This window comes from Patagioenas fasciata, chromosome 2 (genome assembly GCF_037038585.1).
Source record: "Patagioenas fasciata isolate bPatFas1 chromosome 2, bPatFas1.hap1, whole genome shotgun sequence".
In the NCBI taxonomy this organism is placed as follows: Eukaryota; Metazoa; Chordata; class Aves; order Columbiformes; family Columbidae; genus Patagioenas; species Patagioenas fasciata.
The window spans coordinates 96332459-96404547 of NC_092521.1; positions in this window are offsets into that span (position 1 = coordinate 96332459).

The following is a 72089-nucleotide window of genomic DNA, read 5'->3' on the forward strand; positions in this document are numbered from 1 at the left end:
TGGATATGATTTCTGCAATGTGCTTTGGGAATGGTAGGCTATTGATTAATCCTGTCATACAGATCGTATTTGAAAACAAGACAGGTCTATAATTCTTTTCTTGACTTGTATTTCTGAACCAAATAAACGAGCTTTATTTGTGTTTTTGGGACGAACTGTTAAATAGAAAATGTTCTGGTGTTTTCCCCAGGAAAAGAAGTAGAAACACACAGCTGTTAAGACAGCAATCAAAGTGTTTTTTTGTTTAAATGATGCATAACTAAAGCTAAAGTAGTTAATTTGGAGACTCAAAATGTTGCAGTTTGTGGCTCTGTCCCATCAAGCATAATCAAGAGCAAGTGATGAAGTCGTCATCTTCATCTAAATACAGAAGGTATTCTTAGCACTGCATGAAACTGTCCATCTGATGCTAACCGTGAGGGTAACACCAGGAATGGTTGGCACAAAGAATAGAGACCACCTCTTGTATTGCCTGTTTGATTTATGTGTCAGTTGAAGACTGCAACAGCCAGGTATGATTTACACATGTAGGTTGGGCTTTTTTTTTCCAGGAATTTGTGAGTAATGGAGGTTGGATTTATACCATACAGATACCTGAACAAGATCTGAATATTTAGAAATTTTTTTTTTTTTTAAATGTACTCAATGCACCACATTATCTCGAGTTTTGCTTTAACATCAAGTGTATTAGCTGTTGTTCTGTAGCAAACAGCGTTGCACTCATAGCAAAGCTCGAAGTTAGACTTTATAGAAGACAAAGGTGGTTTTATTGTAAAACAAGCTGATTTTACTTGCTCACATTCCCCTACTCATATTCACAAGCCTTTTGAACTCTTCAGGAGCTTACAGTGAACAGGAACTTTCATCTTTCCATCCTTTCCTACCTCAGTGAGTCATGAGGGTTTGCTTACAGTCTTTCACCTCTGTGTCTGGCTGTCTTAAAGGTCCAGCCTTTTTCTTCATCATCATCTCTTAACTGCATGTCCCCACATGGGTGTGCTGTGATTGTGATGACCTGTAGAGCTGGGTGTCAGCAAACCTTCTGTTGTTCTTTCTGATGCTTTTCCAGCTCACCATTCTCACTCATTCTCCACAGACCAGCATTAACACTTCTGTGACAATTCTCTATGTTTCTGTGGCTGTTTTGAGTTTGATTTTTGCTTCTTCAGCTACAAATTTGCACATAATTTTCTTTGGTAGTGCTATACTTTTATGAAATAATGACAAATTGCTCAACTGTTTCTAGCACTTCCTTAGCACCATGCTAATAACCTGGGTATTTAAATTAACTGTATCATAGGAGAGAGTGTCCTGGTCCTGATAAAAGGAGTCACAAAGGGTAACCAACCCTTCACAGTAGAAGCTTCAGTGATCATCCTTCTACAACCTGGCAGGAAGTCATTTGTATCGAGCCAGATTTGGAGATACAAATCTGAGGACCTGTTGTTTGAATGGACTTTTGTCACCCATAATAATACCCCTGGCATCCTTGATAGTCAGTCAATACGTAAGCGATATTTGAGGTAGTGAAGTTGAAAATGCAGAGCTTCAAGAGCTCACTTTTAATCCCCTGGTCATCCTCAGGGCTGACAGAAATGCAAAATGAACACCCTTGAAGAAAACTAAGCTCAGAAGGGAAAGCCTCCAGTGTCTGAAATCAAATGCAAGTAACAAAAATTTCCTGAGCCCACTCAGCTCAGGTGGCACCCGATACCCATCTGGAAGGAGCTGAGCAAACAAAGGACCAGCTGTGTCATCTGCCTGGAGCGGGGTTATATGTAGGGCTTTTTGGAGCAGGAGGAGGGAAGGTTCATCCATTATTGAAACATAGATAATAGAAACTTTATGCCCCACTGATCTTGCATTAGACAACATGAACTGAAAGATGAGGTCTTTGCTAATTCAGTGCCTGGTACTCCCGAGACTGGCTCCCATGTGATGGGGGAAGCAGACAGCACTTGTCTGTCTTACTCTGCTTGGTGCTGATCCCAACCACCTGAGAGGTCACTGCTCCTTCCCTGGCGATGGCCTCCCATGACAGCTTCACTTCACTGGAAGAATAAAGCTGTCAAATAGGAGAACATGAGTATTTACACAAGCGAAGCCATGGCCACAGGATGCAAAGTCAGGCAAAATGAAATTATCTCTACCCGTGCCACATCAAGCACTTAATGTAAAACACCTCCCCGACCCTGTCCTTCAGCAGGCACCCTAACAGCAGCACTCTTCTCAAAAAGAAAGTGTCCCACAGGTGAACTTTGTCCTTCCCAGAGGTCTGGAAAAAGGTGGTTGTGTTTATGTTCGTTTCTTGAGGAAGGCACCAGGATGCCATGGGCTATTCCCAGTAAATTAGAGCAAGCTGGAAAACCCCACAGTTAGCGTCTCTGTCTGGTGCCCCATAACTTGATCTGATATGGGCCTTTTTCCTATTAAAGTGTAGTCTTTGAGAAACTCTACCCTATGTATAGCTCCAAACAAGTAGAGGAAAGAACGCTAAACCTAATGGAGCCAGCAATCCATGCCCGATAAAAATATTTGATGCGACAAAATTTGCCAATACCTCTCCCTCCAAACAGAGTGTTCAAGACTCCCTGCCCTGAAGTTTCTCAAACCAAACAAAAAGTCTGTTTGGGACACTCCATAACTGTAAGGTGTTTGTGTGTTTTTTAACATATTTCACAATGAAAGACCAACATGTTTTCTCAAACTGAACCATTCCATTCTGTCCTGTGCAGGGCTAGATTTGTTTTGGTAATCTGTTATTTTGGCTAAGGTCCCAAACCACTGGCAATATAAGTCCTTAGCAGCTGACTCTTTATGGTAGTTTTGGATACCAGAAGCTTAAACAATGAGGTCTGTATTTTTTTTCTTCAGTAAGAAAAATAAAACCATCTGAGTGCTATTTAAAACAAAAATAGATTGAGAACTTCATCTACTGCAAAATTTGAAATGTGTTCCACTATTCTGAATTTTTTCAGATATGCTGGTTTCAGTTCTTCAAGAAAATATGAGCCTGATGTTCAGATAGCAATACTGTTAACATATTATTAGTTCCAATGTTTTGCTGAGGGCAGGAGTAAAAGAATTAGAAGAAAGCATCTACTTGTTTTTATTTCTTATTCACAGCTCTCTTCTAAATGGCGCAAGTCAAGGTTTGAGGGGAGTTTCACTGAAGTGTTGCAATCAGAGAAATTAATTGTACCCAGTGTATATCCCATTAGAAGCAACTACTATTTGAAGCATTTCAGGATGTAGGAACAGATCTCTCCCGTGTGATTAGACATTGAAAGCCTCCCTTGTTCTCTTGGAGCAGTTTAAAATGGACTCCCACTGTCGTTAGAGCATCCCTGAATGTGCACTTTTCATTTTCAGGGAAGTGTAACACCAGAATGCAGGCATCCAGGGATGTTTCTTTGATTTCAGGAGTAGCAGAAATCAACCCCATTGCCCTGGTGGATCCTTCCTCCCCTGGTTCTAGATCTCCTTCAAGTTCTGAAGGATATAGTGTTTTGAATAATTGGTATAATTTCAAGCTTCCTTTCCCAACACTCCCGCCACCCCCAATAGTGGCTTGTACTTAAGCACAGTGACTGTGTGACTGTAGCTCTCTTCCAGAATGCATTTCTAGGTACTTCTCAGAGCTCTGATTCACCTGAACCTCTTCCATTAATGCATTAAATGATGTGACCGCAGCCGTGATTTGCTCTTCCTTTCATCCTTTCCCCAGTGGGAGAGCTGCATGGGTGGAGATGAGTTTTGCTTTTGGGTTAGAGAGGAAAGGGGGACTTGGAAGGTTTTATCCTTATGCCTTTCTTTTCCTTTTCTTAATATTTATTTGCAACAAGTCAATTTTGAGAAGGTAAATAACTGAAAAGGGATGAGTCTTATGTTGCTCCTTAGTCCCTGGTGGAGTTTATCCCTGAGTGTTAGATATCCATTCCTGAAAGTCGGTATCCTGCACAGTCTGTAGGTTTCTCCAGGAGGTAGACAGGGCAACAGAGAGGTGCAGTTCTCCTGCATCTGCTCCAGATAGGTTACACTCTCAAATTGAGCCAGAGCCCTGCAAGGGATGTCAGGTGTGATTAGATATTACATGGCCTGTGACTTTACAGACCATCCAGCAGGCCTAGCCACTTCCCACAGCCTGTGTCACTCAAAAAATGCCATAATGTTGTGCACCAAGTCTGGTTTTCGACAGGTCAGTAGGTCTGCAGTCAGCTGCAATGCATGGCTGTAGTTCTTAGGTTTGGTGGCAAAGGTGTGTTACTCGCTGTACTTGTAGATGCTGCCTGGAGGCAACAGAGTCAACATGGACTCCAAAAACCCCCTGAATTATCAGCTGGCTCAGCCAGCCATGCACAGATAGCAATGGGGGGACCAGTCCAGCCACCTGCATTGGTGGAAGCTTGCTGTGGCCTTGCACCATCAGCAGAAAATGCTGTTGTCTGGCTCCCTACAGTGTATAATGGGTTGTCTGCCCTTGGTGAGCCCTTCCACTGTCCTTGGGGGTCAGACACAGGTGGTGACATGAGGACTGTGCTTTAGTTCATGTCTCTGGGGAACTTTATAATGATAATTTCAGCCTCTGTAATTGGTTTTACGCTCTGTAGGTTACTTCCAAACGAGAAAAAAAAAAAAAGGATTGGAAAGTATTTAAAACAAAATACAGGTTAGCCTTGACATGTGGAAAACTCACAAAGCAAGAGCAGAAAGATCTTTGCAGGCTTTGTCAAGGTTGTCTGTGGCTCGATGCAGAATCAAAGGCATTAGCAATGGCAACAGCCTTGTTCAGTCCCTTTTCCTGATTCCTCTTCCAATGAAAGAATGACGTGTTTTCTCCAATTCCATCCTTTACCTCTCTAGTTGACAACTAAGTGATGGCAAATGAAAAATAAACACAGCAGAATATCTCCTGTTATTGTCTTCACCTTCTAGACAAAACCCCAAATACCTGTGGGGTCCACGGTGCCTGCTGCCCACAGCTTCACCCACCAGCTCCCACTGCAGATGGCTAGGAAGGGGTGGCATTCATCACTGCCGTGAAAGGAGCCCATCTTCTGTGATTCTTGTCAGCAATTCCCTTCACTCGGCCTACACTTCAGCCCAAGCTGTTCTTTCACATGCTTTTTTCATTTATGCAGGTAAGGGGAAAAAACAAAACAAATGAAGTAGATTCTTTTTCCCCAGACAGAAAGGTGATTAACCAACAGCAGTAGTTGCCAAGCAGGTGTATACCTCAGAGATGATACTAGTGTAGAGAGAAGCTGCCAATGTTGACGGTTTGTCCATATTTTTAGTATTTTCCATGTAATTAATTAAGGATAGACCGTTTTCCGTGTGCATGAAATTTCCTTTCATAAACCGGTGAAGTTTTTCCTCAGACTGAAGGCCAATTCTGATCTCGCTTACACCTGTGTAAACCTGGAGTAACTTCCCTGGAGCCCGTCCATTTAATCTAATCTGCCTGTTTGTATGCCAGGCATTAGGGTATCTGAGCACCCGTGCTTATCCCCAGACTTAAACTGATGTCGCTGGGTTCAGTCTTACTCACCATGTCCTGTCCTTCATATATAATTTATCAGCCAGAATGATGTTAGATGATTTGCACTCTGAAGTAATCACCACTCGGGCAGCAAGATGATGGATAGGTGGAGGGAGAGCAGATGGTATAAAAGATTAATCAAAAAGCGAGAGTCGTGCCACTGCTGGTCTACAGCTAAAGATCCTCTTGGGTGTGAAAAATGCTAGAACAATGGTGAGGTATTTGTCTCCTGAATTTGTGCTATTACTAGGAAATCCTTCCACACAGCACAGGGCTGAAAATGCCGGCAGCTTTTTGGAGAGCCTGGCAGGGCAGCTCTCACCCACAAACACAACTGCGTTGGGACGAGTGGGCCTCAGTCACATTTCGGCACATGGTGCCTTCTGCTTTTCCCCCTCTCATATACCATTCGCTCTGGCACAAACACAACCCATCTCTGCGCCATTCCTCCTTGGCCATCATTTCCCTTTAATTAGTAGTGCTGTTCTCTGTGCACAGACCCCTTCGTCCCTTGTCAGGTCACCCCCCCACCTCTTCTCCCTAGGTCAGTGTCTCCTTCTCTGTCCCATCAAAACTCTCCTCTCTGGAGGTGTCAGTGCTACAGCGGCAGCTACTGCTCTGTTCTCTCTAGCAATGGCTTTTTCCATACCTTTCTGTCAGGCAGATCTCCTTCCGACAAAGATGCTTCACCTTTCCCATTTGCATTGCCTTTCTGTGGTCATTTTTTCCTGCTTTAGCTTCCTCCTGATTTATGTTTCCCCTTGGACACCTCAGGTCCTCCTCAAAGATTGATCATGTACCCTCCAAGAGCAGCCGAGTGTGAGCAAATATGAGTTTTGCTGCCCTAGACCAAGGTGGGCCAAATGCTAGGCTGGAGACAGAGCCAGGCAAAAGGGGGGAAGGACAAGGGTTAGGACAAGGGATTGGGAAGCCAGGCCCATGATCAGCCTCACCATACCCACTGCCACTATGAGAGGCAGGGCAGAAACAGAGTCCAATGCTGTGAAATTAAACCTGGCCATGACATGTAGGCAGGAGCAGAGGGGAACCACTGAGGCTGGTAACAAGAAAAAGCTGTGAGTGTTGTGGTACACTAGTCAGTAGGAGCTGAGCATGGAACAATATAGGGGAGAGTGTGGATCTCATACCTGTGGCTCTGTTAACTAATCAGCAAACACTGCAGCTGCTATTTTTTTTCTGCAGCTTCAGAGCACTGAAAGGGTCTCCTGCTTTGCTCTGGACATCAGTGTCATTTCAGTTGCTCTCCTGCAGCCTCAGCACTGTGGCATGATTGGCTGATGCCTTCAAAGGTTATCTTCACAGCATGAAGTGCCATAAACTTAATGCCATTCCCTGCATCGGGTCACTTGTTGCAACTCTGTTGGAGCTGCTAGGCATTAGTGTGAGCCAGAAATACCTACGCCTCAAATTTGTTTTAAATTAAAGTTTCAGTTTTGCAAGAACGTTTTATTGTTCCAGGCAAGAAGAGGAGTGGAACGGAATTCCACCCTTCCAACATAAACCTGAGCTGGACGAAGCCTACCATGCACTGCCTGTGCAATCCTCCTGCAGCCCTTCCTCTTCATCTATTGAAATTGGTTGCCATTGGCCTGCCTTAAAACCTGGGAGTTTAATCTGCTCTAAATTTATGTGGGTCTACTGAAATGCGTTTTTCAGCCCGTGGTCTGTTGATCCCTAGGACTGTGAATTGCTTTGAAAGAGTCTGCAAAAGGTAACTAAGAAAAGCAAACAAACCAAAGCACAAATACCAGCTGGGCAGAGAAGGGACTGAAGAGCAGCCCTGTGGAGAAGGACTTGGGGATGCTGGTTGATGAGAACCTCAACTTGAGCCAGCAATGTGCACTTGCAGCCCAGAAAGCCAACCGTGTCCTGGGCTGCATGAAAAGGAGCATGGCCAGCAGGTCAAGGGAGGTGATGCTGCTCCTCTAGTCTGCGCTGGTGAGACCTCACTGGGAGCACTGTGTCCACCTCTGGGGCGCTCAGCACAGGAAAGACATGGACCTATTGAAGAGGATCCAGAGAAGGCCACAGAAATGATCAGTAGGCTGGAACACCTCTGCTATGAGGACAGGCTGAGAGAGTTGGGGTTGTTCAGCTTGGAGAAGAGAAGGCTGTGGGGGGACCTTATTGCGGCCTTCCAGTACTTAAAAAGGGCCTATGAGAAAGCTGGAGAAGGACTTCTGCCAAGGGCATGTAGTGATAGGACAAGGGGTAACATCTTTAAAATGAAAGAGGGTAGATTTAGATTAGTTATAAGGAAGAAATGTTTTACCATGGGGTGGAGAGGCACTGGAACAGGTTGACAGAGAAGTTGTGGATGGCCTGTCCCTGAAAGTGTTCAAGGCCAGATTCAATGGGGCTTTGAGCAATGGTCTAGTGGAAGGTGTCCCTGCCCATGGCAGGGGGCTGGAACTATGTGATCTTCAAGCCCCCTTCCAACCTAAACCATTCTATGATTCTATGAAGCCCTCCTGTCAGTAGGCTTAAATTGCCAATACATGGGCCTCTTTCCTCCACTAGATCCATTTTGGGGTTCCAAAAAATGAAGATGACTGGAGATAATGAAAAGAGTGCTGTTTTAGACTAGCTGGGGGTCTAATTCTGCCCGTTCATTGAGTAAAAAATTATTTTTGAAGAGCTGATCAGGATATAGTAAGCAAACATTACAGCTTAGGCTTAGAGTTCTGTGTGTATTTTTTAAAGGATTTTGAAAGCAGTCTAAAATGCTGTCGCATACACTAGATAACTGTTTGTAAACTGGCCTGATTGAATTGTAGGGGGTAGCAAATGCAATTGGAATTTTTTGTCCATGATATTTGGGAAAACTGTTTTTCCACATATTGCTTCAGGAGGCCTATGTGCATCTATCCTAAATGAAAAATGAGTATTTGAAGTAATGATTTAATATGGTTTTATGCAACATAACCTCAGCTAAAAGCAAAACAAAACAAAACAAAACAAAACAAAACAAAACAAAACAAACAAAACAAACCAAAACAAACCAAAACAAACCAAAACAAACCAAAACATATAGCCTCTTACTAACTTCAAAACAGTAAAATATCTTTCATTCAATTCCGGTAGTGTCACATTAATTTATCTTTTTCTGAGTTCCAATAGTTTTGTGTTTTATATAAGTGGGCACAAATATATTCATTGCAGTATTTTCTTCCTTATTTTAGAAATGGCTAGAAGACGCACATGCTGTTTCACTAAGGATTTTGAGATTTAATGTTGTTCTGCAGAGCAAGAGAACCTGAGAAATCCAAAGTCCTTCAGAAAAAAAAATTAGGATGTCTGAAGACAACACTTCCCTTAAAGATATCTAAGCAGTTTCCTTGGAGACTGTCCCATATTTTATTGTGTTTCCTCCTAATTGTAATTTTAAAAAATAACTTGACATTGTAAAGTGTTTTGATTTTACAGAACTGCATGTTCCTGTGGAATAGGGCTCCGTACAAACCTCTTCAAACAGTTCTGTTTTGTTACAGTACTCTGACAATAGCAGAGAATACTGTGAAAGACTTAGAGCTAGATTCAGATAACTAAGAGAGGCTGGAGCTGTTTGGATATGGAATCTAAATTCTGTTTGTGATCAATTCAGGTTATTCCACTGATATTCTCCAGCATGCAGAGCAGAAAAAAGTCTTTCTTGCAGCAAAAGTCTATCAACCAAGTCCTGCTCGCAGGGCTTGAGCAAGTTCCAGCAACTACATGAATGCAGAGAGGCAGGCAGGGCTCAGCCTTGTGTGAGGAACCGATGCTGCTTTCATGAAGATGTATTTCCTTCCTCGCTTAGTTAGCACTGGGTTGTGACTCCCTGCTTGGTGATTTGCCCCGATCTTTTCCATTCCCAGACTTCAGGGAGAGATGTGGACTCCCTGTAGCCAGTCATTAATAAGTAAATACACTTTTAGAAAAAGCAACTGAAAGATTACATGAGTAGCAGAACCTGATGTGCTCTGCCAAATGAGGGCAAAGCGAGTGAGGCTGCTGCAAAGGGAAAACTATTTTGTAGCAGTGCTTCCATGTATGTTCTGTCTTTAACCTTTCCCCTCTCTGAATATTTGCCATGTGCAAATAACACGCATTTCATATAGATCTAAACCATGCCATATTTTTATATAGATTACGTATGTGTAGCAAGTACAGTCTATGATGAAAAGCAGAGGTTTGTGTTAGCTCATATCAACATATGATCTCAGCAGTATCTAAACCATATGCCGCTTACCATAGCATTTGCATCTACATTCATATGTTTTTGTTCCACTTCGGTTATCACAGAGCCTTAGGGCCTACCCCATTTGCAAATGTTTGACTTAGATTGATGCAAACCCATCATATGAAAATACATGCGTGGAGGAGAGGAAGGGGAACATTTCAAAAATAGGGATTATTTTCCTCCTTGTCTGTCAGTTCTGTGTCCGCATCTATGTTTGTATGCACATGTTGCTGTCACACGTTTACCTGGATTCACTTTCAGGACAAACACTTCTAAAGCTGCATCCCACAGCACAAAATAAGGATTCTAACCTTCTTCTCTCACTTGAAATATAGGTGAGGATTCCTGTTTTCCTCTCCCCGTCATTTAACTTTTTCTGCTGTCATATGTGCACCTACAAGCTAATTTCCCCATTATGAACTGGACCATCCATGTGCATGTGAATATTGACTTTGGAGGTTATGTTGAGGTAAACTCATTGTATTTTCTTTTCATGGAGTAGATGCATTGACAGTTCATAAGTTATTCATGCTCATTGCCCTCAGGGATCCATTTATATAAGCTAGAGAGATATACCAGGTGCCTGCCACTCTCTTATGCCTGACTATCATATGGCCACCATAACCATAATCATAACCCAATTTATACTGTATGATCATCACAACATGCTTTTGAGGAAGAGAATTGCAACTATTCCCAGTTTTCCCAGGGCAAAAGGAGCCCTGGGGGACTTGAGCTGGTTGCCCCATGTCTCAAGAAGTTCATCCTGGCTCTCTGAAGTCCCAGACAACTATATCATCTGTTCGACCTCTGTTATTCTCAGTGCCAGGGTGTGTAAAATCTGTTGTCAAACACTTAACCAACAGAAATCGGCAGATACCAGCGTGGCTGCAGCAACTCCAACTCTAAGCATCGACCTTGTTATACAGCTTTTTTCTGAAAGGAAGGCGCTGTGCTCAGTATATCTAATTCAGCTTGTACCTCCCCTTTAGCCACCACAGAAATTTTCTTGCCAGTTCATGGCAAGGGATGGATCACAGGTTTTAACATCTCTATCACTGGACAGAGATATTGATATCAATTTTTTGGGTTCATTTGGTTTGGTTTGCATTTTGTAACAGCTTGAATGCATTATACAAAACAAATGTATGCTTGGGCGCCTTCTTACTTAGAATGAGTTTCGTGTTAAATGCATAATTCCCTGTGCTTTGTTTACTGTCAAATTTGCCTGCCTGTCTAACCCAGCTGTGGATGTCTGGCTTCCAATTTACACCCAGCAAGAGACGTACTAGTTATCTCTGAACCTGGCTCAGCCGCTTCTGTGGAAAAACTCTATGTAAAGCTGTGGATGCACTGTTGAATCAATCAGGAGGAGGAAGTGTTCTTGGAAGAGGCAGTACTTCCTTTTATGTAGGATAAGATGTGGCCAGATGCCAAGGGTGGGGAATGGGGGCATGAATAAAGATCTAGATAAAGGAGGAAGAGCTTTTCCCTGTAAAGATAAAGCATTTTCTGAAAACTTGATTTCTTATGCTGCTTGGAGATCAAGCTGTCCCACCTCTTTTTTAAATTATTATTTTATTTTCTGCTTTACTTGCAGATTTACCATCTTACTCAGCAGTCCAGTCAGTAGAAACAAAATTTCCTTCCTCTTTTAAACTTGCAGATGCTAGATTCAGAAAAGGGCAAATGAAGGAAGAGTGCAGGCCATGCCCATTTTTGACTGCAATTTGAACCCCCAGCACGGAATGACAGAGTGGAGCACCATGACCCTTTCCAGCTTTATTCTCCATATTACACCACTGACATAATCAGAATTTGTTCTGCACTCAAATACAGCCTCATTACCATTATTTGCTGAAGATCAAAAATTTGCAAATGTAAATATGTGTGCATATGCACACACAGAGAGAGGGATTTATGGAGACAGTGGTGTGTTTCATGACTCAAATCACTACCAGGTGTTTAAGTGTAATAGGGTTACAGCCTGTTTGATATTTATACATCACTGGGACAAGACTTCTCCTCGCCCGTCGTGTAAATCCATTTGGCTTTGTAACTGTATGACCATAGATCTCATGATGTTGCCTTTTGCCACCCACCCCACCCCATCATCGCCTCACTCTTGCTGCCTGCCCGGATACATTTCCTTTCATTTTCATGCATAGTGTGTCACCGTTTCATAACTCGGTAAATCAGTTCACTCTTTTGATTCCTCCCACCAGCGCAGCTGTACATCAGAGCAGAGAACTGTGTCCCCCAGGGTGGGCTGCCTGCTGTGGCAAGTGAACAAGGAAACCACCCCCATGCTGCACTTGTATTTACTTAGCCTCTATGTAAAAACACATATATGTGAGGGGTTTTTTTAAGTGTGCAGACATCCGCCGGAGTTAGCATTGTTTTCATTGATTGCTGCCGCTGGAGCTCTGCAGGCAACAGTGCTGATCCATATTGGAACAGGGTTTCCATAAATCTGTCAGACTTGAATTCTCTTGCAGAGCCTCATCCGGTCGCTCACTCCTATTTTTTTTTCCATGTTTTCAGTTCCTGATTGAGTTGAGTTCAAAGAAGCCACTCATTTGGCAGTGTCCTTGAAATGAAGGTCTGGTTTAATTGTGCCTCAGAAAGCCTGGGAACATAAGGTTTCCTCATGTACTTGGAAAAATATATTCACAGGTACACATGCATCTGCTGTCCCACGTCCTCTGACACACACGGGACAGAGCTCTCCAGCATACCTCTTTTTAGCATGAGGGGGCTGAGTGCTTTTCAAAGCCTGGGATTAAACCCTTTCTTCTGTTAAGGAGTGGCTATTAGCATCTGATGCCTTCTGTCCTGCCTGATGCTTTTATGCTCCATTGGCGCTGTTTCAGAAATGACATTATCATGAGATTGAACAGCTCAGGGGATTGAAAACGGGTGGCAGAGACTTTCCCCTCCAGGTCAGGAGTTCATCGCTGACCTGGGCTAATACTGGCTGAACATCATTAGCATCTGAAATGAATTAAGGATCTTCTTTCCAGTCCCTACCAAATGCATATCCCATTGCTCCCCAACACAAAATTTTGCTTTACTGGTGCTGCAAAGACACTGACAGCTAGAAACTGTCCTTTCAGAGACAATGTCAAGGCAAACTGATCAGGTGGTGTGTACATAATATGCAGATGTGTTCTCCAGCCTCCTCCCCTCTCTGTCACCTGCACCAAAATTACTTGCACAGCATTGGGTTATGGGGAAAGCCTCATCATGACACTCCTGAGGGACACGATGAAGAGTGGGAGACTATGCTAGACTGAGAGGCTTGTTTGTAAGCAGAGGTATTTGCAAGTTAACTAAAATGTGCCTGACAAAGCAAGAGACTTCGGACTTTCGTGGTCCATCCCTGTGTTTCTGAGGAAGGTTATCACTGTGAATTAGAGGAAAATGATGCTAATTCAATGATGCTAATTCATTGTCACCTTTGGGGATCAGAAGATGGTGTGGCGATAAAAACAGAAAGGATTTTTTTATTCAGCTAGAGCAAGCTGTGTGAAAGAGAATTTGCTTTCCATATGATACAAGATGCTACATAGATACCACATGCCTGACCTGCTCTAAAACCATCTGTCATCAGCTCCAGGCAGCACCCATTTGTCTTGGTGGAAGAGCTCCTCCAATTGGTTTGCTGGCCTGTCTGTTTATGTTCATAAGCCTAATAGCATGCTGCAGCTGGCTTAAACAGCTTAATAGTTTTGTTTACTGTGCTTCATCATTTAATCGGAAATACTGATAAGCGATCTAAAGACTAGTGGCTTTTCGAAGCCTTTCGTGTAAAAGAGTGGCATTGGCATGGAAGTACAAAATCAAGACTTGCAAAGACGCAGCTGAGGGCTCTGTCCTTCGCTCTTCCCCTTATCTTTGTATTTTTCCCCTCTGGAATGCAAAGCAGCCTTTGAGTCCTTCGGCTGTGGTGCGTTTATTATATGACCTGTTTAGATCTAAGAAGGTTTAATAATTTTGTTTCTACAAAGCATTCATATTTCAGGTTCCCCTCTCCTCCGGCAAGCATCAGAGTGTTAAAGCCAGTGCATCCCGCTGGGCCCCATTCCTACAGCTTTTCTGTCCTCCCCTCCTCTCTCCGGCACCGAGCACTGAATCTAGAGCCAAGCTTGCTTCGTGGCCCACGTGCGTGGAGGTTACTGTGTCCATGTGTGGGTACCTACCGAACACAGTCTGTTGTGAAACCTGTCGCTCAGTATGAATCAGCTGGTGGGAGAGCTTGAGGAACCGCTGGACAACCATGTGAGCAGCCACATTATTAATTCCTGGCACGCGTGAAAGAAAGGGGAGGAAGAAACCCAATGGCTTTCTTCAGGCTGTGTCACACATGGCTGTACGTGGAGTTGCTACCTAGGCAGCACCATGGCTATTTGCCTTGCCCCTGCCTTTTTCTGTAATGCCCTCCCCATGTGCAATATTTGCCTCCCTCCTTAGCTGCCATGCTACTGTTCCTTCCCTACTAACCCCTGTTAAAGAATCAGTTCTCCTCTGATTTCCTCAGGAAATGGAAAAAGCTTGAGTAAGTTCTTGAGTCCTCTGCACACCCCCTCCCCCTTCTGTATTCTGCACGTCTGCCTATTAGATTATAAGTGATTTATAGAGAAGCTTAACTATAACTGGAGTCTTGTACATTGTCAGCTTCATTGTTGTCAGTAAATGCACACTCTACCTGTGCTTCTTGCTTTCTTCTTTTCATTTTAAAAATGAAAAATCCCTTGAAGGCCTAGCATAAAACTACAAATCCACAAAGGTTTAACTGCAGTGCCTTAAACAGGTGCTTTATCCTCTGTGCTGTTTGAACTGTGGATACCAGCATTTGTGACAATCTAACAGTGATGCTTTGCCCACTGGAGAAAGCCTAATTGCTCTGCATGACAGCAAGTCAGTCCATGGAGATTTTCAAGTTAAAATTTGGATTTAAGACTAGCTGCATTGTACGATGCACAGCACTATTTTCACAATACAGATTTGTATGCACATGCAATTTCCTGGACAAAACAATGCATTGTGTTGTTTTTATTAATATTTATTTACTTGTTTTCTCTAATTGGGGTGCTTGTCAAAAGAATATTTGCGTATTGTGAAATATAAAACAGATTCTACACTGTGAGAAGTTGAGGCATCACTGTGAGAAGCTGATGTGACCAGAGAGGAAAGGCCAGTTTATTCATTGGGAGGTTAATCTTGATCTTGGAAGAGATGTTCCACTTCAGTTTTCTTGTATGAATATGAAAAAATCCCTCATTCATCTAGTGTCTTTGGGCACTTCAGCAAGACTTCTGTTTAGTTCCTAAGAACTATGAAAAGCTTGAACGTATGAAAAGCTTGGTTTGTGCAGCATGAACTCAGTTCCTGACTGACTGTCAGTGTTTCAGAGTGAAAATCAGGCTTTGCACTGACACGACGCTTTGTTTTAGAGAATCCGCAAATGTTGCTGGTTTAGGGTCATTTTGAAATTCCATATCATGTCAGAGTAGCTTGCAAGAATATGTTGAGAGAGCACGGGTCCATCTTGAAGCTGAGTGGGTTTGAGGAAGGACCTAACCATTGGGCTGACTGGAGGCAGCCAAGGCTAAGGTAGAGACCTGGCAGTCTGGAGACCCGCACCCCCTGTTGCTCTGCAGTAGAGCTGAGGTGGTTCGGGGCAAGTCTCTTAATATTTCTTTCTGTGAGTCAGCAACTTTGCATCATCTTCTAAGAAAGTGAGAAGGTGATGGCAAGTACAGGTTTGGGGCTTACCCAGAATCTGTGCAGAGCTCACCCAGGTTTCAGCCTGCTGTAAATTTTTGCATGAAGAAATTTGACCCTGTTGTAGAACTGATGGACATCACCCACACTTCCTACCACTGCTTTGGAGCAAATATGTAGGCTGGCCTGTTGAAGGAAGGCTGTGTCTTGGTTTGTTGAGGTGCATGGTGTGTTAAAGGGCTGACATGCAGAGAGCTTGCCCTGCTAATGGATCAGGATTTTTATAGACAGAAGGGATATGCTGTAGTCAGAGTGGTAAATCTGTAATGACAGACGTTCGTTCTATATTTGTGAATGACCTGATTTGGCATGCATGCAGTTCATTCTCCTGACAATAATGGAAACATGGTGTGAGACAGACAGAGAAATAAAGCTGTGGTTAAAGTGGAGCTATAAATTCATAAACGTTTTGGTTTAAAGTATTTTCCCCACCTTAATTTCTCGCCTTGTTAAAAAAAAAAAAAAAAAAGTCTCTGTTTGAATAGTCTTTGAAAAGCTTTCAGCTCTCCTCCTCCTCCTCCTTCTTTTTCCTCCTCCCTCACCTCCCTCCTAGGCTCCAGAGATGAGTGTAAGACATCTGTCAAAGCTGTGGTAACGGATTTCTCCTGATTTGCAAGGACCCTAGGAATCTGTCAGAGCATCCCTGGCTGCTGCGATCGGTCCTGTCGCCGGGTGATACCTGCCCCGGGAGGCGAGAGTCGGGCGCAGCCAAGAGACGGAATGCTTTGTCCTGATGTTAATTTCTTCCTGAACTGGAGAAAGGGGAAAGGGGGTTTTATCTACAAAAAAGAGAGAGTTTGGAGTGGAAAACACTGTAAACTCTAGGAAACATTAGCAGAGGCTGTCATGCCCCCGAAGAAGAGCCCTTCTTGCTTTCTGCTCCACATTTCTCCCTTCCTCCTTCAGGAAAAATTCCTAAACTGTTTTGGCTCTGTACCAACTATTCCTTTGGCATCCCAGCCAGAAAAGCTCACTGGGGATGGAGAAAAGCTCACTGGGGATGGAGAAATTGCTGTACACAATGGTTTTGAGAACTAATAACACATGCATGCAGTCCAGCCTTGAATTATGTGAAATATGGTGCATAGCTTTCAATCTTGTTTTGGCAGGGGCCTTGACTGCTTAAAAGCCTTCCAGTCCCTCTCCTGCCTCTCTTCCCCCCAACAAAACAACATAAAATAAATCCCACACATTTTCTCTCAACTTCCAGCATGTGTGACCATAATTGTGTGTCAGATGCTGGCAGAGCGCCCCATCTGTCAGGCTCGCCCAGGGATGGGGAAGGAGTGGGGGAATGATGCCTAGTGGATCATCTGGGCTGGGAGGGGAGGTGGGGACTGGTGGGCTTGCTCCCTCAGCCCCACGGAAGAGTGGGAGGGCAGGATGCTGTCTGGGTTGTGCGGGGACAGGCGGGGACCTGCCTTGGTGGCTGCTTCTTTCTGGGGCAATGGTTTGGGGCCAGTGGGTATTACTGGCAGCAATTAGTTAAATCAAGGGGCCAGCTACAAACAAACTAATTACATCAGTGCATTGTACTCCAGCAGCTTGTAATTCTTCTACCTCATGTTACTACAGATGGGTCCTCCCTTGGTAAATGAAGACACTGTCTGCGTTAGTCACGCTGATGGATCAAGAAAAGTGTGGTGCAGGCTTTGCAAGCAAGAACGACAAAACCTGCTCAGTACCTGGCCTTTTTTGCATGGTCTCTAGCATGTCTATTTAAGTTAGTTATAATTTTTAAAAAAGGTGTAGATCACACAGATCTCCAGAGAGGATAACTCTTGGGAGTTGTGTGGTGCCTAGGGGAGCCATTATATGTCCTGATTACGACCTCGAGGAACTGACACGATAGAAAAATCTGTTTAATTCTGGAAGAACTTACCATTAAAAGACAACTCATGTAACTTAATTGCTTGAAATAATTTGAACTTAAAGTAAGCACAATTCTGGAAAATCTATCAGAGGTACCAGGTATCTTCCTCTAGTTCTTAAGATACTCAGCTTCAGTGGATAAGGCTTAACAGGAAGCTTATGCTGCGATCAGCAGTGAAATAGTTAGCTACGGTTATCATTAGATGTCAGTACCCACACAACACGAGTTCTCCAAGCGAACATTTCTGAGTTGCTACTTCCAGGTCCTTAAGCTGACTCCTGTATCAACTACATGGCAAGATGCACATTTCCCTCCAGATAGTCCTCAAAAATCAGGTAGAGGAACAAGGATGCAGTGAGGGATGAGGATGCAGCATGACACCATGGCTGAAAGCGGTTGAGTGAGCAAGGCCCAAGTGTGGACACTAAGTTTGATGTATGTACCAAGAGAGGAGCAGCAGGAGAGGTGCTGGAGCTGCTCTGGGACCTCCTGGCCCTCACCCTCACACTGAGAAGTTCAAGCTAAACAAGACTCAGTCCCTTTTTCGTGCTCCTGCTAAGAGGATGAGGGCTCAGCTCCATAGCTTAGTAGTGGTATCAATGTGTGCTTTTCTGCTGTCATCTCTGTCTTTTTGCCTTGATGTACTGTGGTTGCAGTAGGTCCCAGGTGTACACAAGGACACGGTTATGCCGGGCGCTTAAAAAACACCGACAGCTTGAAGAGTTTGTATCATAAGGGAGTACCTTTTTCACCATGAGGACATCCAAGCAATGGAAGAGCTTGCTCACCAAGGCTGTGCATCTTCAGAGGTTTTCAAGACCAGACTGGACAAAGCCCTGAGCAACCTGGTCAGATCCCATAGCTGGCCATGCTCGAGCAAGTGGTTAGACTAGGGACCTCCTGGATTCCCTCATAATGAATTATGATCCTGTGATTTTTATCTGCACTTGTTTATGTTTTCATGTGGTCTATCTGTAGACAGGTACCTGCCTATGAGCTAACTTGTTGATGGCATTTTCTCCTGTGCAGGGCCTTCTGAAGGAAATTCTGGGCATACGGGTGTAGGCAGTTTCTTCTCACCTGCACCTTAGTGACCAGGGCAGCTCAACATTAATTGTGCCTATTTCTAAGGAATATTATCTGTTACCAGTTTGGCACTTCTTCCTTAAGCGTTTTAAGTCATTACTCATTGTTCAGTCACACCTCCGATGGTGGTTGAATATAGCAAAGCATTTATTTTTTTCTCTAGCACTAAGTACGTATTTGCACAGCCTTTTTGTTTTATCTGATGACGTTATTTTCTTGTTCATAGATGCACACTTCCTCCACTCTTCCCCCTTCCTCCTCCTCCTCACCTTCCCTGCCCCCACACGCCTCCGGTGCCAGGATGACAGCTCCAAGGCTGCTGGCGGTCCGTTGGCTGTTGCAAATCAAGGACTTTAATCACAGCATGATGCCATCATGTGAGCAAATATGATACTGGTGGTGTTTGCTAATATACTGTTTTTAAAAAATCAAAATGTTAAAAATAAATCTTTTAGGGGAATTTTCCATATTAATGTGTGTTAATTTGAATATGTGCTAATACTTTTTGCATTTGGAATGCTTAATTGATAAAGATTATGTGGATAAAGATCTATAATTAACTGATAAACACTAAAACATTGACAATTAAAGATTCATATTGGTCCTGAGGAAAATCATAAGAGTTATCCCTCTTGGCTGCGCCCTTTTGAGGACTGATAAAGGAAGAAAAATAGCAATATGGCATTTAGTGTGGCTTAAATGCAACTTGTATTATTTTGTCATTGCTGAATTAAGGTAAATAAACTTCATACAAACTTTTTAAAAAATTATTTTTGAGAGAGTGAAAAGTTAATTTCAGCCTTATTGTAATACTTTATTTTCTGGGAAACTATTCTGGACCACAAGTTGCCATATTCAAGGATCAAAGGAGACAGACAGTTTTCCTTCTGTACTCCTTGTCCAGAACTCGATAGAAACCCCACCTTGCATAATAGAAAGTCAGAGAGTAAAGGCTGTGCAGCCTGCCTTCATGAGACCAAAAATTTGGTCATGCATGAGGAAGTCCATCAAAGCTTTTCTAAACGTTGTATGTGACAGGAAATACGTTAATTTTACAGGCAGAGTGGTTAAACGGATTTTCCTACCAAATCAAAAGTACAAGTAGAATTAGAGCTAAATCCCTCACCAGTGGGAACTCAGTGGAAACACCTACCTTGACTTTGTGTCTGGGATTAGTCTGTCAGACTTCAGGACTCACCAGATTTTGCTGCCGTCCTGCTAAGGAGGCTACAGCCCTTAACTCCAAAGGGCCATGGCCTTGGCTTGTTCACTTGTTTCTGTTTGCTCTCAATGGTAAACTAAACCTTCCTTATTATTGTACCAGTGCCAAATCCAGCCTACCTTTTAAAATACATCTCGTATGCAAACATTTTCAACCACTGATGTTTTCCTTTTCTTAGATTTTTTTTAGGGCTGTTTAATACAGGTGTCTTGAAGTAACGCTCCTGCAGAACAATGCTAAGATATAATGATCAGTACAGTCCTAATGATGCTGCTCCTTTAGCCTCTATGCACTAAGTATTCGCAACATAGAATGTATTTATGATCACCTTTCCCAGAAAAAAGAGACAGTAACAATCAGTAATGTATAGGCTGTTTACTAGGTTTTTGTTAACACCCGTTTCCTTTGCCGTGATAATCTACTTTTGAGTCAAGACTTTTACACTCCTTTAGGTGAGTTCATTATCTTGCACTAGCTATGTTTGAAAATTAAATTATTGCCTTTGTACTTCTGAATACAGATCTGACAGTCTTGAATCAACCATACTGCATGTGGAAGATCAGCTTAATCCCCAGGGGCTCAGATATCTTTTGAAAAGAGAAGACCGCCCCTCAGCATCTGTATTTTGTAAAGTAATGGGACTGTCTCGTTAGCAGAGAACCGGTGTGGTTTCAACATCCCAGGACATGCCACTGCCAATCATTTTTCGTCCCAGAAGGTAAGTAAGTGCAGCCATTGGCCACATCCAGCCCTTCATGTTCCAACAGCCATCATCATCCTCAGCAATTCTCTTTCCCAGATCAGCCTTGCCTAGGAAGGCCAGCTGTGTCCAGACAAACTCCATCAGCAGGTCCCAGTCCTTCCCAAAGGCATCTCGGATGACTTCTGTGGTGCGACATGATACATCTGTGGCCCTGGTCTCTCTGACTGCATGCTGACCTGCAAAGAGAAGGGCCCTTCCCCCAAGAGCGGAATAAAAAAGGCAAAATAATTGTATTAATATATCCAAACTAGTCAAAACCAGAGACCAGACGTACCTGAACATACAACATGGGCACCCTTCCCACAGAGTTTTGGCTCTCTGCTGACAAAGAACCATATCTCAAACTCCTTTCTTTTTTTTCTTAATATGCAAAAAAAAAAGGCTCCTTTACCTTGAAACATTATTGTGGCATGACTAATTTCACCTAATTTCACCTAGAAACATTTTGTTTAAAGTCTTGATAGCTGGACGATGAGCTTTATTTGGAAATCACGTCCAAGGCAGGCAGCTACATTACCTTTGATCTCCCTACCTGTGTTTCAAAACTGCAGCCTATTTGAGCACACTCAAATTTAGTTCTCCCTGGCTCGACAGGCTAGAGTTACTTTGGTTGGAGAAATAGCTTTAGGAAATGTTGATTAAAAAAAAAAAAAAAAAGATCAGTCATACTGCTCTGCTAATTACATTGGCCGTATTAATGGCACAGACTGCTCATTTTCAGGCTCTGTTGGAAAGATTACCCAGAGAGGTGTTATTCTCTCAGTACAGTGTCAGATGTCACCCTGCGGGATATTAAAGCCAAATCAAGATTGTGTTGAAAAATATTATTTTTTTCTTCTGTACAGTAACACATGAAGCACTATATTACATTAAAAAGAAATCCCTTTGCAGAAGAAATGTTAATGTGGGCTGCCAAATGGGAGAGATTTTCCGTAGTTCACTGTTAATGTAAGACCTCAGCTCTCATGGAACGTGTTGTCCTCTAATGAACAGCTCCTTAATGAGAGCGGAGAATCAGGGTTTCACATCTATATGAATGACAGCAAACTTTGGAAGGTGTTGTTTCTGTTTTTCTTTCTTTTTAATACAAGCACTAATTGGACTTAAATACAACTGGGTAGGACACAATAGATTTATGATATTCTTTGTGAAGCAAAACAAGATCTCAGGCATTCAGAGAAACAGGCTCCCCTTTTATGAGATAATTATGATTTAGTGTTTACTGTCTCCCTGTTGAGTCTGTGGGTTGCCTTTAAAGTGGGTCTGGGATGAATGTCAAAAGTGGAATTTACAGTCAAACATTTTCAACATGTAAAATGCAGGATACATTTATTATTTTCCCAAGCAATATTTCTTCTCTGCTTCTACATTGCCTTTAATTTTTTTGAAACAACACCTATAAATTATCCTCAGTGAACAGGTTGCTGCATCATCAGAAAATGGTTATTTCTGAAGAGTTTGGGAAGGTTTCTAAGAATTTAGGTATTTCTTCTAGTAGCAGCAACAGTCATCTACCAAGGTTCACTTTCATCTTCCACATGCAAATCAAGTTTCAGTTGGTTTAAAAGGATGTAAATGAAGTATAGGAGGTGACACCTTCAACACAGGCTTGCCATTGGGTTTGTTTCTTGCTTTCAGGAGAAGGCTGCCTTTGGGGTTTAATTTCATGGGGCTGTGACCCAGCTCCATGGATTTCAGTGGGAGCTCAGTCTGCCACACAGCACTGGGCCAGCAGTACCATTCTGGAAGGGCGAGAGGGTGGTTTGCTAACAGCTCTTAACCTGAGTTGTTCCAGAGGTCCTGGGAAACGAGGCAGGACTTCTCCCTCTTGCACCCTTTGCTCTGTGTCCATTAAATCAGCCTGCACACTCAGTGATCTGCTGTGACAGCAGGTAGGAGCTGCTTGTTCAGCAAAGCCAGCACCTCACTTGCATCCATGCAGCTCTCATGGAAGTCCATCCAAAAAGATGTCTCCATGTTGCTTATTTCATTCCTGCTCGATTTACTTGTTAAGCCCCTTTCTCTTTCCTTCCCCACTACCAAATTCAGAAACATCAAGTAGGAATTAGGAATGGTTTAGGAAAAAAAAAATATCCAAGCAATAAGAATATACAAATTGCAAAGAATTGCAAGAGCATAGCAGTGCACACCATGTACTTTAGCTGTACTGCAGTATCGATTGTGGGCTGCATGTGAATACGGCAGGGCTGCAGGTGTTCAAATCATGTGTTTGTGCAGTCTAGGAGATTTCTTCTACTTTACAGCCTTCCAGGACAATTTCCAAATGCCCCGTGGCACTGAAAAAATTTGTTTCAGCCCTGGCAGAAAGTATCAATTGAAAGTCCACAAAAGCTGTTATACTTCAAAACAAAGATGGAAATCCAAAGAACACAGGCAAATGGTGAATCTGCATCATCTCTTGGTTATGAGTAGCAGAGGATGAATCTAACACAAGATCAATAAACCAAAATGCTGACTTATTAAAAGCCAACACAAAACTCGAGTGGTTTATCTGTGAAGATAACAGGTCATGTGAGGAAGATGTTGATCAAAAAACATGCTCAGTGCAGATGGAGGGTGAAAATCAGTGCTCTGTCTCACTATGGTCTGGTATTATTTGGCAGAAGTCATTGAAAATTTACACAACATTGATACATACAACAGCAGGTGGTCAACATAGGTGAAAAAGGACTCTTGGAAACCCACACCACCAAGAACCATTATTCTGTGGCTATAGAAGTGAGTGCCAGGACTGAAGGCTGCAAAACACAGCCCAGTTTACATTTTGTGGGGTGATGCTGCAGGCACATACCCACACAACCCATGGGTATTGAAGGCCTACGTGATCTACTTGGACCACATATTCACTAGCTTTCAAATAAAAGGGCATAGGCAGTTTCCAGTATTTTGAGTATTATAAGCCTTGGTGATCCTCAGTAACTTGCTTATCCATCTATCTCACCTGAGTGACTTGTACCCAAATGCTGAAGTTACATTTTTGGTACCACCCCAGTTATGCAACCACCCACCCAAAGAGTGATTGCTAACTCTAAAACATTTTATTTACAACAAACATTGATGCAATTACTTGGAGTGATGGACAAGGCAAATAAGACACCAGTCGAGTGAGTTTTGGAAGAGTTTCAACATCTGACACGTCTTGGAAAACATTCTTGCTGCGTGGGACTCGATATACCAGCAAGACAATTAATGGTGTTTGTAAAGCCATGCAGCAGGGGAGCACTCACAGCTCCAGAGGGTCTGAGGAAGAAAATGACGGTGTAGCCTGAAAAGCTCAAAAGGCTTAAATTGTACAGAAAGCTGCATTTGATGAAAAAGATGGGTACTCAAGAGAGTTACCTGAGGTTGAACCTGCTGCAGAAGAGCAGAGGAAGAGAGAAAGGTGATCCAAATGTGGAAAGACAGTCAACAGTTAAAAATATTTCTAAATTGTTAGAGAAGGCGTATAACTAATTCTCTTTGTGTTGCAAATAAATCTGAAGCTTGAAGACAAAGATTATTAAGGTTGCTGTGATTAATCAAGAAATGTATAAACATATAAAGCAAATGAAGTCATTCATTTCATGTGTTGTTTTTTGTTTTGTTGTTTGGTTGTTTTGTTCTGTTTTTTAAAGAGCCCATTGACCCCTGGTACTGCCTTTCCTGCTTCAAGTACTATTCAACATGTTGCACAGGAAACTGTTTTGCTTCCCTGTTCCTACACCACCTGTACCTGATGACAACTCAGCTGAACCTTTATTGCCATCCTACATCACCTCCTAGTAGTTTCAATGGTATCCTTCCCATCTTTCTGCAACATGTGCATATGCTACATTTTTTTCAGGTGCATTATTGCTACCTTACATTTATTCTTATATAGTTTCATTGTCTTATAATTAACCATTGTATTCACACTATCTTTTATTTCAATACATTTCTATGATGAGAAGCATGTATGGGGTGCTTTAGAGAGTTGGGTGAAAGGAGTTGAAAGATGATACTCCTCTTACTTTCTGTTGAAATATTAGTTTGCAAATGCTGGCTTTGCTACTGCAGAGTTCCCTTAAGAAGGCATGTGTTGGTATTTCGGAGGGAGTGCTGTATGTTAATCGCAGTCTTACTGAGCACAGCCCGTTCTTATCCAGCACTCTTGCCCACCTCTTCCTGGTAAACCATAATTATTTGAAGTTTCTGGAAATGTTTACAATGTGGGAGAAAAAAAAAATCTCATGTGCTCTTCCTGTCTCCTTCCGTATTTGTATGTGAGGGGAGAAAGCTGAAAGCTACAGCAATTACTTGTTTAAAAACAAACAAACAAAAAATTAAAAAAATCAAGTATTTCCTATAGAATCTGAATTGTATTATGTAGATTTAGCTATGATGCATAAAATAGTGCTAGACATGCATGTGTAATACATCAGTCCTTTATTTCTGAATAGATGTATTAATAAAATGCCTACTATGAAAGACTGCTGTTCTGTGCACTGGGGTACTTCAGGGCTATTTTTGGTCACTAAAACACAAGGGGAAGTAAAATCCTGAAAATGAAAAGTACTATAGGGTTTGTTTATAAACCAAAAGTAAGACTGTGTTATAGAAAGCTAATAGAGCAGCTGCTGTAAACCCTCAGGTTTCTGTGGAATTCTAGAAAATCAGCATGAGGTTCATAGATGACTCTATGTACTTTTGTGTGTTGTTGATAATGTAGTTAATGTAGCATCACATTAAGGATCAGCACTAAATTTCATCTGCGATGTCCAGGAATTGGAATTACAATATAAAACTATTTTGGGAAAAAGTAACTCAATTTGACATGGTAATTATAAAAAAAAAAAATCAATATGCAGCAGGGAAAGTCTAATTTCAAACCATACTCTAAATAACTCTTTAGTGACTATTCTGTGGTAATGTATTTTACATAAAATTTTTTTCATTTTTCCCTAAAATTTCTCTTTATTTCTATATCAAGCATAAGGCAGAGGTATGGGGCAGAGTGGGGGAAAGACAGTGAGTATTTTTTCTCTAAACAGCCTTGGCTGCTGGCTTTGACATCTATAGCTAGGGCAGGATAGATATGAATAGACTGGTGAAATTGGGTTGTGGCATGAGGACAAGGAAGGATGTTCTTCTGAATGCTTAAGACCCAGAACACTTACCATTTGGCAAAAATATCAGAACTGGGTGGCAGGGGCCAGGGAGAGAGGGGGAAACTCTTACGGGCTGTTTAAATCAAAGCAGCTCATCTATCTGGAAAGATAGGTATCTCCATCTTGCATACAGCTAAAGCGGTGACAGTACCAGCAGGAGATGATGAGGGGCTTGTGAAAGAGGCAGAAGTAAGTGAGAGGTCACATAGCAAAATACAAGGAGTCAGAGGAGAGCTTTGGAAACCAGGTAGAGCACTTTGAGATACACAGAAGGGAGTGGTGAACTTCGTAGGAATAAAAATGACACACACATAGTCTTGTATGTGAAGGACCCTTTTAATTACAGCAAACTTAACATTTTTGAATATCCTCTCAGAAGAATCTCAGGATATAATTTTAGCATCTGAAACAGAAAAGGATTAGCTGGCAAACAGGATAATTCATGAACAGAATTTTAAATTGTATTATTTAAAAAAAAACCAAAAACAACAAACAACAAAACCAAAGCCAAAATACTTTCTCAGAAGCCAAATTAAGGCAACGATATGTATTGTTTTCAGTACTTACGTGGTCAACTAAGCCTGAAAAAAATGAACCTTCCAGAAAAAGTACAGACAGCCATTTTAACAATGGCCTAAAAAAGACAAAGTCTTTTTTAGAAAACCTAACTGAGAACAAATATTAGAATGTCTTTATGCATTAAAGGCAACATGCTTCATGAGGGTGCATGGAGAGATGGGACAAAGTGTCCCTATGTAACTGGAGCCAAACAATGTCATTCCTAAGAAAACAAGTGTTATTGAATTTCCCATAACACTTTAGGAAGGCAAGACAAGACCTTGAGAATAATTACTTTTGCTGGTTTTATTCCCCAAGCAAGCAAGGAATTAAAAAAGGAAAACAGAGCAGTGAACAGAATTTTAATTTTTTTTTTTTTAATTTTATTTTATTTTAACTCTTCTCCTTGCAAAATCAAAATCTGAAAACATAACATGGGACAGGAAACCTTCAGTGAAACCCAAGGCACAGAGTTTGGCACTTGTAAGGAAAGCAAAGAGGAATGTCGGAAGTTTGACTTCCCTTGCACATGAGGAAAATTTAAACCCACGTTCGTCATTTTCTGGAAAAGTGCTCTAACCATCAGGCTGTTTGCTGATGGTTTAGGGGCAAGGCATTGTACCATTTCATTTGTGAGTGTTCACTGGCATAGGGAGCAGGACACCCCCTTGTCTGCATGTGGTCATTGAGGGGCTGAGAGAGCCCAGATGAGCACCAGCGCTAGTGCAGGGGGGTCTGCAAGGAATCAAACACCTTTTCCAGCCTTCCTGAGCAATGTGGAGGCAAGCAGTGGTTTTTAGGAAGAACAAGGTCTCTCACTCCCCATCAGGTTGCTTTTGAGCTGGTGATGAGCATGTCTGGGGAGGAGGCAGGAACCCCAAAGACTTTTTCCATGCCAAAGTGAATCCAAATTTTCCTGGTCCTTTGTAAGGAGAAGAGTAGAGGACAAAAACATGCAAAAGCATCTCATAAAGGGAGAAAAGGAAGGGTGATCCATCACCTGAAGCAGATAATTGCCACACAACATATAGAATTAGAGCCTAGACCAGATGGACAGGGCTGTGTTGAAGCAGGAGATCTTTGTATTCCTATGTATAAAAACAAGCAGAGCCTTAACCCTTCAGCTACATTGCCTTATAAACAGGGTTTGTACATCAATTTCACCAAAAGAAATGGGCAAATAAAATTCCCTCTGCTCTGGTAACAGGAGTCCACTGGAGATAGACTTTGGCATTATGTGATAAATACACTACCCTCAGTAACCATGTCAGTATTTGGAGTATTGTGCCAGGCAGAGTGTAACTCAGGTGACTGTGCCAATTTCTCGGTGCTACTTTTAAAGATAATTTGTTTTGGAAGTTCTCAAAATCTTTTCAGTCTCTGACTCCAGGACTCTCTGAAATATCTTCAGTTTGGTTGTTGTTGTTGTTTTTATTTACTACTAATTTTCCATCAGCAATAATTAACTTTGTAACCTCCCCAAGTCTGCAGGCATGTGTGCATGTGTCTTTCTTCCTCATAAGCCAACCTCTCTGATACATAGATAATTTATGAAAACAGAGTAGACACTTTTTAATAATTAAGCAACAGATAATAGGAGGGGACTTTTTCCAACAAAATGCAGTGGCTTTGAAGTAGAACACCACCCTGAAAGGTTAGTGGCTGTGGATAAATTACATTTAGAAAAAGAAAACCCGAAGAAAGCTGCTGCCCTCACACCATATCATTAAGTAAATTAAAACACCGAAAAGGTTCTTTTTCTTTTGCAATGCGTGCACTTCATTGCAGTAATGTGTGAGCGGTACTCTTGTGGCAAAAAGCCAGCTGACTGCCCCAGACTAAATCACACAGCACCAACACAGCCTATTCTCTCCAAATTACAGGGCAAACAATAACGCAGGTAAAATTAGCCCCGGCTGTAATTATACAGCAGAAGTGTGTCGAGGACGTAGAATGATAAACGGCAAACGCAGAATGTGTTGTGTCATATCATGTAATCTCTCCCACTGCAGAGCTGTAAAACAAAGGGAGAGTTGTGCCTTGTTTGTCTAACATGCTCTATATCACAAATGAGAAATCCTTCCTAATTAAGATATTGTTAAATTTCCTTTGTTAACACTTTTTTAACAATGTTAATTAGTGATCATTGATGACATTTTAGCAATGTTAATTAGTGATCATTGTTCACCTAACAAACAATTAGGGTGATTTGCGCTGCAGTTCTCAGGCTCAGAAGTGCATCCCAGAGCCTTCCTGCCTTTTTACCCCCAGGCTTCTTGAGCCTAGGGAGGGCACCTGGGAATGCTAATGCAATACGCAGCCACTCATTTAGCAGGAGCATTGCAGGAAAATCATGTCTGGCTTATGAACGTTTAATAGTTCAAAACAGCTGTATCTTCACAAGGGTGTTCTCATTACACAACTGCTCTGTGAGGTCACTTGGGCCATTTTTTGCACTAATGTAATATAATACAATGTGAGGTACATACTGACATTCATTTCCCGCTATTTCATTAATTCTCCCCTAGCTCTGTGGAGAGCAGTGGCTCTCAGAGGCCTGAGGTCATCGGGGCAGCTGCATTTTTACCGTGGTGTCATCTAACTCTAGGTCTATTTGCTGGTGGAAGAAGCAGCAGCAGCAATGCCTGTTGTGGCTCAAGTCCCTGCTGTCTTTGCAAAAATTGGGACCAAAAGCATCAGAACAAGAACCATTGCCACCTTTACAACACAAGCCTCAGAGAGCTGCAATATCGTGTTGATTTGTAAGAAAGGTTTCTGAGAAAAAAGGATGTTTCCATCGAGTGATGAAGTGGCTTGAGAAATCAGCCTGTCAGTTAGACCACAGGAGCATAGAAATTGGATGGTGTTTCCTGGCACAGACAAGTGGAGGGCTACAGGCGCTGACAAATGTCAGGCTTGATGCACGCTTCCTCTCCACAGTGGCCAAAGCATTATCTCCAGCTAGAGCAAACATACCTATCTTCTACCCAACAACTTCAAGGGAAGTTGGGTAGATGCTAGTTTCATTAAAATAAAAAATAAATTTAAAAAAAAATTGAAGACTTGTAGGGCTCTGAGCAACCTGATCCAGTTGAAGATGTCCATGCTCATTGCAGGGGGGTTGGACCAGATGGCCTTTGAAGGTTCCTTCCAACCGAAACTGTTCTATGATTCTATGACTTGCACTGAGGAAAATGAACTGTCTGGAGGTTGAGTGGTGGGATAATATTGCTCAAGCAACCTCCTGCTGTTGTTCTGCTGCTGCCAGTGATATTGACACCGGGGCAATTTGAGGCAGGGCCATCGCGCAAGTGTTGGCCAATAATGCAGACAGGGTCCCAGCAGCTGCTCATCTTATCACTGTGTTTGCGCTTCTGCTCCAGACAAGGTTAGACAGCCTGAATGATAAAATATCAACGTATGGTGTATGTCAGAGCTCCTGCAGCAAGTGTTGTCAGTGGACCACCAGAGGAGCTGTGCAATGTGGAAGGCTCTTAGCATGGATTTTGCTTCTGGGGGATGTTACCATGCTTACCTTAGTGCTCAGCAAGTGGAATAGATGTGCTTTTCCGTGAGCCTTGCTTAGGCAATTTGGCTTGCACCCAGATGCATTACAATGTCTTTTCTCATTTTATTTTTGTTTAAAGCATGAATACCTGCCGTCCATCCCATGGTTCAGTAATGTAAATTTATCCATCTTTTGTTTGCATTCATAGTTTATCCCCTCCATGTTTGCATGTTGGTGTACATTAATGTTTCTGCAGCAAATGGTGGATGAAAAATAGGTGCCAAAACCCACATAACAGCTTCTAAATGTTAACTGTAGGTTTGGAAAATCATTGCTTATTCAAGCCTGACATAGCAGATACATTCTTGCATTGTCTGGGTTGTGTATAGCATTGATATGATTAGATTATAAGGGTGAGCCATTAATCCCTCCTTTTCCTGATTATTATTGACAAAATTGGAGTGTCAACTAACACTAACCTGCTTAGTTCCAGCTACGTTCTCATGAATATAAATGTATCAGTCCATCAAATTTACATTTATAAAATGCCCTTCATTCAAGGACCTCAGAATGCAAGAGGCAATCAATATAAAAATAAAATTGTTAGCCATGGTTAGGTAAGAAAAATTCAGCCTTGGAGTTCCAAGATTTTCTGGCAGCACTTTCTACATTAGAGTTGAGTGGGATATGCCTGAGTTGTTTTTCACCTCACCACTTGGTCTTGTTGGTTTTGTGCAAATCTAAGTGCTGTCAGAAGCAAAGAATTAGTAGTGCTTGCTGGGATAATGCTCTGTACCTGTTTTTCCAGCCAAGTAGCGCTCTTCTACTCGCCATTCACTGGGAATGACTGTATGTGTCTTTTCAGCAAAGACTTCCAGTTGCTCTAAAACAAGTAGCATTTTAGAGACACCACTAAATAGTTGCGGGGAACAGCTGTGAAAATACTCGCCTCATTTTCTGCACACAAATCGGATTCCAGCCCTTGGAGAAGAAGCCAAATGTGCTATGTGTTATAACTATAACATGTTCCCAGTTTTCAAAGTCAAGAACCTGCAACTCGGAGTCTTAAATCACATTTTAAAGAACAAATACATTTAGGTGCTGCAGGGCTCATGGATGGCAGGTTTGGTTAGGAGTACCTGACTTGAAATATCCACATTTGGTGATGTGGGAGAGGGAACTGGTAAATGCTTGCCAGCATTTCTGGGTACCTTTTTGTCACAGAGTAGAGAAACTTTATCACTGTTTGTATTATGGATTATGATTATCAGATGTAGATGTGAAAGTCAAAACGTATTTTGACTTCCGTGGGGACAGATGGAAATTGTAAACTGATTTTCACCATTAAAAAATGACCGATCTCGTTAAACTAGATCAATTTGTTCTGTTGCTATGACTTTGCTGCGTTCTAGATTCCAAGCAATGGTGATTTCTTTTTCCAAAACAGAAGTAGGTATCCCTAAGGGAAAGTGGAAATGTTTTGTGAAGATAATGCTGGTAATATGGTAGCTGTGGAGGACTGGGCTATAATTGGAGATCTGCTTGTACCCAGTAATTTTCTGTTAGCGTCTGTAAGTGACAGTAAGATGCTGTATTCCCACCGTCCTGTGGATTTACACTTGTACTAATTCTTTGCATCTTCCTAACTTCCTTCTAAAGTCAATTGTTTCTGGCATAATTATGTGACTTGGAAGCACTGGTTTCTAAGCAGGATATTCCCAAGAATCACAGTAGAAACATGGGACACTTTAGCAGCAGAGAAAGGCTAAAAAATTCTCTTTGCACTCAGACTAACTGAGTTTCTTTGTCAGTCAGAAGTCATCAGTAAGCATTACCTACACATCACCTCTCTGACCACTGTCTTGTGTTGCAATATTAAACCAAGCTTCTCTGATGTTAGGCAAAGGTAGCAACTAAAGGCAGTAAGCTAAGGAGCAAAAAGGTTCCTTGGTATTTGATCTGCTCCTTTCCTATGTGAAATATCTCATGTCCGCCTGCTCCTAGAAACCTTTTGGACTCTATTGCAACCATCCTGAGGTTTGGAGGTTCCTCAGTCTGGAGGATGTGAAGAGCAGGACAAGGGAATAGCCTTTTTTGCCCAGTATATCTGCCCTATTTAACAGCTTTCACAAACAAAAGACTAACACCTTCTACACAGATATGCAGTCTTACAAGCTGCACTCGGGGCCAAACACATTGGGAGTGAAAACATCAAAAATCTGCAGGACCGGGGTGTTTTAGTGACTTGCAATGCATGGATGATACAGCAGAGATGTAACACCAGCCCATCTGCTCTACTTAAACACCAGTAGTTGCAGAGAAGCTGCTTACCAGCAGGGTGAATAGAAGCTTCCCTTGACATCTGCAGTTCCACTGGGCATGACTGTCATGCAGTCGTATGTAAACCCTTCACAATGGCCAACTTGAATTAGTTGTTTCCACTAAAAACTAACAAGTCATTCAGAAAATAAGTTTAAAAAAATCAACGAAACAAACAAAACCCCAAAGAAACAGACCAAACAAAAAAACTACGCACAACTGTGCTGGTGCAAGTAACTTGCAAATTGCAGTGTTTTGTGATAAAGCTGTCGAGGGTTAAGATTGTGGGGTGACAATAAAACCCTGGCAGATGTATTGTTAACCTCTTCTTCCCCCCCCACTTCCCCTTTTTGCCCCTCCCTCTCCCCCCTTCCAACTAAGGACAGCTGATTGGGAGAGAAAGAAGGACAGAGAGAAGAGAGTTGGAAAAATTAAAGATGTTTTACTAATGCTACTGATAAAATAGAGGAAATAATACAAAATATACAAAACCAATCTTGAAAGTCTCAGCAACTGCAGAGCCAGCACCCAAAGTCCTGGATTAGACTCTGTAGCCAACCGGAGCTGGATTCAGTCTCTCACTAGGCCTCAGTTCGCAGGGACAACCAGCAAGGTCCTCTCCTAATGTCGGCCATAAGCAGAAGGGAAAAGGAAAAGGGACGAGATCCTCGTGATCTCCCACTTTTATATGAAGTATTCATGTGAATGGAATGTTATACACAGCTGGTCAGTTTCTTGGTCACTGGTTTCTCATTGTTCCTCTCGTGAGATGTCCATCCGTGCTTATCAATAAGTTTGCATTCCATTGCTAGGTTTACCAAAACATGTGTCTGGTTCTCCAGGAAAATGCAGCTAATATGAAGGCTTTAGCTGACAGGCAAATTCACTAAAAGAGAAACTTGTTTTTAACAAAACCAGGACAAAAGCTTATGTTCTTGGCCATTTCCCAGCTGGACAATAAAGCAGGCATGCACAGGAAATAAACCTGGGGTATTTAGATCCACATCACAGGGACAAATGCTTATAAATGGACAAGAAAATTCCAGTGGACATGTGTATTTGTTTTCTTAAACAGGGATAGATAAATAGTGTAATATAAGAAATCTAAATCAGCTAGTTTCTCTTCGTACAGAGAGCTACATCTCCTTCTAAATTAATCTCTTTAACCAATTGCAACCTCATAGCACAATCAAAATATGTTCTTCTATTTTTTCTATTTAATAATAGATACATAAATAAACTGTCCGAAATATAAAAAACACAACTTGAAACACACAGTCATGTTATCTGCTCTCCCCTGTTCTTTCTTCTTTCTTGACTTTGAAAGCTGCTGCTTGGGAAAACATGTGGAGCATTCTTCCTGAGTGAAATATTTGTATTCTATATTGCTATGAATTTATGAGTGGATAAGTGACTTCTAATTCCTCTCAAGTGGTGCTTTCACATTCTTCTGTCTTCTGCTCTGCTCCATCTTCTGGAACTCTACCATCCTTTTCTTACCCATTCCCTCTCTTATTTTTAATCACCAGTTTTTATCTCTTCAGACCCCATTGCTACTTTGTTCACCCTTTCTTATCTCTCAGTGTCCCACCTTGGGGCCCTTCCTCCATGTGTGATGCCTCCTCTTCACCACATCTTCTCTTGGCTGGTACCCAGCTCCCTCCTTCTCTGTCTGTTGCATTGTGGTCATAATTTCTCTTCTTATTTCTTCTCTTTGCTCTTCATTTTACTTCTGCTGTTCTGATGTGCGTTACATAGCTAAAAGGCCACCTGCCTTGTCAGGAAAGCAGGTATTTTGGGAAAGCCCTAGTTAGCTTTATGGTCTGTGGGCTGCCTGGCATCAGCACATAATAGGATTGACTAAGCAAGAAAATTAAAATGTGGCACAGAGATGTTCAGTCCATCATATTATTATGCAAAGTGTCATCTAGTGGCTCATCTTATCAAGAAAATTGCCCAGTGCCATCATAGTTTTCTTCAGTCTTTGCAGTCCTGGTCATTGCCTCATTTCCAGTCTGGAAGGATTTTCTTAAACAATAAAAATATCCATAATGGGTCTGCACTCTGAATTATACTCAAGCATCCAATCTCTCAGTCTGATTCGCAAACCTGATTGTCTAAATGAAGGCACCCAGTTCTAAATTTTAATTTTCAGACAGGCATTTAGGCACCCGAATATCCATTTTAGTCTCCTAAGTGCCAATCTGAGCATTTCAATACAGCAGGTGAATGGGCACCCTCACCTAAGCTGTCAAGTTCAGAAACGTCGTTCTGTCTCATTGAATGCAATTATGTTGCAGATCACTGTACCATGCCACCAGCATCCTCCTCCATGAAACTGCTGCTCCTCCAGTAGATCTCGTGTCTTGGATGAGTACTGGGGACATGTCCCTGCGTGGCATTCTGTTGTCTCACAGGGGTCCCCAGGCTCCACCAGCATGTCCTACACTGCAGATTTTGGGGTTGTTTAACCACGAACAGAAGAAAATAGAAGATAACTGAAAGATAACACAAGTGGTTTCAGCTTTGCAGCAGTTGCCACCTTTGAGGGCAGCTGCTGAGTCCTACACCACATAAAAAGAGACAATGCTCAAAGCATCATCCAGGAGTATCAGTGCACAGCATGGTCTCCTTTGCTGGACTTTGAACTGCTCAGAGTCTGTAGCATGAACAACCGCTTCTCTGCTCCAAGGACCGTCTCAGCTAATTTAGTAATCTCTCTAGGACTACCCTAACTCCTTTCACCTTAATTGAACCAGCCACGTGCTTCAAGTCAGGCACATGTGAAAGTATTTTCTTGAATGTGTGTCATAAAGAAGGGTGCCCTGCTGCTCTGCCAGAAAATTTAGAAATCCTTAGCATCCCACTGCTCCCAGGCAATGGCCTGGCAGGCTCCAAAGGGAATTGCAAAATTGGATGATTCTAGTGCAGCTGGACAGCAGAAGAGCACGGCTGGGCAGTGCTGGGCTTGGCAGGCCACAGCAGGCAGGAGCTGGCAGATGCCATCGGCAAGGCTCGAGCTGCCCCAAAACAGCCCCAAAATGAAGCTATAAAATGCGTCGGTTGCACATGCAGCACACCAGCCGCGAGGGCTCTTGCTGCAGTGTGTACAATGCATGGGGAGATAGGCAGGCGTTGGAGCCATGAAAGCAATCATATTCTTTGTTTCCCAGTTTAATGGAAGCCTCCTCCAAAGCACCCTGCAGCTGATTTAAATCACAATAAGGTGCTGACTCCAGCAAACAAAAAAACAAGGAAACAGACATTTATGGCTTAAATCTGGTCTGACACCTGACCTTAACTGTGACTGCCATGCCAGCAAACAGAAACAACAACAACAAAAAAAGACTCAATTTAAAGCCTGTTCTTGTTAACTGGGAGTGTTAGATATAACTGTGAAATTCCAGCTTTTGTGGGGTTAATTGCATAACTCTTTGCTGTGCTTTAACAAGATGTTTTGTAGCTGAATAGCTGTGATTTCCTTTGTTTCTTTCTGTCGGCCGAAGGTAGTTTAAGAGGGGAAATTAGCCATTTAATTATTATGGGTGCAGGAGAAGTAAAAAGACCATATGGTTTGCTGTTGAAATTAGTTAGAAGAAACTTTTTTTTTTAAATAATATGTGATATTTTTAACAAGCAGATGTGAAGCCACAGCGTCTCCCACAAGAGCTTTACCAGGCTTATCTATTGTACCAAGTGCTGCGGAGGAGTATTTTTAGTACAGGGGGTCATTGGATGGAGGAAGAGGGTAAGGAGGAGGGGGTTGCAGGGCAAGCTGGAGGCACAGCTACAGGGAGAGGAAGGACAGCAAGGGCTGGACACTGAGCCCGGCACTGCTGCGATTTGTCCATGGGGCTCCCAGGCCAGCACTGGGAGGGCTGGAGATGTTGCCAAGCCCAGATCCGTGCTGCAGGGTATTTGCTCTATTGCTTAGTACCTTGAGCATCTGTCTCTTCTCTGGCCAGGGCTGCTGCTTGTGTTTTTGGCAGGTGTCCATCAAAAACACCGGTGCTTCCCTATCACTGTGCCTCCTGTCCTGATTCCCCCTTGCATCCCACACTGGCAGCTCTGGAGACATTCTTCTGTCTTTCCTCAGCTTGCTCACATTTCCAGGTTTGTCCCCAGTACAGCAGGCTCACGGTGGAGTACCAGGCAGCTCTTGCTCTCCCAAACTACAGTTTAAAAACAGCAGTAGCAACTCTGCGTGCACCAAACAGTGTTGCTCGACAAGGCGAAATGCTGCTGATCAGCCTGAGATAAGGATGAGGGGCTGGGTGAGATGCCCATTGGCTCCTGGCTCCCCTTGGGACTGAACCTGGTGGGAGCAGAGAGCAGTCCCCTCTTTGCTCCTCCTTCCCTCTCCTCCTGGGAGCCAGTGGAAATCTTCACATGATATCTTTGGCACCTGTAGCTACAGTGTGTTGACCCCTGTACCTGATAACACAGATCCCATTGCATAACTCTGGAAATTCATTCATCATGTGTGTTTTCTGTTTCTTAGCCAGCTTCATGCTTTTTTTGCTCCTCCATCTTAATCTATTTTCCCTCTCATCCTTTTCTTTGTTTCTAAGGAAATTTTCACAGGTGAAAAGAGTGTGAAACCCTTGCTTTTATCCACAATTTGTTGCCACCTATCTAGATACAGAGGTCATGTTAGACAGGCACAGATTTTCTCTATAAAGGCAGCATTGTCTTTCCCTTACCCTGCTAAAGTTCACTTCGTATTAATTTTTTTTTCAGAAAGCAGAGAAACAATAAAATAAATTAATATAAAGGGGAGTAAATATTGCTATATAATTCTATGGAAGAATGTCAGAACATCTGAATAACAACACTGGGTTACTTTTGCACTGGCTCCTGGCCAGACCAATAAAGTACCACCCAGCAAGAAATACTCTGTTTTTGCTGCTAACCCATGCAATCCTTTTGAAGTTGGTGGTTTTGCAAAAAAAAAAAGGGTAAGTCAGGGCAGGATTTGAGCCCTTCAGGAGATTTTGAACAAAGTGCTTGATCATTGCATTGCTCATGCTGCAGTGCAGGAACTCATTTAGGTCGGCGTTTACTGTGTGCAAGAACACGTACGCTCCTTTTCAGGCTCCTGACACCAGAGAGCTGTAACACTGTATTGAATCATAGGCAATGCACCTAAATAGCACTGCTTTTTCAAACGAGAACTTCAGGGAGTTATCACAACTCCGATGCTTAATTTCAATAATCTTTGCTAAGTTTGTAGCCTCCAGCGTCTCACCTCTGCTTTGCTGCCCAAGGGTTTCTGATACTCCTCTAATACAAACAATAAAGGTGCCTGGTTTGCTTTTTCCTGAGCTTCAGGAGCTATTCAAGTCACCTTATCAAGATAATTCAATAAGGTCTTCCTGTTCAAAATCACCCAATTGAATGGCCTATGATGTCCTCTCCTTCCGTTCCTTTTTTTCCTGCCTTCCTTCCTCCTTTTCTTTTTCTTTACACCAGTTCTAATTATTTGACGCTCAAATGATAAATGAGTTTCAAATAATTAGAGGCAGTATAAAGAACTGCAGCCGGGAGATTTATGCCAGCTGAGCCATGCGAACAAAGAGCCTTCTGTGGGTATCGTGTTTCTCTCTGGGCTTTGAAGCTCTGTTCTGCTGTCTCCACCTTCAAAGAGCTATATCATTTTTAACCCACATAATTTTATTCCTCTTTTTCATACCTGGGCAATGTCACAGGCCCTTATTAAGGAACAGACCAAATGTCAAAGTTTTGTTGTAAATCAGCAGGAAGCCAGTAACAAGTAGGGGTGAGAGGGCTCAAGGGAGGGCCTATACAAGGACCCAAGTCAGATGTGTTGCCAATTCATTAGAAAGGAGTGCTGTAAAAGATAAACCACCTCCAACTTTCTTCAGGACAGCTTTGTAACAATAACAACACTGGATTACTTTTGCATGGGCCACTGGCCAGACCAGTCGTGTCATCTAGAAATAAAAGTAAACCTGCCCAACTTCTGCAAGCATTAAGCAGGGTTCTCATCTGCTGCTGAATTGCTTGTGAAAAAGTATGATTTTTTTTAAAAAGTCGGATGGATAAATAAATGTGTGTCCAGGACAAGGACATGCTGAGAAAGTACCTCTGAGAGCGAATATGTTATTAGCAACCCTCTTTATTTTCTCTTATTCCCCCAGTGCTTCCATATAAACTTTGTAAGGAGCCAGACTTGCCCTATCATAAAGCGACACAGCTGAAAGCTCTCCCTCCTCCTTCCCCACCATCCCCCTTCATGTGGGGCATCCCGTTCTGGCTTCAAAGCGCTTCTGCTGAATTGACTTTCAGAGCGATGTTTTGCATGCTGCTATCTAACAACTACTGAAAGACAGATCGCAATGCAAAGCTGCAGTGGAAACTGTATTTTTTTTTCTGTTCACAACAGGATGCTCAGTTGTGCAGGTGCATCTGTTGTGACACTGTGAGGGGAGGGAGACTGAAGGTGGAGCAGAGGGTTTAGCACAAAAGTACTTTGGTGCAAACCAGTGGAATCTATTTCCCTGGGAAGCCTTGTGGGCTCTCTAGTTCCAGTATATGTAGTGATGGCATAAACACCTGTAATGCAACTTTTCCTGTTTATCTGTAAAAACTAAGGTGAAAGGCAGCAGCCGATGTTTAGGGGAATGCTTAATGCGATTTCCAATACCTTGGCTGAGAAGCAAGTGAAGATGGCTTTAGCTTCTCAGCGAGACAGGATGGTGGCCCACAATCACACTAGACTGTTTCTTTCCCTTAAGGTTTTATACTGCTTTTCCACGTGGTTCTTTTTTTTTTAGGCTGTAGGCTCACTGGTGTATGTGCCAGGTCCTCTAAAGTCTTTTATAGATCTACTAGCGTTGTGCTGCTTTGCTGCAATGTACGAGCAGACATTGTCTGCTGCAGGAAGAGGTATCAATGACTATTGGTATTTTCACAGTGAAAAAGGAATGTCTTAAAATGAGAGAGTTTATTCTTGTACAGAACTTTTCTACCGTGACTTGCCTTGCTTTGCCAGCTGCTGTAAAATCAGAACTGAAAGCAGTGAGTTTAAGAGAAGTATGCATCTTCACGCTCTCCTTCTTCAGGAAGAAGCTGCAAACTCCCTCTCAGTTCTCTGGAAATACTGTGTTTATGCAGCTTGGTGCGGGAACACAACCAGAGCTTTTCCTCTCATTTTTCAGCCAGAGAGGATGAGCAACCACACATCAATACAGTGACAGAGCATTTGTGAATGTTGACTATGTACAACAGTTTCAATCACAGTAAAACAATTGCCATGAAGATGTGCCATCAACATTTGACTGACATCACCACTTTAAATGCTCTACTAGAGTTGGGGACCTGTTTGTCCAGGCAGACAGTTGAATGGAAGAAAGATGAACCTGTATTTTCAGATATAGCAACTTTAATAGCCTATTGCTTTGGCATAGGAAAATATGTGATCTGAAGAGAATGTAAGACAACACTATAAAAAAGACTATGCAGTGCATTTCTTCCTAGCCAGTGCAAGAAATCTGATGAGCAGAAAAAAAAGAAGAAACTTCTTCTAAAATAAGTGTGTTAGAGAGTAGCTGTGAAAAGAAGACTGAATTAGAAAACACAAAGAAAGGGAAGCAAAATGAGGGCTATATGACTAGCCTGTGGACTCTGCTGAAGGCAAGAATTAATTTCACATCAGGGAAGGGATGAAGCAGCCTGGCAAACTACACCTACAGAGAGGAGGTAGTGGTGTTAAAGGTGGAGGAGAAAGGGATACAAAAACAGAAAAGAAAAAAGGTTTGTCTCAACAGCACAATGCATCTAATGCCACACCATTAAGACCAATGCTTTGTACATGTGGTTCTCAGGAAAATTATGCTGTACTTTACATGGCTAAACCACATATTCCAGTAACTGGCTGACTTGTCTGGACTTCGTCACATGGATCAGCAACCTGTGCCATGCCTATTGGTTCAGCAACTGCACCTTATAGATGATGGAGCTCAAGGAAAAGCCATTTGATTGCACAGCAGCTTGTGAGCAGTGTCAGTTAAACCTCTAACTGAGCTTGGCTCTCTGTCTCCAAACCCTTTGCCAGGGTGACACATCTCAGCTGTCTCGAGGGGTACCCAGGGGGTCTCTAAAGGCTCCGTGTCTGGCAGACACTGCAAATTCCATCACTGAATCAGTATTTCTGGGGGCTGGTGGGCAACCACGAGACCACCCTGGCAAGGTGTGATCTAAAAAAATCAGGATGACACTGAGGAAATTTTGTTAGCAGAGCAACGCAGAATGATTTAATTCAAAAGTGTTTGTAATCTTGCCCAAACACTTTTACAACATCCAGCTCATTCTCTAGTTAGGTGGTCTGGAGACTGAATTAAACCTGGGGGCCAAAATATGAAATATTTGGGAATTCTGGCAAGCTCCACACAACTATTCATACTTCTTGTTTATCTCACAGTGTTTCTTTGCATAAAGAATGGGAAGGGGTGAAATAAACACAGCAATATTTAAAACAATAGAGCCGCTTGGATTGAGACATTACTGAGACATTAGTGCTTTTTAGGTTGGCTGTGTGTCCAAGAGCTCTCTTTCTGCTTGTGGCATTGCTTGGGAAGGAGGAGAAATGCCTTCCCAGACTTAACTCCTGCCTAAGTTTGGGTTTTGGAGCTCAAAGTGCCACTTCTCTTACCCTTGCAGCAGATGGTGGTTGCCCCAGACAAGAGATCCTTTGCAAGTTCACACTGTTGCAAACACATTTCACCAGCAATTCAATACAAAGTTTCCATAATATTTTCCAAGTTGATGGATATAGCTTCTTTTATACTATGGGCACAGAAACATCAAAAATGCTCAGCCTGTTTGTGGTCACATACAGGGCACCCACAAGGCTGCACACAAAATAGCTAAGGTGTCAGTGGGTGACACCCAGGGAAACGTGGCAGCAATCTGGGTATTCACAGAACAAACAGAGTTTGTTGCTGAGACCAGTAAATGGTGTCCTTCTTGCACATCTTTTGCCCTCAACACTGCTTTCCTACTTACAAGCTTTCTATCCAAAAGGAATGGGTCTGTTATTGTTTAAGTCACTGTCAGAGGACAGAAGTCTCTTCAATGTCAAAGTGCTTGGACTGTTGGTAAGAGGCGACCAGAGCATCTTTGATTTCAATTATTTTTCTTTAACTGAAAGGAAGATTCAATATTGATTTTGAAGTCACATACACAAAACCAGTACAGTTTTAATGCAAATATGATGAGCCAAATTCTGTTCAGGGTTTAGGATGATGCAGTCCCTCAGGCTTTGATGAGTGTGCGCACTGCATAAATCTTCATGAAAGCTGGCTCGCTCTGCTTGCTTATTCGTGAGTCCAGTGATAACTTTTGCATTGACAAAGAGAATCAACAACTTGCATATGCATCCCAGGATCTACCTAAGTGCATCATCACGTACAGACACCAGAGCTCATGTACCCAGGGTAGGTTCTAAGTGTACAGTGAATGGCACTCCTTGCCAGATCCTTCCTTTCAGGAAAGTGGATTATTTCTAAAACTGCAAGTGAATAATTAATATCCCATCAATAAATTAATATTGTCCTCACAGTGCTTTGAGGTAGCCTCTGATCCTGCAAACAGCTATAAAACAGCTGTATCTTCATGTAGAGCTGGTTGCAGGTTCAGGGCATTCCTTGCCATGTCAAATAATTATTAGCTTTTCAAGCTTTTCAACCATGTCAGGGGAATCTCTTTTCTTTTCTTTTCTTATTTTTTTTCCACTTTTGCATTCTGTAGGACACTCAGATGCTCATTAACATACATGTCCCTTCCAATTTCAGTCTCATTTGCTCTGTGTTAACAGCTACTTTTTAATCTTTGCTCAGACAAACGATGGCCTTTGTAACCAGGAATAAAATTAGTTGCAAGTGGAAACCTGTTTTAATGAGGCCAAATTGTTGTTTAACTCCAAACGTGTAAAATATTTTTCCTCTAAATCTCCTTTAATACCTCCCTGATATTAATTACATCTTGTCATAAACAGGGCCCTGAAATGCTCTTTTCTCCAGCAGAGTTCAGAATAGAGCCTTTTGCCAGAGCGCCATATTAATAAGGTAAAAGAAGGACGGGAGGAAGTTCCTTTCGTATATTTTTTCCAAAACTTCTGATTAAAATATATGAGATCACTGGGATTTATATGGGCAAATTTGGCAGCTCTTCTATATTTACTGAAACCGTGACATAAATCAAAACTGAGACTCTCTCCAAGAATGCGTTATTTGTTATCAGAGTAAGTATGTGTTAGTGACTCACATATGAATAAGGTACTTCTGTTACAGCTGTTTATTAGTTTTCTTGGCTTCCATTTCTTGCGCTGCCACTGCTTCACTTTGCGGTCTTAGGGAAGGCTCTGTGTTTTGATTAGTTCAAATTATGAGCATACATATATGTCTGTATATATGTACATATATATGTATGTATGTACAACTATATATAGTCATTTCCTGCTAAAATAATTTTTTGAAATCCTGTAAAAGATGAAACGAAGATGACAGAGACTCTGCTTGCTAGCCTACCTTCTCTTTTCAACTGTAAGCCAGAGCTACTCAAGCAACATCCAGTCAGGTACAGAGTTACCATGCATGGGTCAGCCCAGGTGTTTAGGTGAAGGTGGGTCAGAAGCAGCAAGCATCTAACATAGCTCCCCTTCTCACCACCACCCCCAAAGCTACTTATTCACTATAACAACAAGAAGGTATTGTTTCTTCATTAACCAGCAGTTCTTGCCCAGTTAGTGGAAGAATTTAGGAAACTATGTGTTGTTACAGTGCCATCTGGTGATTCCCTATACAATAAGTGGGTGAAGCTCACTCATCAGACACCCCAGCAGCATTATTACTGTTCTGCATTACTTAGCATCCTTCCTTAGGATGTGTCATATGTGATGTCGTATGCAATTTTTTTTTTAAATCCTTTAGCATTTATCAGTAGCAGTTTGATTTTTAAGAAATGGAAGGCAAAGCAGTACTAAAGAGAGTGTTTCCTAATCAATAATTCATCAGGGGCCTGATTGTTCTGGTGCTGAATCCCTGGACAGAGGCATATACTCTTCTTGGTACCCAGAAAGTGCTAAATATATGTTGTTAGTGTCCCATATGCATTCGTGTGGCACCTAGATTTTTCAAGGAGGTAAGTGAACATTATCAGCAGCCACTCCTCAGTGAGTTACAGAAAACTTTTCCCCATGTTACTTACAGGAAAATGAGTTGGAGATGCTTGTTTGAGATGAGTCTTGAGCAGAGCTGGGGTTAGAGCTGTGGATGCCCTTTCCTCCTGTCTGAGAGCAGGACGTATCGTCCCTCGAGGTATGACTGTTTCTAGCATAATGTGCTGGTGTGATGCTGCTTTAGGACTTGGCACACCTCTGTCATCAGGTTTTCTGGTGATTTTGCCTATTTCTTGTTCTTGGAAGTCAGAAGAAATGCTACTTTGTTCCTTTGTAAGAGCTGAGTGTTCATCATTCTGTTTAAAAGACAGCTAAAGGTTTTGCCGCATCCGGGGGGCTTTTGAGGCTGCTCTTACGTGCAGCACATAGTCTTCATGCAGATGTGGTATAGCTATTATTCAAATTTAGCAGTAAATGAGTTTCTGAAGCTTTAGAACCTTGTCTGAGGTGTTCACACAAACACAATGACTGTTTCCTCCACTTTAAAATAGATTAAAACAAGACCAAAAAATCCTATCATGGGCAGAAGGCCAGTGTGCCCTCTAAAAACATTGTGTGTGTTTTATTAATTGAGGCAGAAGCATATAAAATTCCAAATGTTGAATCATAGAATCATATCAGTTCGAAGAGACCCTCACGATCATCGAGTCTAACCATAACCTAACCTAAACCTAGCACTAAAACACATCCCTAAGAACCTCATCTAAATGCCTTTTAAACACCTCCAGGGATGGTGAATCAACCACTTCCCTGGGCAACCTCCTGCAGCGCCTGACAACCCTTTCCATGAAGAATTTTTTCCTGATATCCAATCTGAACCTCCCCTGGTACAACTTGAGGCCATTTCCTCTTGTCCTGTCACTTGGTGCTTGGGAGAAGAGACCAACCCCCTCCATGCTACAACCTCCTTTCAGGTAGTTGTAGACAGTGATCAGGTCTCCCCTCAGCCTCCTTTTCTCCAGGTTAAACAGCCCCAGTTCGCTCAACTGCTCCTCACAAGATTTGTGCTCCAGATCCCTCACCAGCTTTGTTGCCCTTCTCTGCACTCTCTCTAGCACCTCAATGTCTTTCTTGTAGTGAGGGGCCCAAAACTGAACACAGGATTCAAGGTGCAGCCTCACCAGTGCCAAGTACAATGGCACAATCACTTCTCTAGTCCTGCTGGTCACACTATTCCTGATACAAGCTAGGATGCTGTTGGCCTTTTTGGCCAGCTGAGCACACTGCTGGCTCATGTTCAGCTACTGTGAATCAGCACCCCCCCCCACCCCCCACCCCGATCCCTTTCTGCCAGGCAGCTTTCCAGCCACTCTTCCCCGAGCCTGTAGCGCTGCCTGGGGTTGTTGAGACCCAAGTGCAGGACTCAGCACTTGGCCTTGTTGAACCTCATACAACTGGCCTCAACCCAATGATCCAGCGGGTCCAGATTCCTCTATATGTCCTTCCTAGCCTCCAGAAGATCAACATTCCCACCCAGCTTGGTGTCATCCACAAAATTACTAAGGGTACACTCAATCCCCTCATTCAGATCATTGATAAAGAGATCAAACAGAACTGGCCCCAATACTGAGCCCTGGGGAACACCACTCGTGATCGGCGACCAACTGGATGTGGCTCCGTTCACCACAGCTCTTTGGGCCCAGCCATCCAGCCGGTTCTTTATCCATCCCAGAGTACACCCATCCAGGCCATGAGCTGCCAGCTTCTCCAGGAGAATGCTATGGGATACAGTGTCAAAGGCCTTACTGAAGTCTAAGTACATAACATCCACAGCCTTTCCCTCATCTGCTTGGTGGGTCACCTTGTTGTAGAAGGAGATCAAGTTGGTCAAGCAGGGCCTGCCTTTCATAAACCCATGCTGACCATGCCTGATCACTTGTTTTTCATGTATGTGCTGTGTGATGTCACTCAGGATGATCTGCTCCATGACCTTCCCTGGCACTGAGGTTAGACTGACAGGTCTGTAGCTCCCTGGATCCTCCTTCTGGCCTTTCTTGTAGATGGGCATCATGTTTGCCAACTTAATTAATTGAGTGTAGTTAATTATTAATTAATTATTGAAAAGCAGTAAAAGAATCCTCATTTCCCTCCTACCTTTTGGTGATCTATAGAAAAAGGAGGCCATTTCTTTCTCGTGCTTGCTCTCTTATCCCATAGAAAATGCAAATCCCTCTTCTTCCATTCAGGTGTTACCCTTTGTCTCCTTTGAAAGACGACAGCTCTGTCTGTCCTTAATGTCTGTGCCACCAGCTCGCTTTCCTCAGATTCAGCTCAGTTCCGATCTGCTGTGAATGAGGACGTAAGGCAAGAGGTGTTTCTGGTCTTTTCCCAAACCTTTCTGAAAAGTCGATCTATGTGCACTCTTTAAAGAGTCTACGGGTGCGGGTATCACAGCTCAGTGTGACAACTCCCATTATTCCAGGGAAATGGCATGCAGTCGAAAATATTGTTCGTATAGCTGCAATCAGTATTAACCAAAGGGCATTTTTAGAAATGTATTCCCAAGAGGTAATAAAAATAGATGGTATATATGCTTCAAAAAGTGAAGAAAGCAGTCAGAAGCAAAGAAGGTGTGACATCTGCAGGCAGGGCCAACTCTGAGAAGAGTTTGCTGTTTAATTGGCCAAGTTAAACAAGATACAATTAGGACTAACCTGGTCCCCTAGGACTCATAAAGCCTTACTTGGAAGTTTTGGGGAGAGGGTGGGAAAGCAGTGGCTTTAATTGTATCTTGTTTAACTTGGCCACTTTAACCACACTTCTCTGACTTGGCTTCTTTCATATATGTCACACCTTTGAACAGCTGACTAGCCTTTCTTTTTTTCCCCTAACGTAAATTTTTCTGTATATTAACTGTTCTGAATCAGACAGAAACCATATTTGTACAGGCAAAGGAAGAGTTTCAATCTATTATATAACCAGATATTAATAATATTTTTAATATAATGGCTCAGGTTTCCTGCAGCTTAAATTCTGGAGAACAAAATGCTGCTCTGCTGGTCAACATCAGCCAAGAAGAAACTCCGCAGATCATCTGGAGACTGATTGCATATTTCTGCTCCACCCAGGGCCAAAGCCACTTTCCATACCTTCTGGGCTACCAGCTGCTCCAGTGAGCCAGTAACCAAAATTACTGACACATTAACTTTTCCACCAGCAAGAGGCTGTGGCAATCCATATGTGTGACAGAAGGTGATTCCTACAGGCTTCCTAAATGTGCCTACCTGTTAGATACGGCTGAGACAGTTAACACTGGAAAAGCAGAGCTGGGTGTCAAAATCCAGAAATATTTAGGCCAGTTCTCCAAATGCACATTACTATGGCTGCTCTGCCACACTGCAGAGTTTTCCTGATTAAACCAGCTCCTGTCTCTACTCCCAGCAACTGCATACATTTTGGGTAATGTGTTCTGAACAGCCTAAGCCCTGGGAGAGAATGGAAGCATGTGACTTTTGGCTAACCTTTTCCTAGGGCAACATCTTCACCATTGGAGGCCAGGGAAATTGTTTGTCAGGGAAGACTCTAAGCACAGCTGCTCTTGCCTCAGGGCAGGGCTCTGGACAAGGGTCTCTTAAGCACCATGAAACTCTGCCATTCTATGGTTTCTGGACAGAAATATTTTGACATGGGACTGTGGTTTTTTTGGTTGTTTTTTGTTTTTGGTTTTTGGTGGTTTTTTTTGGTGTTTTTTTTTTTTTTTGTCCAGCCTTTTCTTTCAAAGGTAAACTTTGACAAATGCAGTCTTCCTTTGTAGGGAAATTAGTCATAAGAAAATTCAATTTTTCTAGCTGGTGCTCTTTTGTAAGGGAATAACAAATCTCATTGCAAGTTTAATAATTCCTCATGCCAAACACCTGGTTTGGGCCCTTTAAGGTTTAGGATGTCATTTAAGGCTATAGCTAAGCTGAACTAAGTACCTATGAGCCGCTTAAAAGGGCAATGTTACTCCTCCCTTACCTCTCTTGTCCTTGGCTACCCATCCCCTCCCATCTGGCTCTGTCTGAGCCTCCAGCGAGCCACCTCAGAGAACTGAACCAGCACCAGTGCCTCTCTTCTTGTGGCACAGTTATTTTTTTTCCCAGCTAAGCCCCTTAAACCAGGTTCCCGTGAGGTCAAAAGAAAGAAAATGTGGCTAACGTGAGCATTGGGAAGGATGGAGAGGGGGATGCAACTCCATGGAATTCTGTAACAGAGAATAGAGCGCTTCACTAAGTCTGCTAGATAAATCGGGCCCTGACTATTTGCCAAAAAGCTGCACGCAAAGGTCTTGGACCTTCAGGACATAAAGTAAGACTGGGCTGCTTCATCCCAGCCTCACCAAATGCCCATCAATTTATTCCTGGCTGTGGCAGAAGCTGCAGGGCAGCAGCAGTTCAGGATGGAAAAAAGTGGCATGTTTGTTCTACTCTCAAGAGTGGCTGTTTTGTAACATGTGGCATGTCGGTCATGTGAGCCAAATAGCCAAAGGGAAAAGAATTTACAAGTGCCGCTGATGGAACTGTGTTTATAAAAACAGTGTGTCTCTGGATTTTTCATTTTCTTTTCTTCCCCCGCCCCCCGCCTTGGAAGGAGGAGAAAAAAAAAAAAAAAAAAGAGTAGGAGGAATTTAAATATAAAGCCGTAGAGATTGTGAAATTTACCCCTCAAAATTGTTCCAAAACTTAAGATTTCTCCCAAAATGGTAAGTTGGCTGTGTCATACACAGGAAGTATTTGCTATTATTTCCTTGGGTTTTGATGGACAGGTATGGATCTGGGTAAATTTGTCATTCCCAACAGTCTTGCTAGAGGGATGTATGTGAGCAGACGTCTTGCAATGGAAACTAAAGGCCAGCATGCTTATAATAAATGTATACAATGTGCACCTCTCAACTGAGCCTTCTAGTAAAACAAGGTTTCATGCAATTCTCCTAGATGTGCCTGGAAAATTCAAGCCAGTATCTTTATACCTTGCTTATTCTTGGGAAAGGGAGCGGCAGGCCCCATTTTTGCTGGACTCAAAGCCGCAGCTCCCGGCTCTTTCTATTGTTCCTCTTGTCAGTGGCAAACTTTGGGACCCCAACTCAGAAAAGAGAAGAAAAGCACCCAGCTGAACGCTCCTGCTCTGCAGCTGGAAATGGGGGGAGGATGGGGAGGAGAGGACTTTGAATCGTCTAGCTGTGTTTATCTCTGCTTTTTTTTTTTCTTCTGGTTCAGTGTAGCATGAAGCAGGATGAAGGGAGGGGAGACGGGAAAGCAGCGGAGGGGTGTGGGGGTCATGCAGGCATCTTTCCCGCACACCGTCTCCGGAAGGGCCTTATCTCACCGGCCCCAGATCAATTTGACTAATCTATTTTATCTCGCCATCTAATCTATCTATTTGTGCTGAGCTATCCATCTGCCTCATGGTATTGATCCCAACAGTTTGGTAATTGTATTTATAAAATGCCCTTTCACTCTCCTGGGAAGGGGAGTTTTGTGTCAAGGCAGATGGGGGAGGAAGGGGCGGAAATCGCACACTCGGCTGCTCCTGATGGCAAAACACCAGTCACTTGCTACGATCCCTCCAGCCCTCCACTTCTTCCTCCACATGCAGCCCCTCCTCATCCTCCCCAGCTTCGAAGCATTGGAGATGAGCAGGTCCTCAGCCTTTGGGAGCATAGGGCAGTGTGTGATGGCAGAGGAATGGCTGCCAGTACCAAACTCCTCTGTGGAAAACAGAGTTGTCCATCTCCAGCCTTTTACAAAGGAGCATGTTCCAAGCTGAAATACATCTGTTTCCAATGCTTAGCTAGAGCAGGGTGAGAGTGCCAGGTCATCTGAGGAAAAAAAAAAAAAGAGTGAGAGAAGTAAGTAGGATATTCGTGATTTGGAAGGAAAAGTCTTTTTATCCCCACACAAAGTCAAATTTAATCCAGAGATGAGCAATGACAACTTCCAAGTGTAAACAAATGCTTAGACATGCTCATGAACATCCTCTGGATAAATATCTGCACAGCAATGGAGCCTCCTCCTGACTGCAGGAACTGGCTGCCACGCGAAGTCCTCAGCAGTTTGCTGTGGTTGTTTCTGTTTGTCCCTAATTAGGCAGAAACCCATTCTCTGCACAAGGCTGGGCATTTTCTCAGCTGCATCTTATTTAGAAATAAAGACTTATTTCAGTCATAACTATACCTACATGGGGGTCCACACGTTAATTATAGAAAACACTATATACCAGCAAAGTTTCCTGCATGATGAATGTGTGTGTGGTTTTGTGTGTCCATGTCTGTGTCTTCTCCTCATTTTCCATCTCTGGAACATATCACATCTCACCTCTGAGATATGTGGGGAGAGTAAAGGACACTGAGGTCATGCTGGTCTCTGTTTACAGACTTCCTTCCAACTTACTCTCAAGCAGGAAGTGGTTTGTTATTAGCTTCATTTTTTTCAGGTCAGTATAACATTTTTATCATGTATTTATTGTGCATGAATAACTAGATAACACTGGAGACCTATCACTTCCATTCAGTGATACTTCCCTGTGCCAACTGCAGTAACTTCTGAATTGCACATTGGACAGAGATTTTGGGATTGCAGGGAATGCAGTGGGCATTGGTGGGGAAAACGCAAATGCTTCCCAGTTTGGTGTACTGGGAAAGGCTGGTTTGCAGGGAGGCGAGAGCACCAGGCTGCCACCTTCTGCTGCTGCTTGCTTTCTAGCAGAGGAAGAGGTTTAATTTGCTGTATGAGGAGACAGCCTTTGAACCTAGGTACTGCAGCCAGGCAGTGTCTATATGAGACCCTGCTGAGCAGTGTTAACTATGAGCTGGGGATCTGAAATGTCTCAGTTACTGCAGCAAGGGATCCTGAGCACGCTAAAAACACTTTCATTGACCATAACACCTAAAAGTCCCTTTTAATTGCTGGCAAATCCCTTTGCTCATGGAAAGATTATACACCCATTAAAGTGGCCTATTACCCCTCTCCCTGCTCTCAGCAGAGACACCGAAGCTGGTAGCCAGTGCAGAGCCAGACCTCCTGGCTACAGCCCCATAGAAGAGGGTCACATCTCTGCATCTTTTTATGATTCGGTCCATCCCCAGATATTTGCCTTTCATTAGCAAGTGTAAAAGGAAGATGGAATTTAAAAACATTATTAAAATGTGCTGGTTGTCTAAACTGGCATTTATAATGCAATTTCATAAAGTTTTATATTGACAGTGTGAGACTTTAAAAGGTCCTTTCTGATTAACAAGGCTCAGAATTGCTCCTGTGGTTATGTTTTAAGACAGAGAATAAAACGCTTGAAACAGCAGAAATCATAATTTCCCAATGTTACCAGTGGCCTTGTTGTTCTGAAAAATTGAGACTGTGATCAGCAGATCCCCGTCAGCTTCGCCTGGTGACTGAACAGAGACTGGCGGCTGCTCTACTCCAGAGGTGGGTAGAGCTGATGGGGTGGAACCATGGCCAAATTATACTTGGGCTGTTCCTGTTCTTGTCCAAGCAACAGGGACCACAGCAGTGCCAGACCCCTGCCTGAGCCATGTCCCACATACTCATGTTAGCACCACCTTTTCTGTCCCCAAGAAGTTCAACAAACTCCATGAGGTGGGAATTAGTGTTTGCATTCCTGTATCCATGGACAGTTGTGCTTTTTACTCTCTTTCAGTTCTTACTACCTCGCTAGACAAAAACAAACCAAATGTGCTGTATCTTCACTGAAGATATCCCTGCACCCCACGTTTTGGCAGTCCACCCCCAAACAGCAATGCAAGAGGCACAGACTCATAGAATCATTTAGGTTAGAAAAGACCTTCAAAATCATCTAATCCACCCATTAACCTAGCACTGCCAAGTAATCGCTAAACCGTGTCCCTAAGTGCCACTTCTACATGTCTTTTAAACACCTCCAGGGATGGTGACTCCACCACTTCCCTGGGCAGCCTGTTCCAATGCCTAACAACCATTTTCATGAAGAATTTTTTCCTAATATCCAATCTAAACCTCCCCTGATGCAACTTGAGGCCATTTCATCTCGTTCTATCACTTGCTACTTGGGAGAAGAGACCAACACCCTCTATGCTACAACCTCCTTTCAGGTAGCTGTAAAGGGCAATCAGGTCTCCCCTCAGCCTCCTTTTCTCCAGGATAAACAGCCCCAGTTCTCTCAACTGCTCCTCATGAGATTGTGCTCCAGGCCTCTCACAAGCCTTGTTGCCCTTCTCTGAACTCTCTCCAGCAACCTCGATGTCTTTCTTGTAGTGAGGGGCCCAAAACTGAACACAGTATCTGAGACCCTCAGGACACCTGTGTGAAGCTCAAGCTCTCCAAACACTAGCGTTAACAGTGAAATAACAGATTTACTGGCCGAGTAGAAGAGCAGATGCAGGCAAAAATTCTCATTATGTGGGCTGTGCAATGGAATTGGCCACATAGATGCTGGCTTCTTTTCAGAGCTGCCTTTGAGTGTGACATAAATTTCATCTGTGCAGGCACACTGTGGAAAAGGTGATTTTTTCTCTTTTTGTTATTTAGAGGTAGATGATGTCCCTTTATCCAAATCACACTCTTCTCTGTGCCACACACAGTAAAAACTGGCAGGAATATTGTAAGTCCTCTCACTGTCATAATTATATATTTACCTGGCACTTTAATTGCAGATTATTTTTCTGTTTTGCCTGAAGTTGATTTTACAGGTTTGGTTCACTTGCCCATCATCAGCACATTCCTTGGGGACTAGCAGCATATCATCACGATCACACTGGCTCACCTGGAGGGAGGCTTTGGGAGCAGAGTGCTGAAATACATAAAGCAGCGTCTGCTCTTTTACTTAGGCAATAAATCTATTGCTTTATTATTGCTGTTGGGAAACCCGGAGCCAAATTCTTTGCTGGCAAAACATTGACTTCGGTGGAGTTCAGCCAACAGAGAGTTTAGCTTCCTATTTTTGTTCCAATTTGAAGACTGTGTTCAGCCCAATTGTTGTTATTGTTTTGCTTTTTAGCTCTTCTAATTTAAAATAATTACGTGTTGTGGGTTGTTTTTTGTTTTTTTTTTTTTGTTTGGTTTGGTTTCTTTTTGTTTTTTGTTTTTTTTTTTTGTTATAATTTCTTCTCAATACATCACATAATTTGTAGCAGTCAGAAATAAAAACAATGATGCTATTGCTACCTCTCCTCTCCTTTGTTCAGGAGTTATGAAACTCGAGGTCTCGTCCAAAGGTGAGGCTTAACCTGGGCTGAGCACGGCTTGGCATGACCTGCTGCCTGGGCAGGCAGCAGCACTGTCAGCGACTGCTTCCAGCACGGGGACCTCGGGATGAGTTTGCAGCTGGTTCCTGTGGGACACTTGGGACACTCAGCTGGGTTTTCTAGTAACACAGCAGCTCCCCAGTAACCGTCATCTCAGCCCCTCACAGAGTCGCAGAAATGGAACTTGCGACTCGTCCAGGCAAGTCCTGTACCTCAGGTACCTGGCACAAAGTCACAAAGTCATTTGCTCCGAGGGCTATTATTAACTCCCTCTTTGTACAGGGGCTGGCACCCGGCTTAGTTGGGGCCTGTAGCTATTCCTGAAGTATAAATGTTATTTATAGAGTGCAATTAAACTGAGGTTTATAATGTAAACTGCTGCCAGAACTAGGGTATGTACCAAAGTGAAAGGGCGTCTTATGAGACATTTTAGAGAACCAACAGCACGAAGTTTTAAATGCCTGTTAAACAAAGAGAAGGCTTTCTGGGAGAGTTGAAGCAAGCCAAATAGCAAATGATCTGGTTTCAAGAAGTAACTCTCTCCTGAGAAAACTAATTAAATGTAGGTGCAAGCCAGAGATGGGATTGTGGCCATCTTGTCTTGTCTTGTCCACTCCTGACCAGTGACAAGGCTGTGGGCTCCCTTCTTCCCAATCCTCACATTAAAGCCTCAGAGAGAACAACTCACTGTGTCTTAGCACACCAAAGTCAACCTAGACAACACCCTATAAGTGCGCTGCAGAGGAAGACTAAAGCAAATGCACGTAAACATCAGAAAATCACAGAATCACAGAATGATTGGGGTTGGAAGGGACCTCTGGAGATCATCTAGTCCAACCCATGTGCTAAAGCAGGTTCACCCAGAGCAGATCACACAGAAATGTGTCCAGGCGTGTTCTGAATGTCTCCAGAGAAGGAGACTCCACAACCTCTCTGGGCAGCCTGTTCCAGTGCTCTGGCATCCTCAAAGTAAAGAAGTTTCTCCTCGTATTCAGATGGAACCTCCTGTGCTTCAGTGTGTGCCCATTGCCCCTCATCCTGTCATTGGGCACCACTGAAAGGAGTCTGGTCCCATCTTCTTGACACCCACCATTAAGATATTTATAAACATTGATGAGATGCCCTCTCAGCCTTCTCTTCTCCAGGCTGAACAGACCCAGTTCTCTCAGTCTCTCCTCATAAGAAACGTGCTCTAGGCCATCTTTGTAGCCCTCTGCTGGACCCACTTCCATAATTCCTTGTGCATCTTCAACTGGGGAGCCCAGAACTGGATGGAGTGCTCCAGATGTGGCCTCACCAAGGCAGAGGGGGAGGATCACCTCCCTCGACCTGCTGGTCGTACAGTTGTACAATTGTACTGATTATACCATTCTTGCATCACACTCGGGGCTGGATTCCCCTGGGGCTTCCCCTGTTCCCTCACCTGGAGAAAGTACTCAAAGGAGCAGGCTTTGCCCCCGCAGAGGCCCTAAGCACCAACTCTGGGCTTCTCCATCTTCCCATCTTTTGAAACACACAAACAGCTGGAATCCCGTGACACAGGCCACATGAACTTTTGGAGTATGTTTTCACTGATACAACATTGATTTTACTAGGATCAATATAAATATTACTTTAGCTTGCAACTGCTAATTATAACAACATAAACTTAATTTATAGTGATGATCACAGTCCTAAAGCTGTGCTGCTGCCAGCCCTCACAAACTGATACTTTGAGACATCATGTAAACCCAGCCATTAGCAATAAAGTAAATGTTCCAGTTAGACATTACTGATACTGGCTAAAGAACTTTTTAATTGACTTCTTGCAATTTATGGCAGATGGTGCAGACTGTGTGCTTAAATTCAGCATTCTTTTTCATTATTTCTATCTGACACTGCTTAGATAGATGCTGGTTTTATTCTATATAATGTGACATTATGTACTTGAAATTGAAAAGACCGAGGTTGTTCCACTTGGAAAGAAGATGAACAAGAGGGCTCAAGATAAAAGTCTATGAAAGAACAAACAGCACAGAAGAAGTTGAATGGGAGCATCTCTTCCCCATCCACTAAAATGAAGATCCTGAAATATTAATTGAAATCAAAAGATTAAGTTTGAAAATAGTGAAAAGGTTTTTAAACGGTTTTCCCCTGTAAACAAAATGTGAAAACTCGGTTACCAGAGCAAATCACTAAGGCCAAGAATTCAGCAGAGAAGGCTAACCTTCAAGATAATGCACCCAGGAAAGAATATAAAGCTTTAAGGTCCAATGGCATAAACTGCTCTCTAACAAGCAGGAGTTAGGATGATATCCTCACAGAAGTTGGATTAGACAGTAAGGGTTTCCTTCTCCCTTTCCACTGAAGCATCTAGCAACAGCCATAAGGAGAATAAAATAAATAATCAAATTACTTTTAATCAAATGGCTTTTAGTCCTGGAAGTTTCTACATTGAGATAAAGTACTTGAATGTCAGATGCTCTGCTGTTGAATGAAAGGTAAGAAAAGTGTATTGTATGGGAGATTTCTGGTGCCCCTGTCCACAGAGAAACTCCACAGGTATCAATGAAATAGCGTTCTTGAGTGGCACAGAGAATATGGCAGTGTGCCAGAAGGCAAATTACTACAATAAACTTGGGATTTGAAGGTTAGGGGGCAGTAAAATAACGTGTAGGCTACCGTGGGTTAGAGGCAGCACTGAGGAGTGGGTAGGGCAGGGAAAAATCCCACTGGACAAGACTAACAGCAGGATTTGTGGGGTTTTATTTCTCAAGTTAATCACAGTGACAAAGTACCACACCTTGGAGCAGCACTTGGAACAAGAAGTGCCTGCATAGTCATGCACCAAACTGATGGAGTTTTTGGGTCGTGTTTAATGGTGGATATTTATATGGCTATAGATACATACCTATGTGTATGTGTGTGTGGCTTATCTAGAAAATGTATGTTTTTATTTACATGTACATAAATATTTATATTACTTATGTGTGTATATACTATTTATATGACATCACTTATATGATGCATAGTCATCACATCAAAAGGTAACTTCATCTGCCTAGGCCAGAGGTTTAAAATGGTACATAAATACATTTTTGAAAACAAACTGAATCCTAGCCAAGACATATCCATAGCTGTCAACATATGAGACATTTTTAAAAGGACAAATCTCCAAATAAGCCAGTGGGCTTAAGGTCAACAGGTTTTAGAAACTGCAGGTGATATTTCTAAATATTGTGTAACTGAAGTACTGCAGCAGAGGTAGGTAACATCTTCCTGTGAGATGAGCACAGGGGAAGGACTCTGCCCTCACCAGGGATCTCCTGCACAGAACTCTGCTTTTCCTTTTATAAAGGGGTGTTTTAAAATGTACCCTTAAAAAAGAAGCAATGAATAGGAAAGCATCCTTGCTAAGGAGCCCTCTCAGGTTAGCATAAATCTGGATTCTCTGCTAAGATTTATTTCACCAGCTTATGGGGTGTTTATTGATCTATATTCAGTTTTGTCGAGGACTCTGCTAACCATGGTTTCATCCACAGTTGATTATTCAGATGAATTGATTAGAAATGTATCTAGATTAAGCTGTTTGCTTTGCACAGTTTCGTCTGCATCGCTGTCACACAAAATAGTCTGTATGCTAAATGGCAGCAAGCTCTCAAGATGATTCTGTTTTGGCAGATTTTCAGAGAGGTTTCTGTGTTTTGCCTACCTGATTTGCCGTCTGTTGAATCTGATGACATTTGTTTGCGTGCAGCTGGGGGAATTTAAAAAAAACCTGCTGATTACAAGTATGTGTGCTGTTCTCGTGTGGTTGCTCCTGTGTGTGTGCTACAGATACAAGCTGAATTCCTTCACAAGTGTTCATCCCCGTCTTGCTGACTGGGACACTCAGGTATGTAACCACGTGGGTAGCTTTTAATATATGATTTACTCTCAATTTAATAGTACTTGCACTGGCATTCAGCTAATTTTCTGTGCTTGGCTTTAGAGCTGAAGATTGCAGCCGTGGATAGATCAGATTCACAAACCAAATAATTTTCTGTGTAGTAGGGTGAACTTTATGCTTCAATTGTCTGATTTCCAGGCTCCGTCACCTGTTGGTTTTTAGGTCTAAATACCCTGTCCTGAAAAAAAAAAAAAAATCAAACAAGAAGAAAGTAATCATTGAAACAAGTTATAGTAAGCAAAGGAGAGATTTTAACTCCTTGTAAGTTCAACGGCCCATTTAATGGCATAAGACATTTGCCATTATAGTTAATTTCCTGTTCTGCAGACAGAACTCCCTTTTTGTGTGTAGTGTTACAAGGTTAAATAGCTTTTCAGATAATTTTGCGTTTAGCATATACTGGCAAGTGGAGTATCATGCGTGCAAAGACTAAGACAGCAGTGCTTAGAAGAAAATACTGTTTCTAAGCCAGATCACAGGCACCTTAGCCCTTCCTGGCACCTGCCCTACAAACCCACAGTTTTGTGCAACTTGTGGGTTTTTCTCCCAGAAATCGCAGGGGTAGCCATATTTTGGTAAGCTTGAAAGGGATCCAGCACCCACCTTTTCATCATATTTGTGTTCCTTGATCAGTCCAACTACCTTCCTAAAAGCTAAAGCTATGAAATTGTGTTGCATCCCCTAGTTGTGCTTAGCCATTGCTTGGATAAGAAAGTGTAATGGACATAAATGCCCCTCCTGCTAGGCAGCCACTTCAGAATAATTTGGGCTACAGATTTACTCTGTGCAATTGAGTGATTAAAATATGAATGAGACATTCTGTTGCAAAAAAAGAGTGGCACCCTCCAGGCTTTAGGCTGATACATTTACCACAGAAACACAAAGAGAGAAAAATATTTGTTTCATTAAAATCCAGACTGTTTTTCACCATCACATAACCTTAAAATGGAGAAATTCACTTGTTAAAATAGAACAATTTAAGAACAGCTAGTTCCACAGCATGATGCACCCTACAATATTATGCTAAATTATAGGTTAAGAAATGTTGCAATTGAAATGGCTTAAAAAGCTTTAGCATAAAGATTAATTCCTGACTTTCCTGGTCTTAATTTAGAAGGTCTGAAAGGTTACAGCTGAGTCAAAAAAGCGGCTGCTTCTTCTCTTTGTTGTTTGTCGTTGTTGTTGGGTTTTGTTGGTTTTTGTTTTTAAATAACCTACAAAAATTGAATTGAGCTGCAACTGAATTGATTTGTGAATTAAAAAGATAAATTTGGAAGTGTCCAGTGAACCTGCAGCCCAGTGTGAATGAGAAGTATTTATAATATTCACAAGGAAAAACTAAAAGTAGAGTTTACAAATTGCAAAACCTTTTTCTTCTCATCCAACAGTGATCCTGATGCATGTTGCATCTGGAGGAACAGAGTAGGTTCTCATATTACTTTCAGGGGAATGAGCCCAGTGCCATTCTGGTTTTAAATGAGCCATCCCACAATTTAACAGATTCATAGGGGATTTTCATGGGAGAGGAACAGAGAGCACTAAAAGGTGTTGGGAGAGGTAATCACTGGGGTCATTCACACAGCCTCACCAGACCAGTGTGTTCCTGAGACACAGGTCAGCTTAGGTTGACTGCTCCTCCTTTTCTCCTACTCTTTTTACTGACCTGAAGTTCCTCCTAGCAATAAAGAGACTGAAAGCCTGGAAACAAGCTGGGGGTCATTAGCACTATGTGATCTGTCAGCTCTTCAGACCCTGTCAGTGAATGACTTACAGACTTGGGACTTGCAAGGGAACTGAAGGGAAAGGAAGCCAAAGCTTTGTTTATACAAAAAAACTTACACCACTTTCAAGAAATTAGTTTTACACGGATCTGGCTAAACCAGTATAAACCTCTTAATTAGATGCACATAAACCAATTTAATCCTTTGCTTATATTAGGTTACAGTGATTTATCAATGCAAACTAAAAACAGTGCATGTAAGGGTTACACTGGTTTAAATGTCTACAGTAGAGGTATGCAGCAATTTAATTAGATTGATTTTAAAGATATTTCATTAAGTAAATGCAACTTTCCTTAATTTCATTGGCTTATTGATATGGTAGTTAATTAAGCAGGAAAGGCATGTGGACAGAAAGAAAGATCTTGTTTAAGAGTAAAACAAGGTTCATGAAAAATTATAGATATTTCATAAAAACACTGACTATTTTGATTTTACATCCTCTTTTCCTTATAAATCTAATGAAATTATTTTTGTGCCAATTAAATGCATTATACCAATATTAGGGGCAGGCCATGTATTTTTATGTCAAGGTGGCTAATGAGACAGCTATCATGGTGTGAATACCTAGAGGTGACAAGCACAGGTAGCCAAGGTCAGTCTGAGTGCAGGCAAAAGATTGCCACTGTCCTGAGAATCTCACAGTGTGAGTACAAAACAAGGCAGATACAGGCAGATATTAGAACCCACACAAACCATGCTATGGTAGTGGACATCATGGCAGGCAGAGGTCTCAGCTGCAGTGTAACAGATACTGGGTTTTGCACGAACGTCATGATAAGGAGGCATTTTAAAGGGGGTTAATGGAGTGTCATTGTGGATTTTTTTATTGGAGAAGGAACTCCTGGAAGGAGTGCTGGTTTGAAAATTTGCAATCTTTTGATGCTGAGCATGAGACATTAGCGGGAGGAGGGTCAGCTTGAACATTTAAGTCAACCAGCCTGTATTCTGTGCAACAGGGAAATGAAAACAGTGGAGAAAAAAGGGATGGGATCAAAATAGTGGTCAAAGATCACTGGCTCTCTAAAAACATCCTTGGTGAATAAAAGTGAGGAGGCCAGGTAAAAGGATGTTGCAGCGGTGCAGATGCAGGAGGAGAATTTTAGCAGCATGCCATGACACAAAGATATCATGCAAAGACAGTGGACATGACTAGGTGATAGGCAGGAAACAAAAATATAAAGAGAGATGATGAACACAATGCCCAGATAGCAGCATACTGATCTGAGCAGAGTGTAAGATGACAATAACTAGAGTGACCCAAAAGAGGCTATCAAAAGACTTAAAGAATTTATTTTTTTTACTCAGTTGAGTTTGAAATAACAGCTAGCAGAGGTGTAAGGGACAGGGTGACTATGGCTGTGAGGTTCGCAGATTGCGACAAGACCTGCGAATTGTCCTACACCATGTGATTTATGGATGGCTTATGGGTCTAGAAAGCGCAAGATGGAGCAGCACCCTGACCTTTGGACAAGATGAGGTAGTTAGAAACTCTGGCAAGAAAGATTTCTGTTGAGTGCAAGGCAAGAGAGCATCCATGATGCAATTAGAGAAAAAAGAGTTCCAGAAGGTGGTTGGTTGCATGCACAGGTGACCATATTTGGAGGGGTGGGGAAGGAGAGAGAGACCCTACTCAAAGAGCCAAGAGCAGTCAAAAGTCAGGGTACTCCCTAAGGTGGGGTTACTGGACATCTTTCTGCAGGAAGAGGAAAGAGCCAAGGAACAGTGAGAAAAGGGTAGATGAGATGGATGGAAGGGCTAGAGGGGAGGATGAAACACTCCTGAGTTTTAGAAAGAGAAGAGGTTGCAGAGGAGGAGGCAGAAGCGAAGGTCGGATGGTTGAAAAGCTGCTCTGTTTTCACCAGTTTGCTCTGGGGAGGATGGAGTGAGATGCTGAATGGCAAGAAAAAGGCACGCAGGAGGAAGGGAGGGTTTGAGAAGGTGGGTCAACAAGTGAGGTGAAGAAGCAGCTGGCACTGTGCACCATCCAGTCAAGCTAAAGTAGTGGAATGATCTAGCTGGGAAGATCACAGATGTTAAGAGAGGAGAGGGTGTGTGGGTGGCTTTGGGGGAGAGTTGTGCTGGAGTCACCTAGAAGGAAGTTTGGGGCAGGGTAAGGGGGCAATTATAAGGGTATTGGCAGTAGCTGGGAGTGGCAGGCAGCCATGGGATATTGGGGGTTAGGTCTGGACTTCATACAAATGAGGAGGAAGACACGGATGGATACTGCGAATTTGCAGTGACGGGAGGAAAGGGGGAGAAGGTCTGCGTAGAAGCACACAGAGGGTTTATAGGAACTGCCAGTGGGTCAGGACAAGAGGGGGTTCTGCCAAAATGAGGGCTGGCATGTGGAACAAGGCTGCAAGGAAAGCAGTTCCAAATCTGAAACTGATGTCTGTGGCCATAGATCTTCCATCTCTCCTGCCTGTGTGGAGATGCTAACCTAGTGTGATTAAATTATTTCAGATTTCCTTGATTTGGAAGCAGTTTCCACTTCCTCAACAACAGTGTGAACAGTCATCCCTCTAATTACAGCCAGAGGGTTGTCATACTGTGTGGAGCCTGCACCTTTTCGAAACATGACTGTGCTCCAGGATCAAAGCTTGCAAGGGTCCTTTTTAATTAGTATCACTTTATAGTTTGGCAGCCTGTCTCCATATCTCCAGCTTTAGCCAGTTGTAAATAAAAACCTTGGAAACTTGAATTAGTTGTAAACATGGTTATTCTGTGAAACAAAAGGTCTGAGAGGGGTGAACTGCTAAGATGCGTTGGTATTGGTCAAAGGTGATCTTAGCTTAAGGTTCTGGCTAGAGCACATACCCCTCAGCTTCATGCTGCCATCCCAAGAGATGAAGCCCCATATTTAATTCCTCCAGCCCCACTATCACAGCCTCCATCTTCTTCCCAATCACTCCCACATGATGTCCATGGCGTGCTGAAAATGGGGTGACAGCACAGACCGGTGCCAAGCAGAGGGATGGGCAGAGCACTGAACTTCTTGGGTTTCACAGGCCAAGGCCAGTTGCAGCCAAAGCTGCTTGGAGACCTGGGGGTTCCCCTGGGGATCCAGAGGGAATGCACAGGGTGGTTGCAGCTGCCTTCCCACACCCAGGGCTGGACCTGTGGCAGAGGACAGGGCAAAGCGTTGTCACCCACTGCCAAGCCGCAGGCAGTGGCTTGTTTTGTTTTCAATGGGAGTTTCATTTTCCTTCTTTGGTCCTCTTTCCTCCTTGTATTTAGAGGCTGTTTTTCAAATGTCCCTCTGTTAAGGCTATATTTAGGGCTTGTTTTCTAATTTGGCACTGCTTAGGCTCTTAGATCTTCCTGGGGGTTTTATTTTTATTTTAAGCGTTTGATACCTTTAAATGTGTAAATAGCTGGCCTAATTGGAATGCCTAAACAGTCACTTCCCAAACTGCCAACATGTTAAAATCTGTTGATGTGTGCAATCCCGAAGTTACCGTAGCAACTGCCTCCATCGCCGGGGAAACATGCCAGATCCCGTTCAGCTTGTGCAGGGCATCCCTCGGGCCCAAACTTTAGGAATCGTGTTTACTTCCAGCTCCTGAGGCCCAGCTTGCCAAACTATAGTTGCGTCTTGCTGGTGGACGGGAAGGAGAGGGAGCCATGGCCTGCTCCCAGACTGGGAAGGATGCTCATACCCCCAGGTTCTGCTGCACAGGTGGTTCAATCTGAGCAGCCCAAGGGTGGCATCACCATCCATCACCCCAGCTGGGGCAGGACACAAGTGGGAATCTCATGGGATAACAAGGTGTATCTGAATTTTGGTCACAAATGGATGGGAACCATCTCAAGTAAGTGAGAATGTCCATCCCTGTGTGTTAGTGGGTGCTGGACAATGGGTCTGTGCTATAGGCTGAGTCTCTAATTGCTGCCTGGGCGGTGCTGTGTCCATCACCACCACTGCTGCTGTCGCTGAGATGGCTGCAAAGGGTGGCAAGGCGCATCTCACCATGGCTGGTCCACCTCCAGTATGAAGGCGTGATCATCTGAAAAACCTAAGTACATTGTGGGATAGACCTTGTTAATAAATATCTCTTTATAACAAACAGTGATCACCTTTTTATCCTTCTGTTTGTTCTCTGAGGCAGCTCCTTCTAGCACAAATTCCACAAGTCTTTTTTTTTCTTTGCCCCACCAACTATAATCATGTACTACAATAAGGGTGTATGTGGGGTTTGTATTTTTTTTGTTTTTTGGCAAATCATTATGCAAGAGAGATGATGTTTGCAGTTCCTTTTTCGCATCCTTTCGTCCTTCTTTAGACTCAGGGTTTCTACCCCCTAAAGGTCCACAAGCCTGTTACAAGAAAATATTTGGAAAGGGGATCGAGCATGTGCTGAGAGTTTCCTGGACTGAGGCATCCATTGAAAACACACAGGGATGGACTCAGACTGAGATCCACAGTTTGCTGCTGCTGCTTCCTGGGCATGGGAATTTGTTTTCATTTTACATTTGAATGAAATCCAAGAAAAGCAATAAGACTGTGCAGAAAGGTTTGCCTTTTGTCTTGCTGCTTCTGTGAAACTTGCTTGAACTTTCCATAGAGATTGAACAGTTTTTGCGATTACAGTGTCCAACATCAGACAAAATGTGTAAGTACTTTGTACTTTTAATAGATTTGGTACTCCCACCATCTCTGAAAATTGCAATCCATGTAATCATTAGGTTTATTTCTTATATATATACATTTATTTATTTATTTTTATATATGTGTATGTATATTTACATAAGACCCCTCATTTTCACAGCTGGACATATATAGTATCAATCATTATAAAAGAATGCTCCACTGACAGTCACTCTTTGCTCCTGTTTATTATCCTCTCCAGATCAATCTTACTAACATCAACATTCAAAAACCATGTCAAAAAGCCTTCCTGCAAACTCATATGTTTGCTTAAAATTCATAAATATATGTTTAGAAAATAAATAGCAGGCTGGTTTTGAAGCCTGAATTTTGCTATTTAAAATAAATACAACTGCCCTTTGAACTTTTCAGATTTGCATGAGTCAAATTCCATTCTGCAAGAATAAGGATTAAAAATGTAAAGATCACGGATATTCTCATGAAAAATAATTACTCCAGCTGTGAGTGGTAGGGGCTGCTTGCTCTTGTTCACTATGGGTAGCTCCTGATAAAAAGTTGGGGTGCACAGTGAGCCAGGACCCAGCTGAAAAGAAGAACTGCAGCCCTTTCAGTATCTCAGCAACCCAGAAATTGCTTTTTTCATGCTTCCTGTACCAGTGTTTTTCTGTTAGTCTAGTTTATGTGATGTTTACTACCCTAACACTCAACAATGCTCTGTAATAATTAACTTCTGTTAAGGATTATGGCAGGTTTTTGACAAATTACTTCCCTTTCAATATAGTGACATCAATATACACTGGTAGCACGTAAGGAGAAGCATGTAAGCACTGTCCCTTGCAGCCTGACCAGCTCTGGTCTGCCTTTTGACTCTAGCACCAAGGGGAAAAAAGTGCTTGGTTTCAAAGGACTTTCTCAGTTGCTGTGAAAGCATTGTCTAAGGTTCAGGAGAAAAGACACCTTTTCTCTTCATGGGATGGTGAGCTGGCCATTTAATCTTTTCCTTCAGCAGTCTCAGATGCCTTCACCTCTAGCAAGCTCTCTATTGCACTGTGTTTTGGGTGGTTTATTCTCAGGTCCTGTAACCTTAAAAAACATTGATAAAATATTTTGTTCAAAATTCACTGATGATGCCATGTCAGTTGGGAAATGTAGTGCAAATATAGTGCAAATTCCACCTGCCCATTGGGATAAGGCGATGCTTCCCTGCTTAACAGAGAGGCCTCAGGGGCAGGGCATGAAATGTGCTTTGTTCCTCCCTACTCCCAAACACCTGTTCTTATTTTCTTCAGGGTCAGGGCTGCAGTTCCTGGCTACTGTAAATCAGGGTAGTTTGGAAGTCTTTCAGCTAATGAAGGAAAGAAAAATCACCTATAATTCAGTTACAGAAGCAAGACATGAAAAGAACAAAGATGTTTCCTGCCCCCTTCAGTAGGAATGATAGTTTAAACTATACTTCTGACGCTAAATATTTTAGTAAATGAGCTGCATGAGCTCAGCACGCTGCTGACTCTTCCCTGTTCCACTAAGTTTACTGCCTGCACAGCGTTGCGATGTGTCCCCATCTTAAATGAACGTCTCTGGTTTTAGAAGGAGCTGTTCTTTGCCTTCTCTATTTAGTCTTGATCTTCCTGACATAGGCAGCCTAGGGAGAGGAAACTTTATTGCCAGCTGCCTGGCTTTTATGAAAAGAAAGAGACATGACTTCTCCATTCCTAGTGTCTTTTTTTTTCAAAACCAGGAGGGATTGCATGGCTATTTGAGCCCAAATAAGCCTACAGACAGTTTTATTTGTCTACCCATTACCAGTCATCCAACATGAGTTAAGGTAGGAAAGGTTGAACAAGTTTATTTTCTATTCTAGCCCTGTTACCTCCCTGAAGATTTTCACTCTGGGGAGAAATGGAGCATGTTTTTCTCTGAATACAAGTTGCAAACAAAAAAAGGAGAAGACAGATCCCTTCAAAACCCTGGGGATACTTGTCAGAGATGCTATGCAGTCATGACACATCCTTTTCAATCCTGTGTGGGTGCCGTGGGTCCTTGCAGCCCCAGCTCAGCTCAAACCCTGCACAGCTCTTTTGGGCAGAGCGGTGCTTGTGCCTGTCTACTACACTAATGTAAAGCTCTGCCACAGGCCCATGTGCGAGAACACAATTGGTAGTGATGTTCTGTGAGACCTCAGATGACCTGAGGCTGAGCCCTGCACTTTTCTTCTCCTGCCCCTCGGGTTTATTCTCCCACCTATTTGGGCTCTGGGTTCCTCAAGGCAGAGGCTCCTCTCCCAAGCACACAGGATGTCCTGCACAGAGGTGGCTCAGTACCACAAGGAAAATTATTGCAGTGGAGAAGGAGCATCCTCAAGCCTAGTCAGAAAGAATGCTGCTTATTTTCCTCTGAAAAAAAAAAAAAAAAAAAACAAACAAAACCCAAAAAAACAGCATTGGAGGATTTTAATAGTGCTTAAGTAATGCTTTTTTAAATGCAGAGATACTTGTTTTCTCACTCATTTGTAACAAAACCTATTACATGTAAGACAGTGCAATCCATCATAAATGCAATGAAACATGTAAGGTGGGAGAAGGAACTCATGACATATTTTTAATAGACATTCCTTCCCTTCCCCCTCAAAACCTAAGGTATTCCTTATGACTTTTACTTAAAATGGAGAAAAGGGAGAGGGAGGGGGATATGTTCTGAATTCACTGGAGAAGAAGGAAGATTTGTTTTATTTTATTTCAGTAGCTCCAGGCTGCCTTTGAGTAACTGGGTATTACAGTCCTGATGCATCTCTAATTAATAAGATCAACTGCCCCTGAATTTTCTTTTACAAACTAATTTAGATATGTCAAGGCTTCAATTATTTTGAGAAAGATCTGACTCTTTGCTTATTCATCTTTCCTCCTACTCCCTGAGAAAATAAAACTGTCAGCTTAAATGCCCTTTGAAGTCTGTTTTAGGTACTTGATTGAAAATTAAATACTGCCCTGCTGCTGTTAAAGTGGTCAAGGTTGCCGTTCGTTCTTTTTTTCCCGTCACCCCCACCCTACAATTTGCAAAGGATATTGGACCCTGAGGTCTGGCTTATTTCCAAATACAACCGAGCTCTGCTGTGGTCAGCTGGGCCCCTGTCACCAGCCGTGGTGGACGTTGCGGGTGAGATGATGGCACTGTTTGGGACGACGGCAAAGCACTCAGCTTTGCTGTGCCCAGGGTGGGAAAGGCCTGACCCTGTGAGGTGCTGAGTGTCCTCTGGCCCTGGCTGACTTCTCAACCTCATGCAATCGAGCTCTCCCCTTAATCCCACAGAGTTCTTGGTTTTATGGGAAATGGCTTTGAAAACTCATAAAGATCAAATCGTTTATTGGCACGAGTGGTTTATTTTTATTTGGCAACATATGCGGAGCCCGGGCAGCCAGGGGTTGCTGGTCATCAGCCCAGGCTTGTGTTGTAAAAGTTATTGTATGTCAAGTGCCTCCCAAAATCCTACTCCAATAATCCCTGCTTGCTGGAAGCCTCCAGAAAGAAATGCGGGAGGGGAGGGGAGGGGAGGGGAGGGGAGGGGAGGGGAGGGGAGGGGAGGGGAGGGGAGGGGAGGGGAGGGGAGGGGAGGGGAGGGGAAGCGAGGGGAGAAGGAGAATTTGAGCTCCCACTTGTTAAATCCCATCGGTTGAGCTTTCATCTTCTGACTGAGGCTATGCAACTGGAATAGTCCCCTTGGGATGCTCAAACAACGGGCCTGGCCTAAGCTACATGCTTGTGCCTCGTAGGGATGGAGCGACAAGGCAGGTCAGCATTTCTCTAACCAACACAAACAATGGGATCCGTTATCGGAGAGAAAAGCTGCCCATGCCTGGGTTTTACAAGAAGAGCTAGTTCTTGTTATAAAACAAGCTGAGCCCCTTAAAATGAGGAAAAGCTGCCAGGTTGTGGCTTTGTTTTGCTCAGGCTGTGTTCCCTATTCAGGCAGCGTGACTGTGCAGTGCCCTGCCTGCCAACCTGGGCAAAACATTCGCTCCCTTCCTCCTTGTCCCTCCCCTCCAAATTCAAGTGGAATCAGCAAAATGCCTGACAGGAGAGTTGCTAGCAGGCAGGCAATTCTCCAATGCCCCATTGAGCATCCTCCACCCTAACCCCTGCCTGGCATGGTTTATGAGTTAGACTTTATTTTCTGTTGACAAACAAAGACTTCTCTGGAAAGCAAGTGTTTTTTTTTTTTCCAGAAACTGATAGAGCCTGACCAGGGTGTAGCAAGCTCTCAGCAGAATTTTAGCTGCACCAATTAATTTATTTGGAGGTCTCAAGTTAGCATTACACTCAAGGTGATGATAAATGACGTCTGGCTGGAGCGGTGAGATGGGAATTTCTAATCCAATCCCCTCTAGACTGCTCTGTGTGGTGGTGCCATTGTGGGGGGGACTCTGGGCACTTTTGAAGTGCAAGACTGGTGTCTGGCCCCCTCTAAAACCACTGGAAATTACTAGAGAGCTATCTTTCAGTGGGATTTGGGAAGCTCGCAACCTGAATGCATGCAGGTTGCTGGTAGCCAGATGCTAAAACACACTAGATCTAGTTTTTCTTCTTCAGACCTGAGAGTTGCAAGGCTGTATTAAGATGAAGGGCAAGGACACAGGTGTAAGAAAAACAAGTTTTCTCTTCAAGCCAGGACTGGCGTTTTACTGTCGTTTGTCCGTCTCAACCATGACATTTTACGTGTGTCCAGCTCCATTTGACAGAATGGGAGAAATAGATATGAGATAAATATAATATACGTGCATATTTGCATAGCCATGTATACAATATGCTACCTATGTAACATCTGTGCCCATACCGAGCAGAGATAGACGCAGGGCATGCACTGTAAAATGTGTTACCAAAGCAGATGGCATGATGCGCCATTTCCTATGCCCTGATCATAGCAACCATGCACTATGTGGAGAAACTTAACATTTAAAGTATGCTGACAGCGCTTGGCTCTGGAAGACTAGACAGCAAAGCCCTTGTAGGATGAAGTTGCACATTAAGCTGTCGAGTCTGTCTGTTATCATCACCATTTACTTTCACTTGAAATTTTGTCCCTTTGTGTTCCATATTTCGAACAAACAGCATGAGAGTATCAATGGTGTTTTGTCATGATCACGTTTCACAGATGAAACTGCATTTTAAACACAGAAGGGGACAGACAAGGAAAATGTAATGTGTGAAGACCACCTTCAGGCATATCCACCCTCCTTTTCCACACTTTCACACTATAACTCTAATCCTGTCCATTGCAAGGTACCACAATATCGCATTTCATTGAAGTCAAATTTTGCCAAATGAAACGCAAGCCTCTTTAGATCCTTTTACATCAATATTTGTTTCCAATTATGACGACATAGCTACTCTATCGAACATACTACCCTATCATTGTTTCTCAGTGAAACTAATATTTTTATGCCTCAGTATGAATAGAAAATAATTACTTATTTATAGGCAATTTTCAATGTGAAAAATACTGCAGCTCCTTGTTAGTTTGAAATGTTGTTGTTTGGTTTTGTTTGTTTGTGTTTTTCCCCTTCACCTTTCTGACTATGATTTCTAGGAACTTCAACTATAGCAATGTGGCAATTTTCTAGCCTTGCACATGGTGGTTTACCTGTTGGAAAGTTACAGAGCAGGGTCTCTCACGAAAGGTGGTTTACTGACACAGCCCTTCCTAATGCCAGAGTGAAAGTGGCATTGCAGTTTATGTCACAGGACATTACTTTCAGTCGTTCCAAGCTTTTGGTAAATATTTTCCATTTGGACAGAAACTTGTCTGTGCTGATCCAAAACAGTCTGGGTTTTGCTAGGAAAGGGTGAGAAAAAGCATGGCAATTGGAGTGAAATTTTTCTTCTCTAACCTACTTGTCTTCTCTGTTCACTGTCCTCGCCCTTTTATTTTTATAGGGAACTTATTGTTGTCCACTAAAATACTTGCCTTGACAGCAACACTGTGAATATTGTGAGGAAGCTGAAACTGCGAGGAGAATCTCAGCCTTTTCATTTCCTGAAGTGCATTTAATGCTAGTAACATCACCAATGCTTTTCAGTTTAATGTATCTGCTTTGAAAAGGAGCATCCAAACTTTTTGTTCTGTAAAACAATGCATTCATCAAGGCTGCCACAGATCACAAATACGTGCACACACACACACACACACACACATGCACGTCCCTTTTAACTTTGCATTTAGGCCAGCCATGATTGAGAGTGAATCATCTGAAGTGACATTCTTTAAAGACCTTAACAGCTCAGCAACTGCCATAGAAACAGGGAGCCTCTACAAAAAGGAGAGTTTCTGACTGTGTGTGCCTTCTAGGCCTGTAGGAAGAAACACACGCTTTGCTCAGGGCTACATCTTGAAATGGGCTGGGCCACTATCCAGCCAACTATTGTAAACTTATGTTTGGTTTGCCTTCAAGCAAAAAGGGGAGTGCTCAAAGGCTCACGTGAAGGGCTCTCATGAATGTCGCTCTACTTCTATTGAAGTCAGATAAATCACTCCTGAGCACAGTTACTCCCCCGCTTGGAGGAGCAAGCTCTCCATACTTCTTATGTGTCTAAAAATGGTACATAATTAAATATGTGTTTGTGTATTCCCATAATCTGTGTCTTAGGCTGTTGTGTATGTTATCTTTATACATCAGACCATGCAAGTTATTTTTAAGTCCAAATTTTCTTCTCTTTATCCCGTTCCAAAAACAATAAACAAAGCTCACGAGGAGAAGGAATAATAACATATAACCTCCCTATAAACACATGGCTATCATTCCGCCTGAATTCCTTTCCTGCCTAGCAGCCATCCCAGAGCTCACCTCTTCTCTCATCTCATGGCATTTCCATTGGATTGGGCTTTGTCTTCCCGTAGGAACCAGGGGGTGTTTATACATGTTGTTCTGTACTACCTCATGCAAGCCTTTGTTCAGTTGAAAGCGGTTTTAAAACCACCAAGACACTTCTTGCTCCTGCCATCCATCTAAGGTCACTGCCATGCAGTGGATGTGATGTTCCTCCTGACAGCTCTCACCTCTCAGGGCTGGTACTGGAAACCAGAGGTGAAGGATTATGAGACAAATGTTTCACCTTAAGAAATAAAAAAGATTCTATCCCTCTCAGTTGTGGGGAAAAAAAAGCAAAAACAAAAACAAAAAACTGAGACATAGCTCAGATCCACTGCCTCAGGGAAGCCAAGCACCCAGTAAGAATCCAGCAAGATAATCACTTTACTGTCTTTTCTGAGAAAGGTGTGCTTTTAAAGATGTATGTAGCAAATGTTGGCTGCAGCATTGCTGTGAGATGCATGCAGGACAAAAATAGCTGGGATCAAATTTCTTCCTGTTGGCCTCGTAGGTGGGGAGATGCGGGAAGATTTCTGTCTCTGCTGGGGTCGCAGCAGCGCAATGTTTGTTGTCTTCTGCCCGCTGTCATGTGCCCCATAAAAAGCCAGAAGAGGCCTTCTCTCTATTGAAAGAAGTACTTGGCATATTTGGAGCACATGCTGACACCAGTTGCTTTTCAAAGGCTCTGTAAATTCCAGCTCACTCTTCCATCCCATTTTCCATTCAGAGACACAGCAAGGGGCATTTGGCAGACCATGAAATAAAACTGCACGTGCTGTAATCCTTTTCAGGGTGAGGCTCAGGCTCTACCCCCTGCTCCTCCCTCCCTCTCCTCCCTTTCACTCCCAGTCTCTTTCTATACAAGTGTGATCAACTACAGGAGCACCTTGCTTGGATTAGACAAGGCCATGGAAAATGCTTGGAAAATCTAGGGCTTGTTATGAGCTCAACGAGCAGCAATACTGACCTTACTAGTCTTAATAGCACAGGGGCTTAATTCCACTCTATGAACTGTCCTTTGTTTTCTCCTCCTCCTTCTGTTGTTAGCCAAGGTTAATCTTTGAAGGCTTAGGAAATGTTGGGTACTTTTTTCAGCCATAACAGAAAAACACAGTTTATAAATCACTATATCATACCTGTGAGAAGGCAAAAAAAGCAGCTCTGAGATTTGTGACTAAGCTCAGCCTGGTTTGTGGTAGACATGCCGAACACTTCAGTGCATTCCTGGATTAATTTAATATTCCGTTTTTGGCACCGAAAGAGCCCTCTGCCCCACTTGGAAGATAAAATGTAAGAGCAAAGAGCATGTTGCTTGGCTTCAGCATCCGTCAGGTCTTAGTCTGCAAGGGGACTTTTGGAGTGCAGCAGTACAGAAGTGGTGCATAACAAGGCAGTGGGGGTGATCCTCAGGAAAATCAGGGGGATGGAGAGAGATTTTGTGTCGATAACTCATGAGCTTTAGGGACCAAACCTACTTAGTTATTTTAAATTGGCTTTGTTCCGTTGACTTTGTTTCTCACTTAGGCATAGCTTCATGTGTTTCTGGGTCCTTTAATTATAGGCCTCTGAGAGGAAAAAAAAAAAAAAAATAAAAACCCCACAAACCTATCTGATTTCCCAGTGTCTATTTTCCTCTGCAAGGTTAGTTCCACTCATCTCATGGGTCAGTGCTGCCGGCTTGTTCTCCCCTGCGTACCTCTCCCCTCCCGCCTGCCTCCAGCCACTTGCTTTCATTCCCCTTCTCACCAAAAACATGGGCAAAATGAGTGCTGGAGTCACCAGATGTGCAGTAGGAGCAGGAATAGAGTGAATAGGTGAGGTGGGAGGGGGGGACAGACTTCCACGTGTAGTACTGGTGAGGTGTTGTGTTGGGTCACCCCATCGGAGCCATCTCCTGTGATGTTAAATGACTTATCACTGAATAATTGTTTGCTTTCACTGAGCCCACTCATGAATGAGTCACTGTTGTGCAGGTTGATGGAGAAGTCCTTGGCCCAAAGAACTGACACCAGGAGGCGAGAGGTGGCCACAGGCCCATGGGAGCATCAGCTGCCAGGGGATGCACAGTAGCACAACTGGGGCAGCCAGGAGGTGAAAGTACAGATCAAAAGAAAACGCAGAGAAGCCTGTGAGGAAAAGGAAGACTCAGGAGGGAAGGATGAGTTAATTACCTTAACACCAACGAAGTTGTACTAGAAGGGGTGCTTTTATTTTGAGTAAGTAGCTTTCCAGCATATGACCCTGGCAAGACTTTCTAGCTTTATTTCACTAAATTAAACTCAAAAATCCATTCTCGATTTGCTTTCAACAACTTGGAAATAATTCATATCTAGATGCAAACCTCATGGCTTGGTCCAATCCTTTCTCTCTATATATCCATTTATTTAGTTTCCAATTTATAGCTTTCAGATGTGGGCAAGGGATAAGGCAAAGATGTTTTGTTAACTTA